Source organism: Rhinatrema bivittatum, chromosome 16 (genome assembly GCF_901001135.1).
Source record: "Rhinatrema bivittatum chromosome 16, aRhiBiv1.1, whole genome shotgun sequence".
NCBI lineage: Eukaryota > Metazoa > Chordata > Amphibia > Gymnophiona > Rhinatrematidae > Rhinatrema > Rhinatrema bivittatum.
The window spans coordinates 2,546,087-2,607,034 of record NC_042630.1 but is presented as its reverse complement, the minus strand read 5'-3'; the positions used below and the strand labels follow the sequence as shown (position 1 = coordinate 2,607,034).

The window sequence follows — 60,948 nt, the reverse complement described above, 5'->3', positions numbered from 1 at the left end:
GGGCCGCTCCAATATCGTGAGTCCGCCACTGAATGCAACAATGGAAAAACAGAAACATCACCACACCTCATTAAACATAAACATGAAACAATAAAATCATTGGGTGGGAAGCACGAGGAAGCTGGATGTAGCTTGAATTTGTTTATCAAGAGTGCTGGACTGGTTGAAAGTAAACAAACTGCTTCTGAATTTGGGCAAAATCAGACTGGGGAAGGCGCAAAGTTGAAGGATATGGGGATTGCTGGGAGTTATTTATGGAAAAACAGGTAGCTCAGGGAACATGAAACACTTATGTAAAATTAAAAATGGTGCATCAACTGCAGCCGTATTTGGAGCCTGAAGCTTTGAGAAGAGAGGTTTATTCCCTGGTCCTATCTCAGATTATTGTAATTCCCTGTATGCAGGGCTCAGGAAAATTACTGCAAGTGTTAGAAAAAGCAGCAGCGCGGGCTATGACGTGCAGTTCTGGGAGGAGCCAGCTGACCCCTTACGTTTAGCACTACTCTGGCTTCCAGTGTAGATTTTATAATGGAGGTGGAGATTCCCCTGAAACGGCACTTGTCGGGTAACCCATCCTCCCTGGAAAAGGCAGACCCTCTGACTCCCAGATACATCCAACGCCTGTGCTCCTGGCAGCTTCCTGCTTCCACCTCACACAATATCCTTTTCTGCCCTAGAGTTTCCTTTACATCTAAAAGTGTCTGTACTTGCTCCCTCTTTGCCCCTCTTGTGGGGCAAAGAGGGAGCCCTTTCAGATCTCGCAGGTCACGTCAGCCTTGGCTCTAATGGAACCGGGGCCTCCCAGGGAACTCCACTGTGATGAGAAGTGACCCATAAGTACTAGAGCCTGGCTGCAGCCGGCTCAGCCTGCCCTCGGTGCCTAATGCTACGGCCTCGCTATTTTTCTCCCTTGTGCAGAGGTGGAACATTACATTTGTCTTTCTGGTGATGAGCCCTATGTACCAGTGATCCCTTAAGGTTGATGGCTGTGGGTATCCCTGTTCCACATCCCATTTTCACTTAAGATACTTCACAATGAAAATGCTTGACAAAGCTTGGGATGTCTTCCTTCCAGTGTTCACTTTATCTGGTGGGAGACAGCAGCAGTCCAACCCTCTCCCTCCATCTCTCTGAATGTGTGTTTGAGTTAGAGTTAAAGGAAACCTGCCTTCTGTTCTCACTGTGTAAAGGAGACCTGCCTTTTTCACTCCCGCTGAGAGAGCAGGTTTACCCTACCATTGTCTAATATTATCTGGCTTACAATGGGGCAGCTGATGAAGATTGTGCAGGAGGCATCTCGTCACAGGCTGTGCATCTGCAGTAATAAGAGCCGGTGGAAAGATTGCTGCTTTTCATTCATTTATTGCTGGGCTTTGTGTACAGGGAGCAGGCAGGAGCGACAGGACATGGTCGCAGGAGGGAAGCCATGAAGGGAGGGGGGAGAAAGTGGAGTGGTGACAGATGCATGGCGAAGCGTCGTCCCCGAGGTCTCCTGAGGATGTCCACAGGCTCCTGGTGTCAGCGTGAGATTCCCTTTGGAGATTCTGAAGAGAAAAGAAACCTCAGAAGTGTCTGAAGGAGCAGCCGTCTCTCGCACTTGCTCTGTCTTTCTTTGAGTGTCTCTCTGCCTGTATCTTTTCTCTGTTGCTTTCGCTCTCATGCACATATCTACAGGTGTGGGTCTATGGAGATATATGCACCTGCATACAGCCCAGCCTAACCCCATCCCCAGGCTGCATGCAGGAGGTCCACGTGCAGGTACGAGGTATCCATGGGACAGGAAATAACAGGCCCACTCCCCGGCGATGCCTCCTGGAAGAGTGCACATCATGGAGCACTGTGTGTGCCTTTGGTGCGCACGCGTGGTTTCCCGTAGAAATGGCACGGAGGGAATGCCCTCCATGTTCAGGAGGGTGGGACTCCAGCTTCTGTGAAATGCATCCCACGGGACTGTATTAATGTTGTTTCGAGGGGACTGCTCCTATGCTTCATGCTTAGGACTGGGACGCTGGGGCAGGGCAGAGGAAAAGCTGCAGTGGAAGTGGAGTTTTCTTTTAAATACTGATATGTAAAAGCAATAACCATACACTGTGCTGCTGTGAAGAAAGGACTTTCTCAATAAATGGATTTAAAATATAAAAAGCTCACAAAAAAAAGCGAGCATCTCTCTACAATGTATATTTATTGCAGTGTGTGTGACTGTCTCTGTGTGAATATGTGTTTCCATGTGCAGGGTGTGTGCCTATGTCTGGGTGTACAGTGTATGACTGTGTATGGGCAGTGTGTGTGACTGTCTCTGTGTGTGTATATGTGTTTCCATGTGCAGGGTGTGTGCCTGTGTCTGGGTGTACAGTGTATGACTGTGTATGGGCAGTGTGTGTGACTGTCTCTGTGTGTATATATGTGTTTCCATGTGCAGGGTGTGTGCCTGTGTCTGGGTATACAGTGTATGACTGTGTGTGGGCAGTGTGTGTGACTGTCTCTGTGTGTATATATGTGTTTCCATGTGCAGGGTGTGCGCCTATGTCTGGGTGTATATATGTGTTTCCATGTGCAGGGTGTATGCCTGTGTCTGGGTGTATATATGTGTTTCCATGTGCAGGGTGTACGGTGTATGACTGTCTCTGTGTGTACATATGTGTTTCCTTGTGCAGGGTGTGTGCCTGTGTCTGGGTGTACGGTGTATGACTGTCTGTGTGTATATATGTGTTTCCATGTGCAGGGTGTGTGCCTATGTCTGGGTGTACAGTGTATGACTGTATATGGGCAGAGTGTGTGACTGTCTCTGTGTGTATATGTGTTCCATGTGCAGGGTGTGTGCCTATGTCTGGGTGTACAGTGTATGACTGTATATGGGCAGAGTGTGTGACTGTCTCTGTGTGTATATGTGTTCCATGTGCAGGGTGTGTGCCTGTGTCTGGGTGTACGGTGTATGACTGTATATGGGCAGAGTGTGTGACTGTCTCTGTGTGTGTATATGTGTTTCCATGTGCAGGGTGCGTGCCTGTGTCTGGGTGTACAGTGTATGACTGTGTGTAGCTGTATATCCATGGGGGCGAGGGATGCATACAGCGTGTGACTGCTTGTATGGATTGGTTTCTGTGTGTGCGTGTGACGGTGTACATGCGTGCATTTTCATGGAGGGTGGGGAGGAGGCGAGGTACTGTGTGTGTCTTGATTACTTACCTGTGCTGCAGGGGGCGCTGTACTCTGCCAGTGCAAATTCATCTGAAACCGAAAAGATACGAGAAAGAAGTGATGAGGAATGAGGCTCCTGAATGAGGGAGAGAAGGAGAAGACTCCCTGCTGGTTAATAGGAGAACGATCTGCAGCAACAATTCTTGCAAGAAAGGATGCGGCTGCCCTCACTGCAGGGAGAGACCCGGGGCAGGGCCTGCTGCTCACTCACCGATCTCGTAGTAATCGTAGACCTTCACCACGGCCGGCTTCAGGTTGCTCACCACCATGTCCCGCTCGGCTGAGAACTGGAAACTCAGGGTCCGGTTCGTGAGCTGGGGAAGAGAAGAGGCAAGGAAAGCCCCTGAAAGCCTTGCAGGATTGTCTCTCCCTGACTGATGAAGCTAAAGGGGGAGCCTCAGTTCCTTTTACCCTGACACCTGCACCTCCTTTGTGCACTAAAACGTGCGCTCTGTCTTCTCCCCCGACCTGACCCCATCCCAGGGACGCCTGCACTGTACTGCGGGCAAAACGACCCGGGCAGGGTGGGGGACAGTTCAGAAACCGCTCTGAGGCTTCCCCATTTCATGGACTGCGAAGGTGGCATCATTGCCCCCCAGCCAGCTCCTACAGATCAAGCTTTTCATAGCCCTGTGCGCGTTCCTAATCTCCCGAGATCCTCAGCCACATTTCCTGCCTACGCACGTTACGTCGCCCGTTCCCAAGTCAGGCCGCACTCTCACCTGATCCAGGTAGATGTTCACATGGTTGGGTTTTGACTCTGCCCGCTTGATCCAAGGTAGGTGCAGCAGCTGAGGGGAGAGGAGATAATTCAGTGCAATAGGATCCAGGGTGCACCTAAATGATTTCTGGAAGTGGTAGATCCTGAAGGCTGGAGCCCCAGAAATCAGTGAGGGACAGCTGAGCTGCAGACAGCGACTTCTCTTACTATGGGCCCAGACTAAAAATGTATTCATTCACGCTTGAAAAAAGAAAAAAAAAAAAAAGGTTAACTCCCCGTGCAGTTAGCTAATCGTATGGAAATGCATGGGGCCTTAACGCATGGACACCTGAAAACGTGGCGAGTATAAATCATGCACACTGCATGCAAAGCCTTCCTTTAGGTTAACGTCTTCCATTGCTTGAGGTCTTACAATAAAAGCCGTTTTGTTTAATCTACGATGGAGGAGACGGGATCTGGCAGGTGGAAGCACAGGTTCAGGGGAATCAGCTCCTTACGGCCGCCACGACCCCTCCCCCTCCCCACCGTTACCTGTGTCGATCCTGCACAGCAGCAGGGCCCCTCAGCCCCTCCCCCATACCTCGGCAGCTCCCGTAAGACAGAACCTGGAAGCAGTGTCACGCACCCTTTTGACAGAGGCTTTGTCGGGAAAGAATCCGGAGGGCAGCTTGACCTCCACAATGGCCATGTTAGAGGAGAGGCGAGGCCCCACGTAGCTGGAGGAGAGAGGGAACACAGCAATAAGAACATAAGAAAATGCCATACTGGGTCAGACCAAGGGTCCATCAAGCCCAGCATCCTGTTTCCAACAGAGGCCAATCCAGGCCATAAGAACCTGGCAAGTACCCAAAAACTAAGTCTATTCCATGTAACCATTGCTAATGGCAGTGGCTATTCCCTAAGTGAACTTAATAGCAGGTAATGGACTTCTCCTCCAAGAACTTATCCAATCCTTTTTTAAACACAGCTACACTAACTGCACTAACCACATCCTCTGGCAACAAATTCCAGAGTTTAATTGTGCGTTGAGTGAAAAAGAACTTTCTCCGATTAGTTTTAAATGTGCCCCATGCTAACTTCATGGAGAACCCCCTAGTCTTTCTACTATCCGAAAGAGGGACACTCTTACCTTGTATTGACAAACACCAGGAAGCGTTGCTGAGAGTCTGCCGTGCAGGTACTGGGGATGGTGGTGACGTGTAGGGTAAAGGGGGCATCTCCCTTCGGAGGGAGCTGGTTGTACTTCACTGTCATCTGCAAGAGATCAGCAGAGAGGTCAGGGGGACTTCCTGAGCAACAGAGGCAGAATTGCAGGTCTGTTCCCAACTCACTGCAACACCAGAACCCTCCCCGTCCATTCAGCACAAAGCCATTCAAAATGAAAATGAATGTGATTCTTACCTGCTGATTTTCTTTCCTTGAGTCCTCCCAGACCAGTCCAGATGCATTGGTTTTGCACTGGAGACAGAGAATAACTGTTTTGCTGACGACACCCTGCATAAGGTACTTTGCCTCCTGCAACTTTTCAGTCTTTCGGTATCAAAGCAAACTTTGACAGATTAAACTTTCTCCCTCCCAAATGTTGAATATTTTCAATAGGACCCAAACTGTGCCCACTCCCCTCAATATCAGAAGGACCCAACAGAGAACAAGTCAGACACTCACATATCTCGATTCACAGTTCAGCAGGCGTGGATTCCTGGATTGCTCTGGTAGGACACAAGAAAAGTCTTCACCACTTTTCCGGCAGTTATCAGTTTGGTCCCACCAGACCAGTCCAGTCCAGTCCAGTCCAGTCCAAGCCACCACTCTGCGTGGTTCAGCCATCCTCCAATATGCTGAATCTAACTGGAAACCTCTGTGTGATGCCCTTGGAGCAGTCTATGGCTGGGGTAGGCCACAGAACAGACCAGGCTGGAGAATGGTCTGTTTTTCATCAGTTTATTTTCAGAATCACATAATAGAAGAGAAGCAAATGGCTGCTTACCTCAGCAGACTGACATGCAAAGAAAATGTCCAGATCAAGCAGGGCATTGATTGCAGCTTCCTCCTTCTTCCTGGGGCCTCTCTAACTCTCTCAGGGCCTCACCTTTGCATCCCTTACCTCAGGGAAATGCCCCCACCCGAGGATCCCTTTCCTGTCTGTCTTAAGGTGGACCGGGCCAGATAGCTGGAGCCGGTCCGTTAAGGCAGTCTGAGGCTCCCTGTCATATACACTATCACACTATGAAATCTCCAACACTACCTGTGCCTTCATCCCTAGCACCTTTCTTACCTCTCTGAGAAGGACCCTCTTCTTGTCTTTCAACACTCGACCCTATTAGGACCCCTTGCACGGTCTCTCAAGGCTTATCCTCCAGCAGCCATTGGCACTTGCTCTCACCCACGTCCTTTACCAGCTTCTCCAAGGCCATGCAATGGAAATTCACTCACCTGTGCCTTAGAAGGAGAAACCGCTACCGCTGCTGCGTCTGGTTTCCAGCCTCAGTCTTAGGTTTGCTGGCTCTGCCCCCACACGCCGGCTCATTTAGCCGAGGAATGCCGCCGCTCCAAACAGCCAGGGAGACGACACCGATGGGCTACGTGGCAGGTCGCCGCCAACGCGACTCCTTGCGGCCAGACGCCTCCACTCAACTTCCCTCCAGCACGCCGGATTCAGCCCTTCTTATAGGGCCCATGGCAGGAAACGTCCACCGGCGCCTGTCGATGATGTCAGGCCCTTTGGCCTATAAAGGGCCTCCCCCAGCTTTGCCTCAGCAATGGGTCGACCACCATTCCCGTAGTGCGAGTTGCCGCTTCGGTGTCTTGCCTTATCGTCGTCAGCCTTGACCAGCCTTGCCCTGCCTTCCTCATCTCTAGCCTTGCCATTGCTCTTTGGACTGGGCATAGCCCGTGACCTGGCCAGCCATGCCTGCCGCCTGCCTCGACCACAGCCTAGGGAATCTCTCTTAGCCTTCACCACATGAAGCTACGCGCCCCAGCGCATATAAACTAATGCATACGTTCACATCTAAACCCACTCACACACACGGTCACTCCTCTTGTGCAGGCAGTGCGTCCCTTTGCAGCAGGGCACTCACTCCATGCCCTGCGCTTCTCACCTGCAGGAATACGCAGCCATCTCCTTTCACCTCCACGCTGTAGTCCCCCGGGACATCAGGTAGGCGCTCCTGCTGCAAGAGCAGTCGGTTTGCATCGTCCACGTGGTACTGGGTCTGGAAGTCACTCTCTGAGCGGAGGGTGACAGTGCTGGCACTGTTCTTTCTGTAGGTGTGGGTACCAAACAGTGACAGGGCTTGGAGGGCCACAACCGTGTCCTGCGAAAAGGGAGGGAAGCGTAAGAGGGGGTGGAGGAGGAGAATGAAAGGCTTTCTCAGAAACGTCTTCCTCTGCCACCGGCCTCTCACCTGGGTGGAGGAAAACCCGCCAGAGGGGCCCTGCTGATGTACGATCCATTTCACAATCTTGGAGCATAGCACAAGCTGCTCCTCAGACACATGTGGACCAGACAGAAGGGACAACAGCACGTAGGATGCCATCTCAACCTCCGCGGAGGGGGCGCGCTGGGGGAGGAACGGCTCCGTCTCCTCCTTCTCAGGCTTCCCGGGGCGACGCCAGTGCACAGAGTCTTCTGTAAAAGACAGCAAACGCCTGTACACAGTGCAATTCCAGGGCGAGCTTCTCACACACACCACACACTCAGGCTGCAGTGTGCTATTTAATTGAGTATCATGTTCGGGCTCTGGTGGTGTGGGGAAACAGTGTATCTGCTGTCCACGCCAGATCCTGGGACGTAGCCTTAAACCTTTCTCAGTGGTGCACAGCTGACTTTAGTTGGTGCTTGACTAAGGGACACCAAGGTGTAGAGAGCACCGGTTCCCAAGCCTGTCCTGGGGGACCCCCATCCAGTCAGGATTTCAGGATGTCCATAATGTTACGGTGGCAGGGCATGCAAATTTCTCTCAAGCACATTCTTATGGATATCCTGAAAATCAAACAGGCTGGGGGTCCTCCAGGACAGGTTTGGGAAGCACTGGTGTAGAAGAATCGCAGCCCCAGGAGAGAGGCTCATCCCAGCACATTCTTTCCTCACTCTCTATCACTGCCTCTCATCCCAACACAGTCTTTCCTCACTCTCTATCACTGCCTCTCATCCCAACACATTCTTTCCTCACTCTCTATCACTGGCTCTCATCCCAACACATTCTTTCCTCACTCTCTATCACTGCCTCTCAACCCAACACAGTCTTTCCTCACTCTCTATCACTGCTTCTCATCCCAACACATTCTTTCTTCACTCTCTATCACTGCCTCTCAACCCTACACAATCTTTCCTCACTCTCTATCACTGCTTCTCATCCCAACACATTCTTTCCTCACTCTCTATCACTGCCTCTCAACCCAACACAGTCTTTCCTCACTCTCTATCACTGCTTCTCATCCCAACACATTCTTTCTTCACTCTCTATCACTACCTCTCAACCCTACACAATCTTTCCTCACTCTCTATCACTGCTTCTCATCCCAACACATTCTTTCCTCACTCTCTATCACTGCCTCTCAACCCAACACAGTCTTTCCTCACTCTCTATCACTGCTCCTCATCCCAACACATTCTTTCTTCACTCTCTATCACTGCTTCTCATCCCAACACATTCTTTCCTCACTCTCTATCACTGCCTCTCATCCCAACACATTCTTTCCTCACTCTCTATCACTGCCTCTGCCATGAGTGACTCCAGCAACTCCTGTCTTTCCTCCTCGCTGCCTGCCAGTGTGAAGGCGTAGGACATCAGAGCCTTGGAATAAATGCTCTTTACGGTCTTCAAAGCACTTTTCAGGCAGAAGAGAGCATTTCGGACCAACGGGTGCTGTGGAGAAAAGACGGTAGTGAGGAGGGTGAAGCAAAGGCAGAGAGAGCAGAAGTGTTCACGTACCCTGTACAGGAGATGTCCACGTACCGTGATAGGGAGTGGGTACTCCAGCATTGTGATGGTGACGTATGCGGAAAGGCTCAGCTTGTCATCCACTCCCCCCTGGGAACGGAAGAGGAAGCAGAGGTGAGAGGCACAGATGCACCTGTACCAGCACTCAAGGCTTGCTCTGATGAGGTCACTTGACCTTGGGGATTTTCGAGATTACACCTGCCACACTCTTGGTCATATTATGATTAGGATCCAGTCCTGGGTTTTTAGCTCCCAGTCCTGCAAATATGCTTTGTAGGGCAGAGAAGAAGAGGCAGAAACTCAGGAATGAATCAGCTTCTGCCGGTGACACGGAGTCTAGTCTGGCTGTCAGCACTGTCAGGGGAATCTCTTCCCACTAGCAGCTCCAGATATCAAACAGGACAGCACTGGGCCCTCAGGAGGCAGAAGCCTGAGCACCAGAGCAGCGCTAGAGCCGTGAGAAGATGGGAGGAGGAACACCCTCAGGCGGTGGGGGAATGGGTGCCAGAGCAGCGCTGGAGCCGTGAGAAGATGGGTGGAGGAACACCCTCAGGCGGTGGGGGAATGGGTGCCAGAGCAGCGCTGGAGCCATGAGAAGATGGGAGGAGGAACACCCTCAGGCGGTGGGGGAATGGGTGCCAGAGCAGCGCTGGAGCCGTGAGAAGATGGGCGGAAGAACACCTTCAGGCGGTGGGGGAATGGGTGCCAGAGCAGCGCTGGAGCCATGAGAAGATGGGAGGATGAACACCCTCAGGCGGTGGGGGAATGGGTGCCAGAGCAGCGCTGGAGCCATGAGAAGATGGGAGGATGAACACCCTCAGGCGGTGGGGGAATGGGTGCCAGAGCAGCGCTGGAGCCATGAGAAGATGGGAGGATGAACACCCTCAGGCGGTGGGGGAATGGGTGCCAGAGCAGCGCTGGAGCCACCGAGAGGCATTGAGCTCTCCCTCACCTTCATGGCATTGTTGAAGAGTTGCCCCACACTGAGGAAGCAGCCGTCATTCTGCTGCCGGTGCGAGAGCCAGAGCAGGGCCTCCGACAGATGCCTCTCTGAAATGTACACGTGGGGCTGAGCCCGAGCAAAGGACTTCAGGACGAAGGTGGTGAGCCTGCAACAAGAGATAGAGGGGAAGCTACAGGAGCACTACTGCACCCTGGGGTATATCAGAGAGCGAGGGAAGCGAGGGAAGCTAGGGAGAGAGAGAGGACAGGAAGATTTCTATAAATGTAGCTGAAAAGAGAAGTAAAAGAAAGGCTAGCCTTCATGAACCAGGTGAGAGGAGACAGCGGCAAGAGGAGCTGGGAAAGTAGTCAGGAGAGTGCAGACGCAACTGAAAGAAATAACAGCAAATGCGGGAAGGATGTTTATACAGAGGCAGTGCATGGAAGATTTGGCAGTGCGAGAGGTGAAGGGGAGGCTGATGAATAAAAAGGAAAAATGGGTTTCCTGCCTCCTTGAGTTCTCCCCTAGCATCAGATGCGCAAAGCCTCACTGTAACTGTGCCACCTGCAGCCTCTGACTATTTCTCTCTCAATCAAGACTCCCCTACGAGAAGCCATCAACAAACTCCCAGCTGAGCCCTACAGTCCTGGAGACCGCACCTCCAAAAGGACAGAAAGAGGATGGAGTGGGGCCAGAGGGAGGCTGCTAACACGGCCAGAGGTCTTCACCCTCAAGCACATGGGAATGGACTTAAAGGCCTAAACGTGTGCACCCTGGAGGAAATGCAGGACAGGGGAGGTAGGATAGAGACATTGCATCTGGACCCAAGGAAAGGAAATGATATGCAGCACAGGGGAGGTAGGATAGAGACATTGCATCTGGACCCAAGGAAAGGAAATGATATGCAGCACAGGGGAGGTAGGATAGAGACATTGCATCTGGACTCAAGGAAAGGAAATGATATGCAGCACAGGGGAGGTAGGATAGAGACATTGCATCCGGACCCAAGGAAAGGAAATGATATGCAGCACAGGGGAGGTAGGATAGAGACATTGCATTCTGGACCCAAGGAAAGGAAATGATATGCAGCACAGGGGAGGTAGGATAGAGACATAGCATCTGGACCCAAGGAAAGGAAATGATATGCAGCACAGGGGAGGTAGGATAGAGACATAGCATCTGGACCCAAGGAAAGGAAATGATATGCAGCACAGGGGAGGTAGGATAGAGACATAGCATCTGGACCCAAGGAAAGGAAATGATATGCAGCACAGGGGAGGTAGGATAGAGACATAGCATCTGGACCCAAGGAAAGGAAATGATATGCAGCACAGGGGAGGTAGGATAGAGACATTGCATCTGGACCCAAGGAAAGGAAATGATATGCAGCACAGGGGAGGTAGGATAGAGACATAGCATCTGGACCCAAGGAAAGGAAATGATATGCAGCACAGGGGAGGTAGGATAGAGACATAGCATCTGGACCCAAGGAAAGGAAATGATATGCACCACAGGGGAGGTAGGATAGAGACATACATCTGGACCCAAGGAAAGGAAATGATATGCAGCACAGGGGAGGTAGGATAGAGACATTGCATCTGTACCCAAGGAAAGGAAATGATATGCAGCACAGGGGAGGTAGGATAGAGACATAGCATCTGGACCCAAGGAAAGGAAATGATATGCACCACAGGGGAGGTAGGATAGAGACATAGCATCTGGACCCAAGGAAAGGAAATGATATGCAGCACAGGGGAGGTAGGATAGAGACATTGCATCTGGACCCAAGGAAAGGAAATGATATGCAGCACAGGGGAGGTAGGATAGAGACATTGCATCTGGACCCAAGGAAAGGAAATGATATGCAGCACAGGGGAGGTAGGATAGAGACATTGCATCTGGACCCAAGGAAAGGAAATGATATGCAGCACAGGGGAGGTAGGATAGAGACATAGCATCTGGACCCAAGGAAAGGAAATGATATGCACCACAGGGGAGGTAGGATAGAGACATACATCTGGACCCAAGGAAAGGAAATGATATGCAGCACAGGGGAGGTAGGATAGAGACATTGCATCTGTACCCAAGGAAAGGAAATGATATGCAGCACAGGGGAGGTAGGATAGAGACATAGCATCTGGACCCAAGGAAAGGAAATGATATGCACCACAGGGGAGGTAGGATAGAGACATAGCATCTGGACCCAAGGAAAGGAAATGATATGCAGCACAGGGGAGGTAGGATAGAGACATTGCATCTGGACCCAAGGAAAGGAAATGATATGCAGCACAGGGGAGGTAGGATAGAGACATTGCATCTGGACCCAAGGAAAGGAAATGATATGCAGCACAGGGGAGGTAGGATAGAGACATAGCATCTGGACCCAAGGAAAGGAAATGATATGCAGCACAGGGGAGGTAGGATAGAGACATAGCATCTGGACTCAAGGAAAGGAAATGATATGCAGCACAGGGGAGGTAGGATAGAGACATTGCATCTGGACCCAAGGAAAGGAAATGATATGCAGCACAGGGGAGGTAGGATAGAGACATAGCATCTGGACCCAAGGAAAGGAAATGATATGCAGCACAGGGGAGGTAGGATAGAGACATTGCATCTGGACCCAAGGAAAGGAAATGATATGCAGCACAGGGGAGGTAGGATAGAGACATAGCATCTGGACCCAAGGAAAGGAAATGATATGCAGCACAGGGGAGGTAGGATAGAGACATAGCATCTGGACCCAAGGAAAGGAAATGATATGCAGCACAGGGGAGGTAGGATAGAGACATTGCATCTGTACCCAAGGAAAGGAAATGATATGCAGCACAGGGGAGGTAGGATAGAGACATAGCATCTGGACTCAAGGAAAGGAAATGATATGCAGCACAGGGGAGGTAGGATAGAGACATTGCATCTGGACCCAAGGAAAGGAAATGATATGCAGCACAGGGGAGGTAGGATAGAGACATAGCATCTGGACCCAAGGAAAGGAAATGATATGCAGCACAGGGGAGGTAGGATAGAGACATTGCATCTGGACCCAAGGAAAGGAAATGATATGCAGCACAGGGGAGGTAGGATAGAGACATTGCATCTGGACCCAAGGAAAGGAAATGATATGCAGCACAGGGGAGGTAGGATAGAGACATAGCATCTGGACCCAAGGAAAGGAAATGATATGCAGCACAGGGGAGGTAGGATAGAGACATTGCATCTGGACCCAAGGAAAGGAAATGATATGCAGCACAGGGGAGGTAGGATAGAGACATTGCATCTGGACCCAAGGAAAGGAAATGATCAAATGAGAACCCATTTCTCCTGAGTGCACCCTCTTCCCATCACCCCTTCTTCCAGAGTCTCCTTTCTGTTGCAATTGGCCCACGTCCTGGGCTTGGAAACCTTGCACATGTCTAGTTCTTTATTTTATTTGCAAGACTTTTAGCTCGCAAGCTCCAGCGTTCGCAGTGGGTTACATCGCGTACACTTTCCTCTTGGAGCTGAGCTGTACCAGGAAGAAAGTGGGATTTCCACATATTCGGACGCCTTCCATGGATTTTTTTACTGCACAGAGCTGCAAGTCAGATCTTAAATGATTTTGCATAAAGGGAAGATGGATATAAGCTGTACTTGTAATTGTCTGAGTTTAGCTCGACGTTCTACGTGGTGCTGGTTGCACAGTGACGGGCTGCGTGTTATAAAGAGACTTCTCTGAGTCCAGCCAGACCCGTACAGACGCAAACCAGCATCATTCATCCTAGAGTCCCACGCTGCACTCAGCCCGCCCGACGCCAGCATCTCCTGCTGTGACCGAGTCCTAGATTTCAGGCCAGGTGAAGAAAGAGCTGGGGATTGGGTCCCTCCTCGGGGCTGCCTCCCTCCATTAACCTCCTCCTGGGGTGACGGTCTTTCAAGCAGGGGAGGCAGAAGGAGGAGGGGAGGCTGGGGATAGGGCAGGACAGAGGCAGCAGGACGAGGGAGCCTAGGAGGGAGAGAAGACTGAGGATGGGAAGGAGGCAACAGACAGGGGCAGGAAGTGGAGAGGAAGCAGGGAACATGGGAAATGAGAGCTGAAGGTAAACTCACCAGGTATTGCCCTGCCCTGTGCCCCACCTGGGACCAAAGGCACTGTAAGAGCCATCCATGTGCTTGTATAGGAGCTGCTGCTGGTATCCTGGGGGGGCAATAAGAAACAGGTCTGAGTGACGGAAAACACTTCCTGTACTCACTCGTGACTTAGCACTCTCTCTCTCTCCACACTGTCCCTAAGCACAGGGTGCTGAGCCCCCGACTCATCCAATCTCCACCCATTCCCAAAATCCAAATCCACATATTCTCCCTGTCTGATGTAATCCCTACCTCTGAGGATCCTCTGTGCCCGTCCCAGACTTTACCCCTCACTCCCCCACCTCTGAGGATCCTCTGTGCTTATCCCAGGCTTTACCCCTCACTCCCTCACAGCTAAGGATCCTCTGTGCTTATCCCAGGCTTTACCCCTCACTCCCCCACCTCTGAGGATCCTCTGTGCCCATCCCAGGCTTTACCCCTCACTCCCCCACCTCTGAGGATCCTCTGTGCTTATCCCAGGCTTTACCTCTCACTCCCCCACCTCTGAGGATCCTCTGTGCTTATCCCAGGCTTTACCCCTCACTCCCCCACCTCTGAGGATCCTCTGTGCCCGTCCCAGACTTTACCCCTCACTCCCCCACCTGTGAGGATCCTCTGTGCCCATCCCAGGCTTTACCCCTCACTCCCCCACCTCTGAGGATCCTCTGTGCCCATCCCAGGCTTTACCCCTCACTCCCCCACCTCTGAGGATCCTCTGTGCTTATCCCAGGCTTTATCCCTCACTCCCCCACCTCTGAGGATCCTCTGTGCTTATCCCAGACTTTACCCCTCACTCCCCCACCTCTGAGGATCCTCTGTGCTTATCCCAGGCTTTACCCCTCACTCCCCCACCTCTGAGGATCCTCTGTGCTTATCCCAGGCTTTACCCCTCACTCCCCCACCTCTGAGGATCCTCTGTGCCCATCCCTGTCTGCCCTATTTTGATGGGGTCTGAACAAAGCAGCACAGGTTGTGTTCCTGCATCAGTTCTTATCTCACCACTGGCCAGGTAGCCGAGAGCTTTGGAGTGAATCGCCTCTGTCAGCTGCCCCGTGTTATTCAGGTACTCCATCAGAAAGATGTTGGGTGTGAAAAGGACCATGTTCTGCTCCCCACAGCCAACAGGCAGCTTTAGGAGTTTGTGCAAGTTACGTAGCGCAGATCCCAGGAGGTCACCTGATGCAGAGAAAGGTCAGTCAGATGGAGAGGGAGGAGGGAGGCAGGGTGTCAGAAGAGAAGAGAAGATGAGAGAGGTATAGACAGAAGAGAACAGGGAATATCAGTGCGATCTGAATGAATGGACAAAGTGGGATTTAGACAGAAGCACAGACATCTACTTATTGGGCGACTACAGACCCAATAATCCAAGCCCCTATCTGGAGATGCTGAGCTCAACACTGCGATTCTACCCCTCCAGGAGGTAAGAGGCCCGTCCCCGGATCCCACCGCAGCTGCAGAGAGGGAGGGCAGGGCACGAGAGGCTTGGCCACTTCTCAGCTCTTTCGGTCACGGCTGCAAGCCTGATGATGACCTGATGTTTGCTCTTATGATTATTGCGTTCTTGTATGATATTTATTGACTGTTTAATGTTTGTTTAGAAATACTGTGTATGGTTTTCTTTTTTTCTTGTAATCTGCCTTGGGCCTGTCAGAAGAGTGCAGACAATAAATTTTAAGAAATAGAAATGACATGACAACCTGCAAATCCTGTGGTAACACGTGGAATGTCCATATGGAAATCAGGGACAGAATATTGAAAAGGTAAGTGCCAGGAGTCTTCAGCAGTGCCTACAGACTCCTAGAGGTGCTGAAAAACTGACTCTAGAGCAAGGCTTGCATGGCACAAACGGGAACGACAACGCTGCAAAGAAACGTTCGGTGCTTAGGAAGAATATTCACCATCAGCACCATAAATCATCACACGGTGCTGAGATATCAGCAGCAAAGAAATGGCGCAGGAATCATATGATGCTGGAAGCAAACAAAGCCACTACAGTGTAGTATTCACCTCCACGCAGTGCCGAGTCTCCTCACACTGATCAATCCACTAGAAACGTGAAAGAAAAACCAAAGCATATTGCACAAATAACAAGACCGAAATGACAATGAGGATAGAGGGAGCACAAAAAAGAAACGTATTCAGAGCCGGTCAATCAGTCCACACAAAGGACAATGATAGCAGGTGAATCTCCTCCAGCTCTGGAATGAGAAGGTAGCACATCAGAATAGGACTTGGAATTTTCTCACCCAATCACAAAATCACAACATGCTCATTAGGGATATGCGTTCGTTGGTCCATTCGTTTCATTCGTTTTGGCGGTTTGCATATTGCTCATGCATTTATAGATATGAACAACATTCATCAAAAGTTATATGAAGATAGACCAAAGGAGGAAAATAATTCATCAATAATCACAATTTCCTCAGATGAGTGGATGCATCAGTGGATTCAATAGAATATGACTCAAGGCATGGATCTCTGGAAATGTTATCGTATCCTTCACCAGATCCTCCATGAACTTTAGCACCTCCAGAGGTTACCACATATATCAATTATCTAAATAAAGTTGCAAAGTCAAATTCATTCGATATTGAAGAAAAGGAAGAAACACAATCTGATATACAAGGAATACTTGCATTCGTACGACCTACAAAAACATACAAATCAGTCCCTATGCAAGTCTGAGGTGAATGATAGGCAAACCACTGTTGTGTCCGTGGCTGTCCGACGTCTCTGCTCCACCCACCTTACCTCGTTGGCGACTCCCTCTGGGGTTGATGGAAGGCTGGCTGCTGCGGCGTCTCCAGGCCGTCCTCCTCCAGCGTTCCCGGACCGGCTTGACGCTGCAAGCCGCCATGTTGACCAGATGCCTAAGGGCACATGGGGCCCGACTGATGTACCAGCGTTGGCGCGAACCTCAGGGGCGTTCCCCTGAGATGATGTCACCAGCTCCAGATATTTAAGGTCTCAGTTTTTGCTAACAAGACGAGTTAGCAAGGGATTGGTTACCTAGCATCCTCCTGGTCGCTGCGGATGGGATTCGCTCTCTGCAAACCCAGCTACTCTGCATCCTCGGATTTCACTAGAGGTACCCGCTCCTCAGGGGCCTCGCTCTCTCTTTTTCTTTGCAGGTCGCAGTCTGGAACTGGTACTCGCTCCTCGAGGGCCCACGTCCCGGACTCGCTCCTGAATACCACTTCTGCTAAGAAGTCATCGCTGCTTACAACATTGTGAGTTTCCATCTATCTCTCAGAGCTTTCCCTGAGACCAGGTACTTGCTCCTCGAGGGCCTAATCCATTCCAGCTCCTGGGCTGCCTTTAAGAGAGTATGGTGTGAGTGTTACCATCAAGGACTTGTTCCTGAACGCCGAATGCTTTGCCTATTCACTTTCTCAGTTTCTCTACAGCTCAGCCACCTTGAGATCGCTGTTTGAATACCTGAGGGACTACAGCCCTGCCGGGCTCTTCCAGCTCACTACTGCCACCTCTGGTGGTTCAGTATACTGTCTAATAAAAGAACTAGTGTGTGTCTGTCTCCTACACTAAGCCTGACCAGTGGTCCCTCTCGGGATTTCCCCCGAGGGCATGGTCACCTGCCACTGGCCCAAGGATCCACCCACAACTATTCTAAATAACTACAGATTGCTAACTCCCAGCTTTCACTAGAGAACTTTGTTAACAGGTTGACAACAACCACAAGCCACCATTCCAAATCCAAAGAACGTGGACACCAAATATCGCATCAAAAAGTACAAGGGACATAGAAAAGATTTCTATTATCACATGAGCCTTTGATTGTCCAATCAGCCAGGAAAAGAGCTAAAAAAATATTGAAAACATATTCCAGCTTACCAGCAAGAAAGGATGCGAAAACGCTGGACTCAACCGGCAAGAAAGCATTTCCAGCTGTGACACTACAAGTACGCATCGAAGCTCAGCAGGTTTCAACTGCTCAAATACTGAAGGAATACGCAAGCTTTAATCCCGAAGGTCATGAGAGAAAGTGAGGATTGTGCAAAGCACTTAACCCCAGCTGTTCTGGATGCATTTGACAGAGCTTTGTGCACATCTGCAATTGCAGTCGCTGCCAGACACCAGGAAGATGTGCGGGACAAACTGACGGATGTTTCCCGCCTGGGCAAAAGCCGAGCTGGAGATAAAGTGGAAGCAGGACACTGCCTCACATGCACTTTTCACTTCTGCACGCTCACGCTGTTACCCCCTACTGAATAAGGGGGCAAAGCTAGCGCGTCCAGTCGCGGGTTAAGAGTGCGCGCCTGCACCGAGGAGAACCTTAAGATTACAGGGCACGGGAGGGGTGTCTGTGCGGGGGAGCGCAGGGCAGACAGAAAGCTGGACGTGTGGCTGTATGGAGAGATGTCTGGCTTCTTACCCACCTAGGATGGAGACGTAAGCCCAGGCCGAGCCCTCCACGATATTCTCCGGCACACGCAGGGAAACCTTCTCAGAAATGGAGTCACCTGTGAAGAGAAAACCACAACAGCAATCCATGCACAGGCTTCGGAGATGTCCATGGAGAGCAGGTGAGATGCGAAAAGCTCTGCTACGGACCGAACAGCTTACCTGTCACGCACAGCAGCGAAGTGTGGGTAGCGTCTTTCTCAACACCTTCCGGCTAGGAAACAAGCAGAATGAATGGGAATGGCGTGTGAGTGAGAGAGAAGCTCCCTGCCTCTGAGGTGTGCACATACACTGCCCCGGGCTCTGACACTGGGAATGGTGTGTGAGGGAGAGAGAAGCTCCCTGCCTCTGAGGTGTGCACATACACTGCCCCGGGCTCTGACACTGGGAATGGCGTGTGAGGGAGAGAGAAGCTCCCTGCCTCTGAGGTGTGCACATACACTGCCCCGGGCTCTGACACTGGGAATGGTGTGTGAGGGAGAGAGAAGCTCCCTGCCTCTGAGGTGTGCACATACACTGCCCCGGGCTCTGACACTGGGAATGGTGTGTGAGGGAGAGAGAAGCTCCCTGCCTCTGAGGTGTGCACATACACTGCCCCGGGCTCTGACACTGGGAATGGTGTGTGAGTGAGAGAGAAGCTCCCTGCCTCTGAGGTGTGCACATACACTGCCCCGGGCTCTGACACTGGGAATGGTGTGTGAGTGAGGGAGAAGCTCCCTGCCTCTGAGGTGTGCACATACACTGCCCCGGACTCTGACACTGGGAATGGTGTGTGAGTGAGAGAGAAGCTCCCTGCCTCTGAGGTGTGCACATACACTGCCCCGGGCTCTGACACTGGGAATGGTGTGTGAGGGAGAGAGAAGCTCCCTGCCTCTGAGGTGTGCACATACACTGCCCCGGGCTCTGACACTGGGAATGGTGTGTGAGGGAGAGAGAAGCTCCCTGCCTCTGAGGTGTGCACATACACTGCCCCGGGCTCTGACACTGGGAATGGTGTGTGAGTGAGAGAGAAGCTCCCTGCCTCTGAGGTGTGCACATACACTGCCCCGGGCTCTGACACTGGGAATGGTGTGTGAGGGAGAGAGAAGCTCCCTGCCTCTGAGGTGTGCACATACACTGCCCCGGGCTCTGACACTGGGAATGGTGTGTGAGTGAGAGAGAAGCTCCCTGCCTCTGAGGTGTGCACATACACTGCCCCGGGCTCTGACACTGGGAATGGTGTGTGAGGGAGAGAGAAGCTCCCTGCCTCTGAGGTGTGCACATACACTGCCCCGGGCTCTGACACTGGGAATGGTGTGTGAGGGAGAGAGAAGCTCCCTGCCTCTGAGGTGTGCACATACACTGCCCCGGGCTCTGACACTGGGAATGGTGTGTGAGGGAGAGAGAAGCTCCCTGCCTCTGAGGTGTGCACATACACTGCCCCGGGCTCTGACACTGGGAATGGTGTGTGAGGGAGAGAGAAGCTCCCTGCCTCTGAGGTGTGCACATACACTGCCCCGGGCTCTGACACTGGGAATGGTGTGTGAGGGAGAGAGAAGCTCCCTGCCTCTGAGGTGTGCACATACACTGCCCCGGGCTCTGACACTGGGAATGGTGTGTGAGTGAGAGAGAAGCTCCCTGCCTCTGAGGTGTGCACATACACTGCCCCGGGCTCTGACACTGGGAATGGTGTGTGAGGGAGAGAGAAGCTCCCTGCCTCTGAGGTGTGCACATACACTGCCCCGGGCTCTGACACTGGGAATGGTGTGTGAGGGAGAGAGAAGCTCCCTGCCTCTGAGGTGTGCAAACGCTATGTATCAGATTCCAATGTCATGGCTGAGTTTAAGATGCAAATTGCCAAACTCAAAAAAATCTGGACAAATAAGCCAACGTTTTTTGAGTTTGGCTTTTTGAGTTTGTCCTCATTGTTCTTGTTTTTTTTCTCATTACTTGTGGGCTGTGTTTTGTCTTTTATTGAGTTTAAAGTGCATCCTTCTCAGAGCCCAGTTCTCAGCTTTGCTCCCTCCATTCCTACCTCCACCAGCAGAGTTTTGATGACTGTGTCTCTGCGTCCCTGCTCTGGGACAGTCACCACCTCATTCCCGCACAGCCCCTCTCCCTGCACCGTCTCTGCACTGAGCTCAAACGTGGACTCCCCTGCAACAGAGACAAAGAACACCTGAGTTAGCAAAGATGAATGCACGGACGGGTTACGGACTCCAGCAAAATGCACGAGACGAAGCCTGAGACCTGTGAATGAGACAGACGGACACAGTGCAGCACAGCTGGGTGCCGGCGCCGCTCCATCTGTCCCAGCACTCCTGGGCTAAAATAGCAGATGCCCTGTGCCCAATCCAGAAAAAAATGTTCCAAAATGAAGGCAGCACAGGCAAGGACAAGAAACCTTGGAATAGCAAAGAGGTAAGACCCACCCATCAGACCCTGAGAAAATCCGAAAAGCAATGGTGGAAACGCCAATCTACGGAATTCCTAGGACCATACAAATCCCTAACAACAAAATCCCGTGAAGCAATCAATAACGCCAAAAAAAAACCTGTTACGTTAAACAGATTAATGGAGTAATATTAAACCCCAAACTACTATTCAAAATAGTCAGAAACCTAATCAAGGACCCATCCACATCCATCTCAAATATCTTCGACTTTACAAAAAACTCATGCAGTGAATATGCTAATTCATTGTTAAACAAAGTATGAATCACAATCCTCCCCCTGCCTACCAACAAAAGATCCTGAAGAAAAACTTGCTCATGTGAAATGGAAATCATTCCACCCAGTATCTAAACTCGAAGTTAACCAAATCATCACTAAAATGAAGTCCTCCACCCACCCATTAGACCCTGTCCCTGCAAGTGCACTGGAACCTGTAAACAGTGTAATAACCCCGATATTCACAGCCTTAATAAACCGCTGGCTAGCAGGATTGATCCCCGATAGAGCAAAGCGAGCTGTGATTAAACCCATCCTAAACAATAAAACCAGAAAACTTGATGATTGGGTGAAATCCCCAACCTGCCTTTCATCGCTAAAGTCCTAGAAAAAGCAATTTTATCACAATTAGAAAGCCATCTAGAAGAGAATAATATTCTATACCCAAACCAATTTGGATTCAGAAAAAACTGCACAACAGAACCCCTTCTCATTTCCTCAGCCCACCCTGCATGACAAGGCTCTAACAACAAAGAATCGTGCATCCTGGTCCTAAGTGATTTCAGAGCGGCGTTTGACCCCGCTGACCTTACACTGCGATGCTACCAGCTAAGAGAAACTGGAAGAGATGGAAATGGTTCTCCTGCTTCCTAAAAGAGAGGACATTCCAAGTCTCAGCCGGGAATCAAATTTCTGACACCTTCCCAATCAATACAGGCGTCTCCCAAACTTCAGCACTCCCGGCCACGCTATTTATACGCACATTACCAGCAAAGCTAGGAATCAGCTTCTTCCTGCATGCAGGCGTCATACAAGTCTATATCCCATTTCACAAAGCCATACGACAAAAACCTTCTCAACTGAAACTTAACTCCAAAGCCCCCAAAAACTGAAATTGTGCGGTTAAGGAAAGACCACACGATAATCAAACCTAGGAATCACTAATATTACTTCTTCAGATCAAGTACGAGAGCTTGGAATTCGGAAAGACGAGAACTTCACTATGAAAAAGCACAAAAGCAAACCAATCAAAACAGGGTTCTCCAAGCTGAGAACATTACATGGACTGAAACCCTTCTGCCCTGTCCTACAATCACTTATATTCTCAAACTTAGACCACTGCACCTCCCTTTCACTAGGCCTTCCATCGAGGCTGCTAAAATCAAAATGCCTCTGCAAGACGCTTGCTAGGGACAAGGAGATTCGAACACATCACCCCCTCGCTGATTGCCCTGCACTGGCTTCCTGTACAATCATTAGACAGCTCTGTCTCTGATATTCAGTATCATCAACGATATTAATCCATGTTTATTAGGAGTGACACTTCAACACAGAGAGACCTACGATCACAAACCAAAAGGCTGCCAATGGTGCCTTCCACTCGGAGCCAATAAGAGAGCAAGTGTTCTCCATAGCAGAGTCACTGCCTCAGATAACGGAAAACATGGCTCTTTAAAAATGCGTACGACCTAATGTAAAATACCAATATGTGGATAACTGCTACATCAGTACCACACCTAACGCAAATAAGAGAGCGAGTGTTCTCCATAGCAGAGTCACTGCCTCAGATAACGGAAAACATGGCTCTTTAGAAATGCGTACGACTTAATGTAAAATACCAGTATGTGGATAACTGCTACATCAGTACCAGAGATAATGTTAGTGGAGGAGCAATACGTAATCATGGATGTAAAGAGCATTGTTAGTACAGCTGGAACGTGTATTTACTGAAAATGAATGAATATGAACGAGATTATACAGTAGCCAGTGTGAAATCCTACAATATATATGATTATGTTTACACTATGGTGGTGAATGTTGACACGCAGTATGTGATCAGTGACCATGAATATAAATGCGGGTATTGTAAACCATTCTCATCTTATATAAAACACTAAATAAACACATAAATGCCTGCTCTGGCAGGATCTTTGGTGCAACCTAAGAAGTTCCAGTCTCCTTGCATTTTGCCCCTGACTCTGTCATCCCTCACCAAGGGTCTTCATGGTCACAGTCCAGGACCAGGACCTCCTGCCATCTGCTGGCACGCAGTAAGCGTCCTCCTCCTCTTCCTCCATCAGCTCTGCCTGGAAGTTGTCCGATTTCTTCAGGGCTACACCCACCTAGAGCAAAGGAAAAGGGCCTTCTCAACAAATGGGAAGAAAGGAGGAGTTAGTGTGAAGCGGTGGTGCGGGAAGGAACTCACTCCTGCCTCCCAACATCTACAGCAGGACATCTACGGCCAAGCCTGTAGGACACACCCATCCAGATCCAGCTGCCCTCACAATTCTTCTCATTCTAAAGAGAACAAGGCTGCCCTCTCGCCGGAGCCTGTTTCAGGATCCCACCGCTCACACCACCGCAGGATGACCCACGTTCCCTGGAGCCACGCAACCGGAGCTAAAACCTCACACCCTGTCAAGCAAAACTCATGGGCAGGGCAGCTCTGCACAATACAGCCACTTAATCTCATTCTCTTCCCCCTGCACTGCCCTGACAGGGGAAGCCAAGGCTAAACATCCAGACTGGGAAGGAATGATCTGATCCGAGCTCCCCGTACACAGGACTTACCCGGAGTCCGTGATGCAAGTAGTTAAAGACCGTGCCCGTTAACACGAAGTCCTCTCCGCGGATGCAGGAGTACGGCAGGGTCAGCTCCAGGAAGAAAGGCTGGAAGGCTGTCAAGGAGATGGTGGGAGAGAGGCCGAAGCCAGTGCTGGCTGCAGTGCAGAAGGTGCCAGCTTTCCACTCTGTGATGGCATCAGGAATTGTGACTGTGGCTTCGGCATTCCCAGAAGTACTAAGGGTAAGACAATGAGAAAAACACCAACACTACATCTCTGGAGACCAAATTATAAACTTGTGTGTTAAGTACACATGTAGGTCAGTGCTGTGCTGTGCTGTGAGATCCTGCAGGGACTGCCAGAAACCTGCATTAGATACAGGGGAGGGCAGTGTCTCCTGTGCTGTGAGATCCTGCAGGGACCCCCAGAAACCTGCATTAGATACAGGGGAGGGCAGTGCCTCCTGTGCTGTGAGATCCTGCAGGGACTCCCAGAAACCTGCATTAGATACAGGGGAGGGCAGTGTCTCCTGTGCTGTGAGATCCTGCAGGGACTCCCAGAAACCTGCATTAGATACAGGGGAGGGCAGTGCCTCCTGTGCTGTGAGATCCTGCAGGGACTGCCAGAAACCTGCATTAGATACAGGGGAGGGCAGTGTCTCCTGTGCTGTGAGATCCTGCAGGGACCCCCAGAAACCTGCATTAGATACAGGGGAGGGCAGTGTCTCCTGTGCTGTGAGATCCTGCAGGGACTCCCAGAAACCTGCATTAGATACAAGGGAGGGCAGTGTCTTCTGTGCTGTGAGATCCTGCAGGGACCCCCAGAAACCTGCATTAGATACAGGGGAGGGCAGTGTCTCCTGTGCTGTGAGATCCTGCAGGGACCCCCAGAAACCTGCATTAGATACAGGGGAGGTTCTGAGTGACTCCAGCCTGAATTTCATACAGTAAGAGTTGGTGCTAGTGGTGGAATTGGGAGCAGATCTGCCAGTGTCACTGCAAAAGACTCCAGTCTGCAGGTCACACACTGAGATTTTGTGGAAGAGGTGGGATTGGGAGCTGGGTCTGCAGGTGTCTCAGCTCTGAGTGACTCCAGGCTGAAGGTCACAGAGTGAGAGTTGGTGGTAGCAGTGGGATTGAGAGCTGGGTCTGCAGGTGTTTCAGCTATGAGTGACTCCAGGCTGAAGGTCACACAGTGAGAGTTGGTGGTAGCGGTGGGATTGGGAGCTGGGTCTGAAGGTGTCTCAGCTATGAGTGACTCCAGGCTGTAGGTCACAGAGTGAGAGTTGGTGGTAGCTGTGGGATTGGGAGCTGAGTCTGCAGGTGTCAGGGCTCTGAGTGACCCCAGGCTGAAGGTCACACAGCGATAGATTGATGGAAACTAGTTCTGCAGGTTTCAGCGTTGAGAGAAAATAATATATCACAAATACATACCCCACTGGGACTAACCACCACAGCCAGGTCTCAGGGAAATACTTCCGCACAGTCTCCTGCATTCCCCTCGTCTGGGTCGGAGCGTCAATCATTAGGGCAGCTGCTGAGGGAGGAAAGATCCCATGAGACAAAGGGTTCAGCTTTCATCTGCTAATGCCTTTTCCCTACAAGTTGCTTGTTATTAAAGCAAAAGTGTAGTCATCACTCACTACTGACAGGGAGAAAGTAATACAGAAAGCTTAACATTTTCCGAGTGGAAGACACACTTATGGGGAGATGTGTGAAGATGCCATGTGATTGGTTGGCACATACCTGCGGGTGCGGCATGCATTCGCCTCTCTGAAACGGCGTCAAATGATACCATTTCATTGTAGTACTCAACTCTCCTAGCACACAGCCTGGGCTTCTTAATGCGAGAGTTTGTGAAGAACTTCAGCCCCAAATCCTGAGAAAACAGACGCTGATGTGAGAGACATCCCACAGCTGCAGAGAAAGCTGTACGGCGACAGTTACGTCCCACAGTTGCAGAGAAAGCTGTACGGCGAGAGTTACGTTGTATGGCGAGAGTTACATTGTACGGCGAGAGTTACGTCCCACAGGCACAGAGAAAGCTGTACGGTGAGAGTTACGTCCCACAGATGCAGGGAAAGCTGTATGGCGAGAGTTACGTCCAACAGGCGCAGAGAAAGCTGTACGGCGAGAGTTACATCCCACAGGCGCAGAGAAAGCTGTACGGCGAGGGTTACGTCCCACAGGCGCAGAGAAAGCTGTACGGCGAGAGTTACGTTGTACGGCGAGAGTTACGTCCCACAGGCGCAGAGAAAGCTGTACGGCGAGAGTTACGTCCCACAGTTGCAGGGAAAGCTGTACGGCGACAGTTATGTCCCACAGGCACAGAGAAAGCTGTACGGCGAGAGTTACGTTGTACGGCGAGAGTTACATCCCACAGGCGCAGAGAAAGCTGTACGGCGAGAGTTACGTCCCACAGTTGCAGGGAAAGCTGTACGGCGACAGTTATGTCCCGCAGGCACAGAGAAAGCTGTACGGCGAGAGTTACGTTGTACGGCGAGAGTTACATCCCACAGGCACAGAGAAAGCTGTACGGCGAGAGTTATGTCCCACAGCTGAAGAGAACGCTGTACGGCGACAGTTATGTCCCACAGGCACAGAGAAAGCTGTATGGCGAGAGTTACGTCCCACAGCTGCAGAGAACGCTGTACGGCGAGACTTACGTCCCACAGGAGCAGAGAAAGCTGTACGGCGAGAGTTACGTCCCACAGGCGCAGAGAAAGCTGTATGGCGAGAGTTACATCCCACAGCTGCAGGGAAAGCTGTACGGCGAGAGTTACATCCCACAGGTGCAGAGAAAGCTGTATGGTGAGAGTTACATCCCACAGGTGCAGAGAAAGCTGTATGGCGAGAGTTAAATCCCACAGCTGCAGGGAAAGCTGTACGGCGAGAGTTACGTTGTATGGCGAGAGTTACATTGTACGGCGAGAGTTACGTCCCACAGGCACAGAGAAAGCTGTACGGTGAGAGTTACGTCCCACAGATGCAGGGAAAGCTGTACGGCGAGAGTTACGTCCAACAGGCGCAGAGAAAGCTGTACGGCGAGAGTTACATCCCACAGGCGCAGAGAAAGCTGTATGGCGAGAGATACGTCCCACAGGCGCAGAGAAAGCTGTACGGCGAGGGTTACGTCCCACAGGCGCAGAGAAAGCTGTACGGCGAGAGTTACGTTGTACGGCGAGAGTTACGTCCCACAGGCGCAGAGAAAGCTGTACGGCGAGAGTTACGTCCCACAGTTGCAGGGAAAGCTGTACGGCGACAGTTATGTCCCACAGGCACAGAGAAAGCTGTACGGCGAGAGTTACGTTGTACGGCGAGAGTTACATCCCACAGGCGCAGAGAAAGCTGTACGGCGAGAGTTACGTCCCACAGTTGCAGGGAAAGCTGTACGGTGACAGTTATGTCCCGCAGGCACAGAGAAAGCTGTACGGCGAGAGTTACGTTGTACGGCGAGAGTTACATCCCACAGGCACAGAGAAAGCTGTATGGCGAGAGTTATGTCCCACAGCTGAAGAGAACACTGTACGGCGACAGTTATGTCCCACAGGCACAGAGAAAGCTGTATGGTGAGAGTTACGTCCCACAGCTGCAGAGAACGCTGTACGGCGAGACTTACGTCCCACAGGAGCAGAGAAAGCTGTACGGCGAGAGTTACGTCCCACAGGCGCAGAGAACGCTGTATGGCGAGAGTTACATCCCACAGCTGCAGGGAAAGCTGTACGGCAAGAGTTACATCCCACAGGCGCAGAGAAAGCTGTATGGCGAGAGTTACATCCCACAGGTGCAGAGAAAGCTGTATGGTGAGAGTTACATCCCACAGGTGCAGAGAAAGCTGTATGGCGAGAGTTAAATCCCAAAGCTGCAGGGAAAGCTGTACGGCGAGAGTTACATCCCACAGGCGCAGAGAAAGCTGTATGGCGAGAGTTACATCCCACAGGTGCAGAGAAAGCTGTACGGCGAGAGTTACATCCCACAGGCGCACAGTAAGCTGTACGGCGAGAGTTACATCCCACAGCTGTACGGCGAGAGTTACGTCCCACAGGTGCAGAGAAAGCTGTACGGCGAGAGTTACATCCCACAGGCACAGAGAAAGCTGTACGGCGAGAGTTACATCCCACAGGCACAGAGAAAGCTGTACAGCGAGAGTTACGTCCCACAGCTGCAGGGAAAGCTGTACGGCGAGAGTTACATCCCACAGGCACAGAGAAAGCTGTACAGCGAGAGTTATGTCCCACAGGCGCAGAGAAAGCTGTATGGCGAGAGTTACGTCCCACAGGCGCAGAGAAAGCTGTACGGCGAGAGTTACGCTGTACGGCGAGAGTTACGTTGTATGGCGAGAGTTACGTCCCACAGGCGCAGAGAAAGCTGTACGGCGAGAGTTACGTTGTACGGCGAGAGTTACGTCCCACAGCTGCAGGGAAAGCTGTACAGCGAGAGTTATATCCCACAGGTGCAGAGAAAGCTGTACGGTGAGAGTTACGTCCCACAGCTGCAGGGAAAGCTGTACGGCGAGAGTTACATCCCACAGGTGCAGAGAAAGCTGTACGGCGAGAGTTACGCTGTACGGCGAGAGTTACGTTGTACGGCGAGAGTTACGTCCCACTGGCGCAGAGAAAGCTGTACGGCGAGAGTTACGTTGTACGGCGAGAGTTACGTCCCACAGCTGCAGGGAAAGCTGTACAGCGAGAGTTATATCCCACAGGTGCAGAGAAAGCTGTACGGCGAGAGTTACATCCCACAGTTGCAGAGAAAGCTGTACGGCGAGAGTTACAGCCCACAGGCGCAGAGAAAGCTGTACGGCGAGAGTTACATCCCACAGGTGCAGAGAAAGCTGTACGGCGAGAGTTACGTCCCACAGCTGCAGGGAAAGCTGTACGGCGAGAGTTACATCCCACAGGTGCAGAGAAAGCTGTACGGCGAGAGTTACAGCCCACAGGAGCAGAGAAAGCTGTATGGCGAGAGTTACATCCCACAGGTGCAGAGAAAGCTGTACGGCGAGAGTTACGTCCCACAGCTGCAGGGAAAGCTGTATGGCGAGAGTTACATCCCACAGGCGCAGAGAAAGCTGTACGGCGAGAGTTTAGGGACTCACTTTGAAGATATCATAGCTGTCTGCTTCGTCCCTGCTGTCCACAGCCTGGTAATAAAATCCATTCAGGTAGATTCGCTCTGTCGGGAGGCAGATCTCCTCTTGGGACTCCTCCAAGTAAAAGCCGCCATGATTATATCCGGATAGGTTTTCAAGCGGCAGCAAACTGTACATCTGCATGAGCCAATACAGGCACAGAGTTATACAGACCACCAAACAGAGAGAGAAACACAGCTAAAAAGAGAGATACCACCAGTTCTAAATATCGAGAGCACCACAGATTCATATTAAGTCAGGATCATAATCTGGGAAAGAACACGCATGACGGAGTCTTTCAGAACTGGTGCAGAGTCTGCATGGAAGTAGCTGCACGCTCTACACCAGCACCACAGTTCTGGATAAAGTTCCTGAAGAGGACAATAGCACTAAGAAGTCACCCGGGTGACTAAGCAGCTGAATACTGCCCTCCTCTCAGTGGATGCCTTCAGCCACCGAGTTCCAGCAGGTGGCCAGAGGTAGCCAACAGGCAGAAGGGAAGTGTCTGAGGGGGGGAGGGGAATGCATGGCGATTTCATTTTCAGATCCTCGCAGGTACTTCTGTAACCCCGGTCCCCACCCTCAGTAGAGGTCAATCACCTTTAAAAATGACCCTGCAGTGCTAGCGGGACAGAGAAATCCACTCTGAATGGCCCACATCATTTGGAAATTAGCAAAAGAAAAAACAATGGTTATTGTTCAGTTTGTAAATCAGCAAACGTAAAGTCCACATGCTAAAAGCATCAGAGCATTGTGCACCTGACACCCAGCGGGAGTAAAAGTATCAGAGCATTGTGCACCTGACACCCAGCGGAGGTAAAAGTATCAGAGCATTGTGCACCTGACACCCAGCGGGAGTAAAAGTATCAGAGCATTGTGCACCTGACACCCAGCGGGGGTAAAAGTATCAGAGCATTGTGCACCTGACACCCAGCGGGAGTAAAAGTATCAGAGCATTGTGCACCTGACACCCAGCGGGGGTAAAGGTATCAGAGTTTGTGCACCTGACACCCAGCGGGGGTAAAGGTATCAGAGCATTGTGCACCTGACACCCAGCGGGGGTAAAAGTGTCAGAGCATTGTGCACCTGACACCCAGCGGGGGTAAAGGTATCAGAGTTTGTGCACCTGACACCCAGCGGGGGTAAACGTATCAGAGCATTGTGCACCTGACACCCAGCGGGGGTAAAAGTATCAGAGCATTGTGCACCTGACACCCAGCGGGAGTAAAAGTATCAGAGCATTGTGCACCTGACACCCAGCGGGGGTAAAAGTATCAGAGCATTGTGCAACTAACACCTGGCAGGGATAAAAGTGTCAAATCATTCTGCACCTGACACCTGGAGGGGGTAAAAGTGTCAAAGCATTGTGCACCTGACACCCTGCAGGGGTAAAAGTATCAGAGCATTGTGCACCTGACACCCAGCGGGAGTAAAAGTATCAGAGCATTGTGCACCTGACACCCAGCGGGGGTAAAAGTATCAGAGCATTGTGCACCTGACAACCAGCGGGAGTAAAAGTATCAGAGCATTGTGCACCTGACACCCAGCGGAGGTAAAAGTATCAGAGCATTGTGCAACTAACACCTGGCAGGGATAAAAGTGTCAAATCATTCTGCACCTGACACCTGGAGGGGGTAAAAGTGTCAAAGCATTGTGCACCTGACACCCTGCAGGGGTAAAAGTATCAGAGCATTGTGCACCTGACACCCAGCGGGAGTAAAAGTATCAGAGCATTATGCACCTGACACCCGGAGGGGTAAACGTGCCAGAGCATTGTGCACCTGACACCCAGCGGGAGTAAAGGTGTCAAAGCATTCTGCACCTGACACCCGGAGGGGGTAAAATTGTCAAAGCATTGTGCACCTGACACCCAGCAGGGGTAAAAGTGTCAAATCATTCTGCACCTGACACCTTGCAGGGGTAAAAGTGGCAAAGTATTGTGCACCTGACACCCTGCAGGGGTAAAAGTGTCAGAGCATTGTGCACCTGACACCCTGCAGGGGTAAAAGTGTCAGAGCATTGTGCACCTGACACCCTGCAGGAGTAAAAGTGTCAGAGCATTGTGCACCTGACACCTGGAGAGGGTAAAAGTGTCAGAGCATTGTGCACCTGACACCCGGAGGGGGTAAAAGTGTCAGAGCATTGTGCACCTGACACCCAGCGGGGGTAAAAGTGTCAGAGTATTGTGCACCTGACACCCTGCAGGGGTAAAAGTGTCAGAGTATTGTGCACCTGACACCCGGAGGGGGTAAAAGTGTCAGAGCATTGTGTACCTGACACCCTGCAGGAGTAAAAGTGTCAGAGCATTGTGCACCTGACACCCTGCAGGAGTAAAAGTGTCAGAGCATTGTGCACCTGACACCTGGAGAGGGTAAAAGTGTCAGAGCATTGTGCACCTGACACCCTGCAGGGGTAAAAGTGTCAGAGCATTGTGCACCTGACACCCAGCGGGGGTAAAAGTGTCAGAGCATTGTGCACCTGACACCCTGCAGGGGTAAAAGTGTCAGAGTATTGTGCACCTGACACCCGGAGGGGGTAAAAGTGTCAGAGCATTGTGCACCTGACACCCAGCGGGGGTAAAAGTGTCAGAGCATTGTGCACCTGACACCCTGCAGGGGTAAAAGTGTCAGAGCATTGTGCACCTGACACCCGGAGGGGGTAAAAGTGTCAGAGCATTGTGCACTTGGCCCCCAGCGGGGGTAAATGTGTCAGAGCAATGTGCAACTGACACCCAGCGGGGGTAAAAGAGTCAGAGCATTGTGCACCTGCGGCCCGGTGGGGTAAAGAGCACAAGTAGAGTGAAAAATCAGCTTCCATCCATTCTTTTAGTGCCCCGGGGTAAACATGCTGCCAGGAACGCCTCTTTATAATTTGGCTAACAGTCCACACATTGAGGAACCTGGAGCTCAGACCTTCTTACAGCGGTAAGAACGCCTCAGGCCCTGGTCAGCCTCTTTCTGGACTCTACCTATTTATTTATTTATTTATTTATTTATTTATTTATTTATTTAAGGCTTTTTCTATACCAGAGTTCAGGTAACAGGGTTACTAATCACTTCGGTTTACATTTCAAACAACTTACAGATGACATGAACTATGTCTTACAGAGAACAAGGTACAAGCAACTTGGAAAAAAAACAAACAATAAATAAATAAAACAGGGTAGCAACAGTGTAAAGTGGTAGTAACATAATAAGTACATAATCAACTGTATATTGGCTTAAAGTATATAACAGGGTAGATTTAAGTGAAAGGGGATGGTTATATGGCCTAGCACCAGCTGGAGAGGGGGAAGGCAGGGAGGATAGGATTAAGGCTTAATAAAAGGTAGAGTGCTAAGGGGATGCCTTGAGTGAGAGCAGTCCATGTGAGCTGCAGAAAATACTTATGAGCATCATGGGGAAGGAGGTAAAAGCTGCATGCAGTATCTCTCACCGAGTCCGCAGAGAGCTCCGCCTCTGGTTTCATGAGCAGGACACTCTTATCCACAGCGCGCACCGCACAGAGAGAATGCGGGGTGGCCTCTAGCAGGAGGGAGGCAGAAGAGCCGGGGAGGCCCTCTGCTACGGAGAACTGCAGGGAGACCTGAGGAGAGAGGAAGCGGGAGATGAGTGCTCTTAGAGTTACTGCAGTGCTTCTTCTGTTCTCTCAGCCACCTCTGACCTGGGCGACTGGGAATTATCTTCCATTCACACAGCACACACTGGATTTCTTTTCAGAGGCTGGGGAAGGGGTTATTTTATTTTCAATAAAACAACTGAATATTTCATTTAGATAAAACAAAATTAAAATAAACATTTTAACAAACTAGTGGGCTGATGCACCTTTCTGCTTGTACTTCAACGGGCAAAGCTTGCAGACAGACTGCGTCTGGCCAGCGAGCATTTTATAGCGCTGGAAATTTAACTTTAGTTCACAGTCAGAATTAAGTTTCCAGCATTACTAGGCTGGCACTCAAAAGCCCTGAAAAAGGGGGTAAACATTTTAAGAACTGTTTAAAAATGTCCGCAGATAACTACAGACTTATCCGGCTAAGTACCAGTGACCCATGCCAGATAGACAGATAAAGTGGTAGTTATCTGGCCTTGTGGCAACCGCAGCTGTCAGAGACAGTTCCCCCCTCCATTCCTGAGTTAAAATGTGCATTCAGTCTGTGCCAAATGCACATTTTAAAGTTTGGCACTTTTTTTTAACTCCAGTTACATTAGCATAGCATTAGATTACTGCATCGGCCTGAAGGAATTAGCTCGAGTGTTAAACCTGAGCTCTGGAACCCAGCTCAGATTAGTGCATCGGCCTGTAGGAATTAGCTCGAGTGTTAAAACTGTGCTCTGGAACCCAGCTCAGATTACTGCATCGGCCTGTAGGAATTAGCTCGAGTGTTAAACTTGAGCTCTGGAACCCAGCTCAGATTAGTGCATCGGCCTGTAGGAATTAGCTCGAGTGTTAAAACTGTGCTCTGGAACCCAGCTCAGATTACTGCATCGGCCTGTAGGAATTAGCTCGAGTGTTAAAACTGTGCTCTGGAACCCAGCTCAGATTACTGCATCGGCCTGTAGGAATTAGCTCGAGTGTTAAACCTGAGCTCTGAACCCAGTTCAGATTATTGCATCGGCCTGAAGGAATTAACTCAAGTGTTAAAACTGTGCTCTGGAACCCAGCTCAGATTATTGCATTGGCCTGTAGGAATTAGTTTGAGTGTTCAAACTGTGCTCTGGAACCCAGCTCAGATTATTGCATCGGCCTGTAGGAATTAGCTTGAGTGTTAAAACTGTGCTCTGGAACCCAGCTCAAATTACTTTATCGGCCTGTAGGAATTAGCTCGAGTGTTAAACCTGAGCACTGGAACCCAGCTCAGATTATTGCATCGGCCTGTAGGAATTAGCTCGAGTGTTCAAACTGTGCTCTGGAACCCAGCTCAGATTACTTTATCGGCCTGTAGGAATTAGCTCGAGTGTTAAAACTGTGCTCTGGAACCCAGCTCAGATTATTGCATCGGCCTGTAGGAATTAGCTCGAGTGTTAAACCTGAGCTCTGGAACCCAGCTCAGATTACTGCATCGGCCTGTAGGAATTAGCTAGAGTGTTAAACCTGAGCTCTGGAACCCAGCTCAGATTATTGCATCGGCCTGTAGGAATTAGCTAGAGTGTTAAACCTGAGCTCTGGAACCCAGCTCAGATTATTGCATCGGCCTGTAGGAATTAGCTCGAGTGTTAAACCTGAGCTCTGGAATCCAGCTCAGATTATTGCATCGGCCTGTAGGAATTAGCTCGAGTGTTAAACCTGTGCTCTGGAACCCAACTCAGATTACTGCATCAGCCTGTAGGAATTAGCTCGAGTGTTAAACCTGTGCACCATCTCTTGGCCATTGAGGACATTGCATTATGTATTACCCAGGGATTAAATCTGCTTTGGGAAGTTGCCAGCTCTCCACCACCTTTCAGGCACTAGAAAGCAGATTACAATCGGGAATCTGCCACTGCTGCTCCTCGTGACCTGGGAGAAGTCACTTCACCCTGCACTGCCCTCAGGTGCTAGCTTAGGCTGTAAGCACTTTGGGAAGGGGCTTGAACCTGAATGCACACAGCCCTGCGTTCGTCCAGCATCGCTACAAAGAAGGTTAGGCCACCCACAGGAGACACACCTGTAGTACAAAGGTCACCAAACAGCTACAAAACGAAGGGTTTTAGCTGCATTTAGCCAACAGAGTGGCACTGGGCAGCATGGCCAGCGGATGGGCTACACTCACTCTGTTCGTGAAGCACTTGGCGATCTTCAGGGTCACTGTGTCGGCGATAGTTTCGCCACTGGGGAGGACGGTGAACACCAGTAACCTGGCAAGAGGGGCAATCTTCGAGCTGACTGGGAGCAGCAGGGAGGTGGTCATACTGGTGCCTGGAAAAGCAAATGACATTTTAATCCACTTTCAAAAATATTTACAGTAAGTAAAGCGTTCTTCCTGCATGGCTGAGCTATCGCCTGTCTGTGCTGTGCGCTAGGGAACTCACCGCTGTTCTCCCCCACGCTGACTGTATGCTTCCCTGTCCAGACGATGCTGCCCTTCGCCATGACCTGTGCAGGGACAGAGATTCTGGTCAGAGAGGAAGAGGACGAGATGGACAGGGATAGTGCTTTGCACACTCCTTGCTCTGGTTTATCTCCACAGACCCTTCCACCCTTTGCACAAGTGGTGACACACTCAGATCACAAAGGGAATGTGGAACTACCCCCAAATGTGATCCGTTACAGACTGCAAGAGGGCTCGTGTACTCAGTATGCAGAGATGAGGTCTCTGAGCACTGAAAACTCACACACAGGTCACAGCATAGCGAACAGATGTGAAGGAGAGAACCCCGTGAGACCTGGAAAACTCATTTATGTAACAATAAAAGCAGGGAGGAATTTTTCTGCACTTGCTTGGGTCTGATGAGACCTCATGAGATCATGCGTGCACCCATGGGTTGAGAAGTGATGGAATGGAAGACCTTAATAAAACAAAATCGAAAAACTCAAATGAGGACGAAGAAACCTCGTTTTCGATCGCCACTTCTCCAACTGCTTTCAAGAGTTATAACACAGCCTCTTTCCCAAAAATGCCTCGCAAATCAGCTCATATGCCGGTGCCGTGGCTCCACCTGTAAAGTTTCACAGGCCCATCCTTTCTCCCTTCGCTTTCAGGTGGCCAGCTCAGTCCAAACATCGAGCAAGAGCAGGGGGGCTGCAGCGGAACGGATCAGAGGGCAGCCACCTCACCCAGGCTCAGCTAAAGAGATGCAGCCAGGACATGCAGGGAGCTGTACTTTTCACTTCTGCATTAATTTGCAGTGGGTGCACAGGACAGGAACCCCCTGATCCCACAGGCATGCACTCACCAGGTAGTGGATGACGGCCTCTGTGGCCTGCTTGAGCCCCTCAGGAGAGAGCACATAGTGCACCGTCAGCTCTTCCTGGTGCTCGCAGGGCAGCGGGTGGTGGACGGGCTGGATCTTCAGGAAGCTCTGGCTGTAGGAGTAGAACTGTTTTACTTGCTGGTTGGCATCTTCGTAGGAGGGCTGGATCCAGTTATGCCGGTAACAGGTTGGGAAGGATTTGTACGTGGCCTGAGAACAACAACGAAAACATTTCACTAAAGCCCCACCAGGCATCAAACCCATGATCAATGGCAGCGGTCCCTGACCAAACAAGAAGCACAGTGACTTACCCTGAGGATTATATAGGAGTCCTGGACATGGGTCTTGAACATGGAGAATGGGAGACACAGTGACTTACCCTGAGGATTATATAGGAGTCCTGGACATGGGTCTTGACCATGGAGAACGGGAGACACAGTGACTTACCCTGCGGATTATATAGGAGTCCTGGACATGGGTCTTGACCATGGAGAACGGGAGACACAGTGACTTAGCCTGAGGATTATATAGGAGTCCTGGACATGGGTCTTGACCATGGAGAACGGGAGACACAGTGACTTACCCTGAGGATTATATAGGAGTCCTGGACATGGGTCTTGACCATGGAGAACGGGAGACACAGTGACTTAGCCTGAGGATTATATAGGAGTCCTGGACATGGGTCTTGACCATGGAGAATGGGAGACACAGTGACTTACCCTGAGGATTATATAGGAGTCCTGGACATGGGTCTTGACCATGGAGAACGGGAGACACAGTGACTTACCCTGCGGATTATATAGGAGTCCTGGACATGGGTCTTGACCATGGAGAACGGGAGACACAGTGATTTACCCTGAGGATTATATAGGAGTCCTGGACATGGGTCTTGACCATGGAGAACGGGAGACACAGTGACTTACCCTGAGGATTATATAGGAGTCCTGGACATGGGTCTTGACCATGGAGAACGGGAGACACAGTGACTTAGCCTGAGGATTATATAGGAGTCCTGGACATGGGTCTTGACCATGGAGAACGGGAGACACAGTGACTTACCCTGAGGATTATATAGGAGTCCTGGACATGGGTCTTGACCATGGAGAACGGGAGACACAGTGACTTACCCTGAGGATTATATAGGAGTCCTGGACATGGGTCTTGAACATGGAGAATGGGAGACACAGTGACTTACCCTGAGGATTATATAGGAGTCCTGGACATGGGTCTTGACCATGGACAACGGGAGACACAGGGGACTTACCCTGAGGATTATATAGGAGTCCTGGACATGGGTCTTGAACATGGAGAATGGGAGACACAGTGACTTACCCTGAGGATTATATAGGAGTCCTGGACATGGGTCTTGACCATGGAGAACGGGAGACACAGTGACTTACCCTGAGGATTATATAGGAGTCCTGGACATGGGTCCTGAACATGGAGAATGGGAGACACAGGGATTTACCCTGAGGATTATATAGGACTTCTGGACATGGGTCTTGACCATGGAGAATGGGAGACACAGGGACTTACCCATAGGTTTATATAGGAGTCATGGACATGGGTCTTGACCATGGAGAATGGGAGACACAGGGAGTTACCCTGAGGATTATATAGGAGTCCTGGACATGGGTCTTGACCATAGAGAACGGGAGACACAGGGGACTTACCCTGAGGTTTATATAGGACTCCTGGACATGGGTCTTGACCATGGAGAATGGGAGACACAGGGAGTTACCCTGAGGATTATATAGGAATCCTGGACATGGGTCTTGAACATGGAAAATGGGAGACACAGGGATTTACCCTGAGGATTATATAGGACTTCTGGACATGGGTCTTGACCATGGAGAACGGGAGACACAGGGACTTACCCATAGGTTTATATAGGAGTCATGGACATGGGTCTTGACCATGGAGAATGGGAGACACAGGGAGTTACCCTGAGGATTATATAGGAGTCCTGGACATGGGTCTTGACCATAGAGAACGGGAGACACAGGGGACTTACACTGAGGTTTATATAGGACTCCTGGACATGGGTCTTGACCATGGAGAATGGGAGACACAGGGAGTTACCCTATTTATTTATTTATTTATTTATTTAGGTGTTTTTATATACCGGGATACGTTGGGAACATCATCTCGGTTCACAAATAACTAAAACTGCAACAGGCTTTACAGAGAACAAATTAAACAGTGGAAGTAAATAATGTAAACCATGAACGACATTTGAACAGTTAACACGATATGCTATATAGTTAACAGATTATAATGGGAAAGATAATTCAATGTAAGCATGATTATATAGAATAGATGGCAGAGAGGAATTATACAGGGGTTGGGTTGAGGCGGTTAGGTTAAATGGGGTTTACAAGGCATACTCGTAACAAAAGAATGAGGTAATCGGGCTTGAGATAGGGGAGAGGAGGTAAAGTGAGGATTATATAGGAATCCTGGACATGGGTCTTGAACATGGAAAATGGGAGACACAGGGATTTACCCTGAGGATTATATAGGACTTCTGGACATGGGTCTTGACCATGGAGAACGGGAGACACAGGGACTTACCCATAGGTTTATATAGGAGTCATGGACATGGGTCTTGACCATGGAGAATGGGAGACACAGGGAGTTACCCTGAGGATTATATAGGAGTCCTGGACATGGGTCTTGACCATAGAGAACGGGAGACACAGGGGACTTACCCTGAGGTTTATATAGGACTCCTGGACATGGGTCTTGACCATGGAGAATGGGAGACACAGGGAGTTACCCTGAGAATTATATAGGAGTCCTGGACATGGGTCTTGACCATGGAGAATGGGAGATACAGGGACTTACCCATAGGTTTATATAGGAGTCCTTAACATGGGTCTTGACCATAGAGAACGGGAGACACAGGAGACTTACCCTGAGGTTTATATAGGAGTCCTGGACATGGGTCTTGACCATGGGGAATGGGAGACACAGGGACTTACTCTGAGGTTTATATAGGACTCCTGGACATGGGTTGTGTCCATGGAGAATGAAGCCTTCCCATCCTCGTCTGTGGTGACGCTCACATTCGTTTTGAAATCCATGTAGATGGTCACAGTTTCATTTTCTATGGGATTTCCAGCTGCATCCTCCAACCTCACCTGCATGGAGAGAACATTGTGCTGTGACCAGGACACACAAGGTAATGATAGACGGACGAGCAGAGCACGTGCTGCCCCACATGGTCATTCACTGACCCTTGATATGCCTGAGGGAGCTGCTCGTGGTGTCCAGATACCGAGGAGACGATGTCCCTTGGTGTGGATTGGGCCATGGCTCGTGAGGCTTCCCCCAGATCATGGAGGGTGTATTAAGGGCTTGCTGCATCATGTCCTGCTATATGTTGGGTAGACATGGTAGAGGGACATGATTGGAGGACACATAAAGGCTCAGAGTAAGACATGAAAGGTTAGTGGAAAACCCGGGCCATGTACAAGAGTCATTTTTGTATTTCTGAGAGAGGGAGTAGTGACTTTCAGAGGGTCAGCAGCCAGCAGAAAACACTGCATTAAGACTTGAGACAGGAAGCCGTCAGGATCCCTATGGTTGACCCCAGGGTCTCAGAAATTAGAGGGAATGCTGTAGCCTGTTAAACCACTACTCACCCACCTGTCCATATAGCGGGATCCCTCTCTTAAAATGTGCATCCACCTCCTGGAAGGAGACCTTGGCAATGGTGCTGCTGATGCCACTGGTGCCCTCCCCGCTCAGCACCAGATCTGAAAGAGCAAGAAGGGAGAAATGATTCACTGCACCCAAGCTGAGCCTGGGAGCAAGGGGTTAACTTAATTCAATGGTGCGATAAGATGTGAGTGTGCGCGTGTGCACGGGCCCCATCTCTTCTCGTGTGTGTGCAATGTCAGGGTTGACACAATATCCAGTAGGGCCGCTCCCAGAGCAGTCAGAGACGGGTGTGGGAGGAGAAGTGAGATCGCTTGGCTTTACCAGTGCCCTCCTCTGTTATGCTGGCTGCAACCCTCAGCTTCATCTCGTAACCTGAACGTTTCATCTGGAAGAGTTTGGTATTCACCACCTCTGAGAAGCAGCCGTTTCCATCAGCCTAAAACCAGGGGCGGAATGGAAGAGCAGAGATGAGTCCTGTCAGAGTTCATACAGTGAGCTGTCTGACAGCAGAGGGGAAGCAAGGCCACTCGCTCTTCCTGCACAGTCCCTGCTGTCTCCTGTCATCCTCTGTCATGCCTCTCACCATCAGAGACTTACCTTCCTGCTGTACTTCTCGCACACAGCGTCATACTCTTCAGACTGACAGCTGGAGCCATAGCTTGACTGCTGAAACTTCCTGCAGACGGTGACATTGATGAGGCCTGGGACCGGCTTCCTATAAGTGTAGCTGCCAGCAAGGGGGAAGAGAGGAGGTCAGTACAGCACTCTCGCTCTACATCCTGAACTAAAAGCAACTAAAAGAGTGAAGAAAGACTTCAGATAAACTGAAAGAAAAGTATTCAAGGTCAGAGAAATGTGAGAGTTTGAGGTGAGCAACAGAATTAGGGTGGTGTGTTAGTGTGAGGCGATAGCAGAAGATTATGGGATAGGAATCAAACAGGCCCCAAATATGTTTGCAAGTATGATCAGAGGTTAGTAAAAGTACTTTCTTAAAATGGTGCATGAGGATATGAGAAGCAGACGTTATTGTGTACAGGTTCAGCACACAGATAGGTCATGGACACAGACACACAGCACTGCTTAAAGAAATTTCAGGATTGTGGGCTGTTAGCTACCCTTCCCTTTTCTCTAACATACCATGTAACCAAATCGTTCCATGTATTTTCTCTATCATGTTATATGTTATCTGTAAACCGATATGATGTGCAAACGGCAATCGGTATATAAAAACCTTTAAATAAATAAAAATAACTTGAAGTCTGTAAGCTTGAAGGTCATGAGTAGATAGATACTGAACACAAAATAGAGATATGACTTAATTAAAAGTATAAGACCATTACTTTCTGTAAGCCAGCTAGCAGATTAAAAGTTAAGCGCAGAACAAAAGGTTGAAGCTGAAACACCTGGCAACTGTCCAGTATTATTATAAACTGGACATTTTATGGACATTTTATGGATACACCTTTTAGCTTTTGGGGCACACTAGTGAAGATCTGAGATATATGCTGGCTTCTGATTATTATTTTAGAGTGTTTTATAGAATGTGTTAGGTTTAAAGAAAATGCAAGAACTAGTGGTCACACACATGTGAGAGAAAATGTCTGTACAAGATGGCGATTCAAAGTGGTCCAGAAAACATGCGCAGTACGTTTTTCTTATCAGTAGCTTGGCAATATTTCAGGAAAGTTAGTAGACAGAGAGATCCCTTCTGAGCATGCTCTAGCCAAGTACATAATATACAGATGCAAGGTGGGTTGGGCGGGACTGCTGAACAGAGAGAGAGTCTGCTTGTTTGTTGCCCCAGCACTCTCATAAGTGTGCACAGAAGATACAGCTTTTCATTGTTTCACATAAGACATAGCTAGTGTTGTCATTTTCTTAGTTTGCCTGTGTGACCCAGTCTACAAGGCAAATACCTCATTCTAGAACCCATTAAAGGTGGGATACTTTCTAGAGAGGAAGGATATAGGCACCAAAGCTTGTAAATTAAAAGGAATGGCTCTCAAAATGTATAAGCTGGCATTTTATGAATAACAGATCTATGCTCCAGGATGCACCAGTGCCCTTCATCTGCACCTTGTGACCGAGCCATGTGTTGGATCCTGCTGTCACTGGTGAGACCTGCTACTGGCGTTTACTGCCTCTTTAAAATAAGAAGCAAGGAGGTAGAAAGCTGCCAGGGCAGTCACCACGAGGTGCCTTCGCTCCTCGGATGGCAACGCCTGCCTCAGCGGGCCGAGCGTGACCCTGGTGCGACTGCTGCGTGACTGTGAAGTGAGGCAGGCACGTGCAGCTGGAGAAGGGCTGTGCCCGTCGGCAGAAAGAAATCGGACTTTAATAGCCACAGGAAGAAACAGGAGGAGAAGGGCCACGCACAGGGGTCAGGGGTAAGGGCTTGCCACAAATGTTGATGGTTGCTTACACGCCACAGACGGACACTGGCAGCTCCTGGTCCAGGACAGTAATGGTGGGAGGAACCTTTACCACAACCTCATACTTGGGCAGCACTAGAGCGAGAGAGAGAGACACCAAAGGTTCATTTCCTTACTGGGTACAGCAGGGGTAACGATGAACATCTCACGGTAGCCACCAGAGGCTGCTACAGCCCAGAGTGCACACAGCACCTTACTAGACACACATTTGTACAATACCATGGTAGGCATAATTAGATTATTTATAAGGGGGAGGCTCAGTCAGCACACGCTCACCATATTCCTCCACGCTGAAGGGATGATCCACTCTCGACCCCTGGGCTCTCTGCACTCCCACTTTGTACGTGCCCAGCAAAGGCTCGGACACAAGGCGCAAGGAAAGCTGAGCAATGCCATGGTCCGTGGACACATTGCGCCACTGTGCGATGCGATTCTGTCGAGCATCCTGGAGAGAAAGAGGCACCACTCAGCCTTCTGCCACAGACTCCTTCCCTCTTAAGGAACAAGTGAAAACGCCCAATATTTCAACCACAATGGGCTCAAGACCCAGCATTCTCAGCCCCTGCGCTCTCTGCATTTTGCTGGAGTCTCCCCTGGTATTTTCATCCCCTGCGCTCTCTGCATTTTGCTGGAGTCTCCCCTGGTATTTTCATCCCCTACGCTCTCTGCATTTTGCTGGAGTCTCCCCTGGTATTTTCATCCCCTGCGCTCTCTGCATTTTGCTGGAGTCTCCTCTGGTATTTTCATCCCCTGCGCTCTCTGCATTTTGCTGGAGTCTCCTCTGGTATTTTCAGCCCCTGCGCTCTCTGCATTTTGCTGGAGTCTCCCCTGGTATTTTCAGCCCCTGCGCTCTCTGCATTTTGCTGGAGTCTCCTCTGGTATTTTCAGCCCCTGTGCTCTCTGCATTTTGCTGGAGTCTCTCTCTGGTATTCTCAGCCCCTGTGCTCTCTGCATTTTGCTGGAGTCTCCTCTGGTATTTTCAGCCCCTGCACTCTCTGCATTTGGCTGGAGTCTCCTCTGGTATTCTCAGCCCCTGCGCTCTCTGCATTTTGCTGGAGTCTCCTGGTATTTTCATCCCCTGTGCTCTCTGCATTTTGCTGGAGTCTCCCCTGCCTGCAATGGATTCTTGTGTCTCTGTGGAAGAAAATCACCTCAGATAAAGCTCTTTTGCTTCAGCCTTAGGTGCTCTACAGTTTCCACCTGGCCCAGCCTCTCCCCTGATGTCCAGGAATGCAATAGGGGTCCCTGAGAAGGAAGTTTGGCTAAGTCTTGTACTCACCTCAATGAAGACTTCGTGAAACTAGGGAGTGAGAAAAAGGGGAGATAAATATACTGTTACATGTAGTGTCAGAGTATGCTTTACACAGGCACTACGCCCATCCCAAAAAGTTTATACAGGCACTACGCCCATCCTGAGGAGCTTACACATACACATATATTAAATTACTCTGCGGGTGAAATATGGACTACACCTACCCGAGGGACTTACACACACACACACACACACTTCACCCAGCTCGAGGGAGTAACGTGTACTACTCCAACCCCGAGAAGCTGGGGTAACATGGACAATGCTCCCTTCCCAAGGGGTTTACAAAACAAACATTACACCACTAGAGTGACCAATTGTCCGATTTTGGACCAGACAGACCAGTTTTCAAACTAATTGTAGTGTCTGGTTATAAAGATAACCGGTTAGCAACACTGACCCATCCCCAACCTGGCAGACCCCATCATCCCCCATCCCCGTGGCCCTAGGAGGAAGGAAGCTATCATTTAGTGTTCCTGTCAATCTCTCCACTCCCCTGGGTGTGAGGAGCTGATGCTTTGGCCAATCAGTTACAGTGGTGTGCAGCCAATGGCAGGATTCCCTGGGTGTGAGGGATGTGTGTGAGTGTGTGAGGGAGAAAGAGAAACAGACCATGAGCATGTATATGCGAGACAGCATGTATGTGAATGGGAGCGAGAATGTGTGTGTATGAGAGAGTGGGAGAGAAGGTGTGTGTGTGTGTGTGTGTGTGTGTGTGAATGTGTGTGAGTGTGTGAGGGAGAGATAGAAAAAGAGCATGAGCATGTGTATACGAGACAGCATGTATGTGAATGGGAGCGAGAATGTGTGTGTATGAGAGAGTGGGAGAGAAGGTGCGTGTGTATGAGAGAGTGGGAGAGAAGGTGTGTGGGTGTGTGTGTGTGAGAGGGAGAGAGAGAAACAGAGCATGAGCATGTGTATGCGAGACAGCATGCATGTGAATGGGAGCGAGAATGTGTGTGTATGAGAGAGTGGAAGAGAAGGTGTGTGTGTGTGTGAGAGTGTGTGGGAGAGAGAGAAACAGAGCATGAGCATGTGTATGCGAGACAGCATGCATGTGAATGGGAGCGAGAATGTGTGTGTATGAGAGAGTGGAAGAGAAGGTGTGTGTGTGTGAGAGTGTGTGGGAGAGAGAGAAACAGAGCATGAGCATGTGTATACGAGACAGCATGTATGTGAATGGGAGCGAGAATGTGTGTGTATGAGAGAGTGGAAGAGAAGGTGTGTGTGTGTGTGTGTGTGTGTGTGAGTGTGTGAGGGAGAGAGAGAAACAGAGCATGAGCATGTGTATAAGAGACAGCATGTATGTGAATGGGAGTGAGAATGTGTGTGTATGAGAGAGTGGAAGAGAAGGTGTGTGTGTGTGAGGGAGAGAGAGAAAAACAGAGCATGAGCATGTGTATGCGAGACAGCATGTATGTGAATGGGAGCGAGAATGTGTGTGTATGAGAGAGTGGGAGAGAATGTGTGTGTGTGTGTGTGTGTTTGTCTGTGTGACAGAGAGCATATGAGGGGAAGTGTGTATAAGTGTGAATGAGAAAGAGAAAGAATGTGTGGACATGTGTGAAGGAGATTGTGTGAATAGCGGGGACTGGATGCAGTACAAATGCAGGTTCATGGACAGGAGCAAATTTATGCAAATAAGGGGGAGAGGCACACTCTCTTCCCTCCCCCTATCCAGTCAGGGTGTATGTAAAAGTTGGCCACCTACACAGCACTCACGGAGGTAACGTGGATGACACCACCCTGAGGGACTTGCTCCCTTTTCTTTTGCTTGGTGTGGGGGGGTTTCCCTTCCTCTCCCCTCTGACTGTGGCGGGGGGGGGGGGGGGGGGGGGAGGGTAGTGAGTGGATGATGAACCCCAGTCTGGAGTTTAGGGTCTCTTCTTACCGTCTCATTCACAGGATGGAAATCTTCATCCAGAGCAACAATTCGGAACTGAACTGAAGGAAGAGAGAGAAAGCGTGAGGTGGGGAATGCGCCTGTCCTAGAGAACCCCTCCCCCTCTCCCTCCACTCACCATCCTGGCCCGGCTTATAGATGGGTTTGTCTGTCTGCACGAACACCAGGCTCTCCGGTGACTGCAGGAGGAAAGACTTCTTGCCTGTCAAGTGCAGCGTCTCCCCTTTTGCTTCCAAAGTGACGTAGACCACCTCGGGCGCCACAGGTCTCGGTAACTGGAAGGGAAACGTTACAAATCTGGCTCTTCAACTCAGTCCCCAAGCCAATGCTCGCTGGCGGGCTCCAAAGCACAGCTTTGCACTGGGCTTTGGGGGTGGGTGGGAGACATCAGGGCACAAGCTTCCACCTTGCAGAGATGCCCAGCAATGGGCAGGTGGCACAGGGTGGATCTCTCTCCTCTCTCAGCTGCAATCCACTGTTCTACACTGCTTCCGTTCTTACTTACCCAACCGTTCATATCAAATCAACATTGGCCCACCCCTTCTGCAAGGATCCTCTCTCTCTAACACCGCTATGCCATCGACTCAATAGCCTTAGTATTCAGTTTTAAATTTACGCTGACGACTTTCAGTTTTATGTACCTTACTCTTCTTCATGGTCTACCACACTTTCTACCGTATGCTTATATATCAAAACCATTAACACCTGGTTGTCCCATAATCGTCTTAAACTGAATACATCCAAAACAGAAAGTCTTCATCTTTCCAGAATCCCCCAATCTGCTTGCAATCCTCCATCACACCTGTCTTTGGATGACATATCCATTCCCACAGTTTCCAAAGCACGAAACCTTGGGGTTATTTTAGACTCAAGTCTATCCATGTCTCAACACATCTCTACAACTGTTAAATACTCCTTCTACAAACTTCACATGTTAAAACATCTTCGTCCTCTAATATTTGCTGACGATTTCCACACAGTGTTATAATCTCTTATCTTTACTGGTATAGACTACTCTAACGCCCTCTACCTTGGTCTCCATGATAATGCTCTTCCTCCTCTACAGTTAATTCAAAATACCACAGCGCGCATCCTAACTGGTGCCTCTCGAAACGACCTCATTACCCCAATTTTACATTGACTTCTTGTTTGCTGCAGAATACAATGCAAAATTCTTTCCATCATACTCAGTCTAATACATAATGATTCTTTGACCTGGCTATGCACACTACTTCGCTTTTATCAACCTAGCAGGCATCTACGCCTCCTCCATAAAAACCTCTGTTCATCTTGCCAGGCTCGACATCCCCAGAAGATGCGCTTTCTCAGTTGCCGGCCCTTCTCTCTGGAATTCCATCCCAGATTATTTAAGGCAGATAATATCGCACAAGGAATTCAAATAAAGTCTAAAACCATATCTATTTTTTCTTTAGCCTTCAGATCTCTCTCCAACTTCCATCAAGTCCCCTTGCCTTACTTCAGTGTTCAATAGTACAAATTTGTACATGGATCCCTGCCCCCAGATTCTTAAGGACCACAGCATGGCTGTAAGGCTTTTGTCCTTTATATTTTTATTGTTTTACAGTGTGTCAATTTTATGTTATTTTAATTATGTATGGCGACAGTTGTAAACATGGCATATTAACACTTTTAAATAAATAAATCTCGTCTGGTTTGGGTGCGAGGCTGACCTGGACGTTCTGGCACCGATACAGATCTGTGTCGCTCACGGTCTCCTGGATCAGTGTTGTGTTCTCCTGCTTGTATTCCAGCATCAGCTTCAGGGACAGCGTCTCATTCAGGTGTGTGAAGAGGATACAGATCTTCTGTGCCTCCATGCCACGGAGCAGGGATGGCACCAGCAGCAGGTACTGGGGCTGCCTGTGAACAGTATCTGATTAGAGATCATGCAGAGCCAGGATCAGAACAGAACGGGCCTCCTGCCCCACTGGTCATCACAGCGCAGGCTGATCCAGAGCCCCTCTGCCCATGTAAGGAGGGGGCCATGGTCAGTGACTGACCAACAGCAGCTGAACACTGCTCACAGCAAAGCAAACAGCCCTGGATCCAACGTAAACATTACTAGAGGAGCTCATGCCAGGTCCAGAGATGAGCTTCTCAGGATACAAGACCTTTCTTTCCATCAACCTCCCAGAGAGACCTCAACAATGGGTCATTTACTGCTGATCCCTGAGGTGGTGCACTGTCCTCTCGCACCAAGAATGTGTCTCCCAGGGCTTCTGCCCAGGAGGGAAGGGTTAGGTCGGCCGTCATAGTTGGTGATTCGATTATTAGAAATGTAGATAGCTGGGTGGCTGGTGGGCGTGAGGATGGCCTGGTAACTTGCCTACCTGGTGCGAAGGTGGCGGACCTCACACGTCACCTACATACGATTTTAAATAGTGCTGGGGAGGAGCCGGCTGTCATGGTACATGTGGGCACCGACGACATAGGAAAATGTGGGAGGGAGGTTCTGGAAGCCAAATTTAGGCTCTTAGGTAGAAAGCTTAAATCCAGAACCTCCAGGGTAGCATTCTCTGAAATGCTCCCTGTTCCATGCGCAGGTCCCCAGAGGCAGGCAGAGCTCCGGAGTCTCAATGCGTGGATGAGACGATGGTGCAAGGAAGAGGGATTCAGTTTTGTTAGGAACTGGGGAACCTTTTGGGGAAGGGGGGAGTCTCTTCCGAAGGGATGGGCTCCACCTTAACCAGGGTGGAACCAGACTGCTGGCGCTAACCTTTAAAAAGGAGATAGAGCAGCTTTTAAACTAGAACAAAGGGGAAAGCAGACAGTCGCTCAGCAGCGCATGGTTCGGAGAGAGGTATCTTCAAAGGATACTAATGATGCATTAGAATTAGGGCATCCCGACAGTGAGGTTCCAATAATAAGAAAAGTAGTCCAAGTGCCTGTAACTAAAAACTCACCTGAGCTAAAAAATTCTAACTTATCCCTATCAATTAAAAAGCAGAATAAAAATACAAACAAAAACAAACTTTGAAATGTTTGTATGCTAATGCCAGAAGTCTAAGAAGTAAGATGGGAGAATTAGAATGTATAGCAGTGAATGATGACATAGACTTAATTGACATCTCAGAGACATGGTGGACGGAGGATAACCAATCGGACAGTGCTATACCGGGGTACAAATTATATCGCAATGACAGAGAGGAGCACCCAGGAGGCGGTGTAGTGCTTTATGTCCGGGATGGCATAGAATCCAACGGGATAAACATCCTGCATGAGACTAAATACAAAATTGAGTCTTTATGGGTAGAAATCCCTTGTGTGTCGGGGAAGACTACAGTGATAGGGGTATACTACCGTCCACCTGGTCAAGATGGTGAGACGGACAGTGAAATGCTCAGAGAAATTAGGGAAGCTAACCAAATTGGTAGTGCGGTAATAATGGGAGACTTCAATTACCCCAATATTGACTGGATAAATGTATCATCGGGTCACGCTAGAGAGATAACGTTCCTGGATGGAATAAATGACAGTTTTATGGAGCAATTGGTTCAGAGACGTCTGGCATCTAATTCTCCCATCTTGAAGAGAGAGGGAGCAATTTTAGATCTAATTTTCAGTGGAGCACAGGATTTGGTGAGAGAGGTAATGGTGCTGGGGCCGCTTGGCAATAGTAATCATAATATGATCACATTTGATTTAATGATTGGAAGGGGGACAGTAAGCAAATCCAAGGCTCTCGTGCTAAACTTTCAAAAGGGACACTTTGATAAAATGAGAAAAATGAGAAAATAGTTAGAAAAAAACTGAAAGGAGCAGTTAAAAGGTGAGGTGAAAGAAGCTATTTTAGCCAAAAGATCTTCATTCAAAAACTGGAAGAAGGATCCAACAGAAGAAAATAGGATAATGCATAAACGTTGGCAAGTTAAATGTAAGACATTGATAAGACAGGCTAAGAGAGAATTTGAAACGAAGTTGGCCGTAGAGGCAAAAATTCACAGTAAAATCTTTTTTAAATATAACCGAAGCAGAAAGCCTGTGAGGGAGTCAGCTGGACCGCTGGATAATCAGGGGGTTAAAGGGGCACTTAGAGAAGATAAGGCCATCATGGAATGATTAAACAATTTCTTTGCTTCAGTGTTTACTGAAGAGGATATTGGAGAGATGCCCGCTCCGGAGAAGGTTTTCATGGATAATGAATCAGATCAACTGAACTAAATCACGGTGAACCTAGAAGATGTGGTAGGCCTGATTGACAAACTGAAGAGTAGTAAATCACCTGGACCGGATGGTATACACCCCAGGGTTCTAAAAGAATTAAAAAATGAAATTTCAGACCTATTATTAAAAATTTGCAACCTATCATTAAAATCATCCATTGTACCTGAAGACTGGAAGATGGCCAATGTAACCCCAATATTTAAAAAGGGATCCAGGGATGATCTGGGAAGCTATAGACTGGTGAGCCTGACTTCAGTGCCAGGAAAAATCATGAAAACTGTTATAAAGAATAAAATCACAAAATATTTAGATAGACATGGTTTAATGGAACACAGCCAGGATGGATTTACCCAAGGGAAGTCTTGCCTGACAAATCTCCTACATCTTTTGAAGGGGTGAATGGTGAACTGGTAGATGAGGTGTATTTGGATTTTCAGAAGGCATTCGACAAAGTCCCACATGAGAGGCTTCTAAAAAAACTAAAAAGTCATGGGATAGGAGGCGATGTCCTTTCGTGGATTTCAAACTGGTTAAAAGACAGGAAACAGAGAGTAGGATTAAATGGTCAGTTTTCTCAGTGGAAAAGGGTAAACAGTGGAGTGCCTCAGGGATCTGTACTTGGACCGGTGCTTTTTAATATTTATTTATTTAGTGCTTTTTTATACCGGCATTCATGATACAGATCATATCATGTCAGTTTACAAGTAACCGGGGTTATAACCTTGCTATTAACATAGTGTAGAGAAGCAAAATGTTACAATAAACAGGGGTAATGGAACTGGGGGAAGAGGAAAACATAGCAGAGAGTAACTTGTTAACCATAACAATTATTTACAGTGTGTTGAATGTTCGGCCATGATAGCTAGGGCGGCTCTGTGCTTAGGGAAAGGCCTGTTTAAATAGCCAAGTCTTGAGCCTTTTTCTAAATGTCAACAGGCAAGGTTCCTGTCTGAGCTCTGGGGGAATAGCGTTCCATATGGTTCGTCCCGCTGTAGAAAAGGCCCGTTCTCTAGTGGTTAAATGATGGGAGGATTTAGTTGGGGGGGGGGGCACGCAGGGATCCTCTGTAGGCTTCTCTGATAGGTCTTGAGGACGCGTGTAGTCTGAGTGGGAATTGAATATCAATGGGGGCTTGATTGTGAATGGTTTTGTGGATGATGGTGAGGGACTTGTGTAAAATTCTAAAGCTGATTGGTAGCCAGTGTACATTTCTGAGGGTGGGCGTGAAGTGGTCTCTTCTGCACATATTTGTTAAGATTCTGGCTGCCGCGTTTTGAAGCATCTGAAGAGGTTTGGTGGAGGAGGCTGGGAGACCTAGCAAAATGGAGTTGCAGTAATCTATCTTGGAGACTAAAACGGCTTGGAGAACAGTTCTGAAGTCTTGAAAGTGCAGTAGAGGTTTAATTCTTTTTAGTACCTGCAGTTTATAGAAGCAATCCTTGGTTGTGTGATTGATGAATTGTTTTAGATTCAGACGGTTGTCGATTAATACTCCCAGGTCTCTTGCTTGGGTGACAAGGGAGTTGGATATTGGCATTTGCGGGGCATTGCTGTCGTCCGGAGAGATGATGATAAGAACATAAAAACATAAGAAAATGCCATACTGGGTCAGACCAAGGGTCCATCAAGCCCAGCATCCTGCTTCCAACAGTGGCCAATCCAGGCCACAAGAACCTGGCAAGTACCCAAACACTAAGTCTATTCCATGTTACCATTGCTAATGGCAGTGGCTATTCTCTAGGTGAACTTAATAGCAGGTAATGGACTTCTCCTCCAAGAACTTATCCAATCCTTATTTAAACACAGCTATATTAACTGCACTAACCACATCCTCTGGCAACAAATTCCAGAGTTTAATTGTGCGTTGAGTAAAAAAGAACTTTCTCCGATTAATTTTAAATGTGCCCCATGCTAACTTCATGGAGTCCCCCCTAGTCTTTCTACTATCCGAAAGAGTAAATAACCGATTCACATCTACTCGTTCTAGACCTCTCATGATTTTAAACACCTCTATCATATCCCCCCTCAGTCGTCTCTTCTCCAAGCTGAAAAGTCCTAACCTCTTTAGTCTTACCTCATAGGGAGCTGTTCCATTCCTTATCATTTTGGTCGCCCTTCTCTGTACCTTCTCCATCACAATTATATCTTTTTTGAGATGCGGCGACCAGAATTGTACAAAGTATTCAAGGTGTGGTCTCACCATGAAGCGATACAGAGGCATTATGACATTTTCCGTTTTATTCACCATTCCCTTCCTAATAATTCCCAACATTCTGTTTGCTTTTTTGACTGCCGCAGCACACTGAGCCGACGATTTCAATGTATTATCCACTATGACCCCTAGATCTTTTTCCTGGGTGGTAGCACCTAATATGGAACCCAACATTGTGTAATTATAGCATGGGTTATTTTTCCCTATATGCATCACCTTGCACTTATCCACATTAAATTTCATCTGCCATTTGGATGCCCAATCTTCCAGTCTCACAAGGTCTTTCTGCAATTTATCACAATCTGCTTGTGATTTAACTACTCTGAACAATTTTGTGTCATCTGCTGAGTTCAGTCTTAGCTGAATTGAGTATCAGGTTTAGTTTAGTGAGGAGGGAGTTGATTTCTTGGAGGCAATTGGCCCAGAACTTGAGTGTTTTTGCAATGGACTCTGTTATAGGGATCAGGATTTGAACGTCGTCAGTGTTTTAGATTGAGGTTCGTTAGTAGCTGACACAGGGGTAGGAGGTAAATGTTGAAGAGGGTTGGGGACAAGGAGGAGCCCTGAGGAACTCCTAGTGAGGAATTGATGTGTGGGGATTCTTTATTGTTGATTCAATATATTTATAAATGATCTGGAAAGGGGTACAACGAATAGGGTGGTCAAATTTGCGGATGACACAAAATTATGCAGAGTAGTTAAATCTCAAGAGGATTGTGATTGTGAGACTGGAAGATTGGGCATCCAAATGGCAGATGAAATTTAACATGGACAAGTGCAAAGTGATGCACATTAGGCCGGATTTTATAAAATTGCTGCGCGTATCTTATAAAATCCGTGGTCGGCGCACGATTTCCTTCGCCCTCCCCCCACCTTCCCTTCCCTTCCCCTACCTAACCCCCCCCCCCCCCCCCCCCGGCCCTATCTAAACCCCCCTTACCTTTGTTGTAGATGTAAATCTGCGCGCGCCAGCGGGCTGCTGGCCCGCCCTCGCAACGCCGCATCATCTAGGACACGCCCCGACACGCCCCTTTTACAAAGCCCCGGGACTTACGCGTCCCAGGGCTCTGCGCGCGCCGGCGCGCAGAGCATTTAAAATCCAGCCCATAGAGAAAAATAACCCATGCTATAATTACACGATGTCGGGTTCCATATTAGGAGCTACCACCCAGGAAAGAGATCTAGGCGTCATAGTGGATAACACATTGAAATCGTCGGCTCAGTGTGCTGCGGCAGTCAAAAAAGCAAACAGAATGTTAGGAATTATTAGGAAGGGAATGGTTAATAAAACGGAAAATGTCATAATGCCTCTGTATCGCTCCATGGTGAGACCACACCTTGAATACTGTGTACAATTCTGGTCGCCGCATCTCAAAAAAGATATAATTGCGATGGAGAAGGCACAGAGAAGGGCAACCAAAATGATAAGGGGAATGGAACAACTCCCCTATGAGGAAAGACTAAAGAGGTTAGGACTTTTCAGCTTGGAGAAGAGACGACTGAGACAAAATCATGAAAGGACTTAAACAAGTTAATGTAAATCGGTTATTTAGTCTTTCAGATAATAGAAGGACCAGGGGGCATTCCATGAAGTTAGGAAGTAGGTCATTTAAAACAAATCGTAGAAAATTCTTTTTCACTCAGTGCATAGTTAAGCTCTGGAATTCATTGCCAGAGGATGTGGTTAGAGTAGTTAATGTAACTGGATTTAAAAAGATTTGGATAAGTTCCTAGAGGTTAAATCCATAAACTGTTATAATGGCAATTAAAAAGCAATAGTAGCTTGTGATCTGTCTAATGTTTGGTTTCTTGCCAGATACTTGTGACCTGGATTGGCCACTTTTGGAAACAGGATGCTGGGCTCGATGGACCCTCGGTCTGACCCATGTTCTTATGTTCTGCTGATCCCAGAGCTCTCTGCAGTATTGTGATAGAGACTGGATGGGTGGATTTTCAGGTCTTTCTCTCCTCACCTCACACTGCTCTGCTATGGACTCTGTTAGAAATCTGTACACTTACGGTTCTGGTGTCGTTGCATGGAGGAGGAGGAGGAGGAGAAGGCAGAGACGGGACATGGCCTTCCTCCACATAACGGAGAGCAAGGAGAATGCACCGTCGGCCGTAGGCTCTCTCCCTCCTCTCGCTGGAGCTGGGGGTTTATACTGGGCTCCACCAGAAGGGATTAAGGTCCAACTGGGGGAGGGTTAATAAGTGTCCAGAGCATGGGAGGGGAGGGCACTGACCTTGTCAAAAGTCTGAGAATGGAAATTTGTAGAAAAGCCACAAAGCTCTCAAATCCTCTTTCCCAAAACAAACAGACGGGGCCTATCCCACCCCTCCCTAGAAGTTTAATAATCTCATATACTCCTTCCCCCTCTATAGCATGGGAGAGAAAGGGGGAGGGGCAAAGGCATAATTGCCCCATCCCCTCAAAGTGGCTCTGTACAGGTGCTTCTCCCCCCCCATCCCTCAGAGGCCGAGGCAGCTCCCTGGCACAGGAGATGAACTCTGCTATCATCAGGCACCTTCTCAGCGTTCATTACAAGAAGAACAAACGGAACAGGTTATTTTAATTATCCCACGGATTTCTACCAACACTAAAAGATTAAAAAAAAAAAACTGAAAGGGAAGTTCCCTAACCGTCATGTAGCGATCCCACAAGGGGCTATCAAGAGCCCCCAGCAGCAATCACTGACCTGGACTGCCTGTGACCCCGTCTTTTCATGCATGAACCAGAGACCCCCCCATAACTCAAGGCAGAGTTTCTGGAAAGTGACCAAGAAATAATCTGCCCCTCCCTATTAAATACCATGGCCAAAGGTGACTTGCAGTACAAATAAATGCCTGCTGCAATCGGGAGTCATGACCTCCGTGCAATTAACTTTCCACCACCTCCTCCTGTCCAGGAGTACTGGGGCAGCCACCACCGGGAGCAGAAACACCAGCTGGACCTGCTGTTTTCAACCATTAATATCTCTGCATTTCACTGGAGTCTCCTCTGGTATTTTCAGCCCCCCTGCACTCTCTGCATTTTGCTGGAGTCTCCTCTGGTATTTTCAGCTCCTGCGCTCTCTGCATTTTGCTGGAGTCTCCTCTGGTATTCTCAACCCCTGGGCTCTCTTATTTTTTTATTTAGAAACTTTTATATACCGGTATTAGTGGGGACATCATACCGGTTCACATAATAACTGAAAGATTATTCTGCATTTTGCTGGAGTCTCCTCTGGTATTTTCAGCCCCTGCGCTCTCTGCATTTTGCTAGAGTCTCTCCTGGTAATTTCAGCCCCTGCACTCTCTGCATTTCACTGGAGTCTCCCCTAGTATTTTCAGCCCCTGTAGAACAAAGCATCCAAATAGCAGCACGAATGAGGATAGATGTCCTCATGGCAGGAACCCCCTTCTGTCCGATCTCTAGTACTGGCAGAGTAATATCAGGAAAGGCTCTTCCTCCTGCAAGTCAGCTAGTCCTCAGCACAGCTCCATAGCAAGACAGATGTTTGCAGCTGAATCAACAGAAACAGACTTCTGTCACCTTCCCGTCCATTACCTGAATGCACAGGGAACACAAAGCAGTAGAGATGTGAATCGGAACCAGAATCGGTTCGGATTTCAGTTCCGATTCACATCTCTACAAAGCAGCCAGCAGTGCAATGTGTTACTACTGAAACCTCCTCAAGATGGCCGACTGCAGAGACCTCATGTTAGCTCTGTGAATCACAAAGCCAGAACGGTCTCACAGCACTAACCTCTGACCTCGAAAACTCATGCCTCAATAAACTGGTTAGTCTATAGGGTACCTGCCCACCTCATCCCTCTAAAGATCCGCATGAATCTCTCGCAATCCATGCTCTAGTCAGTCCTCCTTCGCCTTTGTGACCCCTCACATCACTATATAGCAGAGATCAATGCCGGCAGGATTCTGTTTCATTCGACCGTTGTGGTGTAGCTGGGTTGGAGGTCCTGCTTCTTACCACACAAGAACGCATCTGAGGAATCTGCCGTTACCCGGTAGCGAGTAAACAGGGCGTCAAAGGCCTGAAACTAGATTTTATATTACACCAGGGATTATTTAATTTTAACAATGCACAACTCAGCAGCATGAAAAGCCCAGACTGGCAGAGAAGGGCACGGCTGAGCTAACTGGAGTTCTGGGTTCAGCTCTACAGACTGTATTTATTTATTTACGCGCTATTACCCCTTACATTGTAAGGGGTAATAGCGCGTGGAAAACGCGTGGCCAACCCCCCCGAAAGTAATAGTGCTCATCACATGCAAATGCATGCTGAAGAGCCTATTACCTGCAATACAGCCAAGCTGCACATTTTACTCTCAGTGTTAATTTCAGACGACAGCAGGCAAGTGTACAGAAAAGCAGAAAAAACTGCTTTTCTATACACCCTCCGACTTTATATAATAGCGATATTAAGTTAGAGGCCCCAAAAATAAAAAATCTGCCCGCAGCACGGAAAATGGACGCTCAACTTTGCCGGCGTCCGTTTTACGAACTCGTGGCTGTCAGCGGGTTCGACAACCGATGCCGGTAAAATTAAGCATCGGCTGTCAGACCCGCTGACAGCCGCCGCTTCTGCCAATAAGGAGGTGCTAGGGACGCGCTAGTGTCCCTAGCACCTCCTTATTAGCACAGGCCCTAACTTAAATACAGAAATGCGTGCCCAGGAGAGGGGCCTGGGTGCACTTCGGGAGAGTGGGCGCTCTCCAGAGGACTTTACTGCATGGGCCTGTTACTTAGTTGTTTTATATACCGTCGTTCCAAGTGAAGATCACAACGGTTTACAAAAGTTACATTCATATTTTTGTTCAACTCATACTATGGGGAGACACAGACTTAGGTGTTTAGGTATAACAAATACTTCGGTATTACATATTTGGTTAACACCTACTTCAGTAGTACATTTACTTTGATGAGATGCTTATTTTGGTGCAACCCAAACTTTGGTATAGCATCAAAGGAGGATCATGTGAGTCTACAGTTATGTACCTAAGTGTCATAGTTAGAAGTATGGGGCTATATTCAGTCCATTGCTATGTATATAATGTCAAATCTCGGGATAAGGGGGTGTATGCATTTTAAGGGGTGTTGTCATGAGGGACATTCAGTCTAATCACTTCATATTGACTATGTCCTTGTTGATGTTGTCTCAGCATTCTGAAATGGTTGAGTTGAGTAATAGGCATTTTTTTAATAGTTAATATCTTTCTTTCTGAGATCATACGTAATGACTCTGGTAGCGACTTCCATAATTTTGGACCTGCTATGGAAAACATGAGCTCTCTTAGGTGCTTCAGGTAGGTATTCCGGACGGTTGGTTTATTTATTTATTTATTTACTTATAGTTTTTATATACCAACGTTCCTGTATAGCATACACATCACACCGGTTTACACAGAACTGAACAGTCGCCTGGGGGCGATACAAGGAACACATAAGAACATAAGAAAATGCCATACTGGGTCAGACCAAGGGTCCATCAAGCCCAGCATCCTGTTTCCAACAGAGGCCAATCCAGGCCATAAGAACCTGGCAAGTACCCAAAAACTAAGTCTATTCCATGTAACCATTGCTAATGGCAGTGGCTATTCTCTAAGTGAACTTAATTAATAGCAGGTAATGGACTTCTCCTCCAAGAACTTATCCAAACCTTTTTTAAACCCAGCTACACTAACTGCACTAACCACATCCTCTGGCAACAAATTCCAGAGTTTAATTGTGCGTTGAGTAAAAAAGAACATAGAAACATAGAAATGACGGCAGAAGAAGACCAAACGGCCCATCCAGTCTGCCCAGCAAGCTTCACACACTTTTTTCTCTCATACTTATCTGTTTCTCTTAGCTCTTGGTTCTATTTCCCTTCCACCCCCACCATTAATGTAGAAAGCAGTGATGGAGCTGCATCCAAGTGAAATATCAAGCTTGATTAGTTAGGGGTAGTAGGGGTAGTAACCGCCGCAATAAGCAAGCTACACCCCTGCCTATTTGTTTTACCCAGACTATGTTGTACAGCCCTTATTGGTTGTTTTTCTTCTCCCCTGCCGTTGAAGCAGGGAGCTATGCTGGATATGCTTGAAGTATCAGTTTATTCTTCTCCCATGCTGTTGAAGCAGAGAGCCATGCTGGATATGCATTGAAAGTGAAGTATCAGGCACATTTGGTTTGGGGTAGTAACCGCCGTAACAAGCCAGCTACCCCCCACTTTGTGAGTGTGAACCCTTTTTTCTTCTCCCCTGCCTTGAAGCAGAGAGCTCTGCTGGATGTGTGTAGTATCAGTTTTTTCTTCTCCCCTGCCGTTGAAGCAGAGAACTATGCTGTATATGCATAGAAATTGAAGTAACAAGCTTATTTGGTTTGGAACTTTCTCCGATTAGTTTTAAATGTGCCCCATGCTAACTTCATGGAGTGCCCCCTATTCTTTCTATTATCCGAAAGAGTAAATAACCGATTCACATCTACCCGTTCTAGACCTCTCATAATTTTAAACACCTCTATCATATCCCCCCTCAGCCGTCTCTTCTCCAAGCTGAAAAGTCCTAACCTCTTCAGCCTTTCCTCATAGGGGAGCTGTTCCATTTCCCTTATCATTTTGGTCGCCCTTCTCTGTACATTCTCCATCGCAATTATATCTTTTTTGAGATGCGGCGACCAGAATTGTACACAGTATTCAAGGTGCGGTCTCACCATGGAGCGATACAGAGGCATTATGACATTTTCCGTTTTATTCATCATTCCTTTTCTAATAATTCCCAACATTCTGTTTGCTTTTTTGACTGCCGCAGCACAGAGCCGACGATTTCAATGTGTTATCCACTATGACACCTAGATCTCTTTCTTGGGTTGTAGCACCTAATATGGAACCCAACATTGTGTAATTATAGCAAGGGTTATTTTTCCCTATATGCATCACCTTGCACTTATCCACATTAAATTTCATCTGCCATTTGGATGCCCAATTTTCCAGTCTCACAAGGTCTTCCTGCAATTTATCACAATCTGCTTGTGATTTAACTACTCTGAACAATTTTGTATCATCTGCAAATTTGATTATCTCACTCGTCATATTTCTTTCCAGATCATTTATAAATATATTGAAAAGTAAGGGTCCCAATACAGATCCCTGATGCACTGCACTTTCTATTGGGTTCGGTATTGCATCGGTAGCCAGTACAATGCAGTTAGTGAAGGTGTGATATAATCAAATTTTCTGGTTCCTATTAGAATATAAAAAGGCTAGAGACTGGATGGACATGGTCCAGCAGAAAGTAACCAAAATGGTGTGGGATTTGTTTCAGAAGACCTACGAGGAGAGGTTTGCAGTCCCTCGGAGTGATGCTCTCCTGTTGCCCGCGAAGGGTTTGCGGTCCCTCGGCGTGATGCTCTCCTGTTGCCCGCGAAGGGTTTGCATTCCCTCAGTGTTTGCCAGCAAGTGTTTTTCACACTGCATTGCCATTGTTTTGGTCTTGGATACTACAGGGAAGGGGATGAAGTGCTGCCCTAATTATCATACTCCTTGGTCTGCAAAGAGCTGCAGGTGAATACTGACAGCACCGCTTAGTAATGGGACTTTCCAGACCTATCTTTGAATTGGAAAAAAATAAAAGTGGTACAGCTAACGAAAGCACAGTTAATGTTTCAGACTGCCTAAACTTACTGGAAACCCCAAGAAGCCACAGACTGTGCATGCAAAAGAAACCAGCAACGCAATTTCCCTGCACTGTGCAAAATGCAGAGAGAAGCGAGGCACATTTCATAAAGCTGAGAGAAAATCGAAGGAGCAGGAAAAACTGCACGCTTAGTAGCATCCTTCCCCCACCCCGGCTATACAGTCAGAACAGAGACAGATTCTCACCAAATACAGAATAAGAGATCGTAAATTAGAAACAGAAACTGAACTGGAAATCCCAGGGAACCAGAACCAGCCATGCACTTCCCCTGCACTGTGCAAAATGCAAAGAGAGAAGAGGAAAATCACAGACGTCCCACAAAAGAAGGAGCAGGAAAACCTGCGTCTAATCCATAGAAACATATATATAGAAACATAGAAATGACGGCAGAAGAAGACCAAATGGCCCATCCAGTCTGCCCAGCAAGCTTCCCTCATTTCTTCTCTCATACTTATCTGTTTCTCTTAGCTCTTGGTTCTAATTCCCTTCCACCCCCACCATTAATGTAGAGAGCGGTGATGGAGCTGCATCCAAGTGAAATATCTAGCTTGATTAGTTAGAGGTAGTAGGGGTAGTAACCGCCGCAATAAGCAAGCTACACCCATGCTTATTTGTTTTTACCCAGATTATGTTATACAGCCCTTATTGGTTGTTTATCTTCTCCCCTGCCGTTGAAGCAGAGAGCTATGCTGGATATGCGTGAGGTATCAGTTTTTTTCTTCTCCCCTGCCGTTGAAGCAGAGAGCTATGCTGGATATGCATTGAAAGTGAAGTATCAGGCACATTTGGTTTGGGGTAGTAACCGCCGTAACAAGCCAGCTACTCCCCGCTTTGTGAGTGTGAATCCTTTTTTCTTCTCCCCTGCCGTTGAAGTTATGCTGGATATGCGTGAAGTATCAGTTTTTCTTTTCCCCTGCCGTTGAAGCAGAGAGCTATGCTGGAAATTCGTGATGTATCAGTCTTTCTCCCATGCCGTTGAAGTAGAGAGCTATGCTGGATATGCGTGGAGAGTGAAGTATCAGGCACATTTGGTTTGGGGTAGTAACCGCCGTAACAAGCCAGCTACTCCTCGCTTTGTGAGTGCGAACCCTTTTTTCTTCTCCCCTGCCGTTTAAGCAGAGAGCTCTGCTGGATGTGTGAAGTAACAGTTTTTCTTTTCCCCTGCTGTTGAAGCAGAGAACTATGCTGGATATGCATTGAAGTGAAGTATAAGAATGGAGTGATCAAGCTAGTTGAAAGGCATCAGGAATAGAGGAAGGTGGAGGTAGTAATTTGGATATTTGGTTTGGGGTAGTAACCGCCGTAACAAGCCAGCTACTCCCGTCTTTGTGAGTGCAAATCCTTTTTTCCACATTTCCTCTTGCTGTTGAAGCTTAGAGTGATGTTGGGGGAAAGAGGAGAAACAGCAGCGAGAGCAGCAGAGTCTGTGGGATCCTGCCCCCGGGCCAGAACCAGGATCTGAGCAGAGACAATTCGGACCAGCACCAGGACCCGGGATCTGAGCAGAAACAACCCGGAACAGAACTTGTATCTGAGCAGAGACAATCCGGACCAGCACCAGAACCTGCATCTGAGCAGAGAGAATCCAGACCAGCACCAGAACCAGGATCTGAGCAGAGAGAATCCAGACCAGCACCAGAACCTGCATCTGAGCAGAGATGATCCAGACCAGCACCAGAACCGGGATCTGAGCAGAGAGAATCCAGACCAGCACCAGAACCAGGATCTGAGCAGAGACAATCCAGACCAGCACCAGAACCTGCATCTGAGCAGAGATGATCCAGACCAGCACCAGAACCGGGATCTGAGCAGAGAGAATCCAGACCAGCACCAGAACCAGGATCTGAGCAGAGACAATCTGGACCAGCACCAGAACCGGGATCTGAGCAGAGAGAATCCAGACCAGCACCAGAACCAGGATCTGAGCAGAGACAATCTGGACCAGCACTAGAATCCGGAATCTGAGCAGAGACAATCTGGACCAGAACCAGAACCAGG

General features: G+C 48.9%; 1 protein-coding gene across 2 annotated transcripts; it reads right to left on the bottom strand.

Annotated features, from left to right (window-relative positions):
• Positions 1-1,346: 1,346 nt before the first annotated feature.
• Positions 1,347-53,441, bottom strand: A2M (alpha-2-macroglobulin). Of its 2 annotated transcripts, none has more exons than XM_029580500.1 (36): positions 53,293-53,441; positions 46,568-46,757; positions 44,995-45,151; positions 44,865-44,917; positions 42,944-42,964; positions 41,941-42,109; positions 41,655-41,739; positions 39,830-39,959; positions 39,554-39,668; positions 39,218-39,327; positions 38,551-38,709; positions 35,549-35,776; positions 34,685-34,748; positions 34,426-34,571; positions 32,112-32,261; positions 28,644-28,814; positions 25,295-25,427; positions 24,983-25,085; positions 23,557-23,785; positions 22,979-23,108; positions 20,352-20,473; positions 18,500-18,551; positions 18,313-18,396; positions 14,915-15,091; positions 13,895-13,982; positions 9,818-9,974; positions 8,881-8,955; positions 8,628-8,790; positions 7,327-7,550; positions 7,021-7,236; positions 5,049-5,173; positions 4,545-4,635; positions 3,921-3,989; positions 3,410-3,512; positions 3,187-3,228; positions 1,347-1,544 (listed from the first exon to the last, which is right to left on the bottom strand). In XM_029580500.1, the coding sequence occupies exons 1-36, from the start codon at positions 53,361-53,363 to the stop codon at positions 1,519-1,521; spliced, it is 4,428 nt and encodes a 1,475-aa protein (XP_029436360.1). In that variant the 5' UTR covers positions 53,364-53,441; the 3' UTR covers positions 1,347-1,518. The 2 variants fall into 2 exon arrangements, with proteins under 2 accessions (XP_029436360.1, XP_029436361.1); XM_029580501.1 differs by having other exon boundaries at positions 24,983-25,082.
• Positions 53,442-60,948: the final 7,507 nt, after the last annotated feature.

What these genes read in the sequence shown, in the direction of transcription:
- A2M (XM_029580500.1), bottom strand. Translation starts at nt 53,363, where the DNA reads ATGTGGAGGAAGGCCATGTCCCGTCTCTGCCTTCTCCTCCTCCTCCTC. An exon ending in TCCATCCTGTGAATGAGACG is followed by an intron (nt 42,965 to 44,864) that starts GTAAGAAGAGAC and finishes CTCACTCCCTAG; the next exon opens with TTTCACGAAGTCTTCATTGA. An exon ending in GGATCCCGCTATATGGACAG is followed by an intron (nt 38,710 to 39,217) that starts GTGGGTGAGTAG and finishes CTCTCCATGCAG; the next exon opens with GTGAGGTTGGAGGATGCAGC.